Source organism: Lissotriton vulgaris, chromosome 2_2 (genome assembly GCF_964263255.1).
Source record: "Lissotriton vulgaris chromosome 2_2, aLisVul1.2, whole genome shotgun sequence".
In the NCBI taxonomy this organism is placed as follows: domain Eukaryota; kingdom Metazoa; phylum Chordata; class Amphibia; order Caudata; family Salamandridae; genus Lissotriton; species Lissotriton vulgaris.
The window spans coordinates 216,513,007-216,585,095 of NC_141688.1; the positions used below are offsets into that span (position 1 = coordinate 216,513,007).

The 72,089-nt window shown below is 45.2% G+C and overlaps 1 protein-coding gene and 1 pseudogene across 1 annotated transcript; one reads left to right on the forward strand and one right to left on the reverse strand.

The window, feature by feature from the left end:
* The first annotated feature begins 29,930 nt into the window (after window positions 1-29,930).
* FADD (Fas associated via death domain) lies at window positions 29,931-40,450 on the forward strand. The gene is made up of 2 exons (XM_086959571.1): window positions 29,931-30,590; window positions 40,070-40,450. The coding sequence occupies exons 1-2, from the start codon at window positions 30,293-30,295 to the stop codon at window positions 40,339-40,341; spliced, it is 570 nt and encodes a 189-aa protein (XP_086815697.1). The 5' UTR covers window positions 29,931-30,292; the 3' UTR covers window positions 40,342-40,450.
* Window positions 40,451-48,737: 8,287 nt separating this feature from the next.
* Window positions 48,738-48,833, reverse strand: LOC147729261 (U6 spliceosomal RNA; annotated as a pseudogene).
* Between the last annotated feature and the right edge of the window lie 23,256 nt (window positions 48,834-72,089).

Genomic DNA, 72,089 nt, shown 5'->3' on the forward strand with positions numbered 1-72,089 from the left:
TTGCTAGGATCGCCCGACCGGCAGCCCCCACAAAGCAGCAGAGTCTCTAGCGCTGCTGCAGACACTTAAAAACAAACATAAAACACAGGTATGATGTCTCGGGGGTCCGCGGGCCACCAGGAAAGGCTTGCCGGGCCGCCACAGGCCCGCGGACCGTACTATGAGTACCCCTGTCCTAAGTGTTTTGGTGGTGAGGTATGCCTGGTGTACGAAGTAATATTGGACTAATTTAAACCTGACATTCGAGTTCACAGCTTTGACCCCTTTGTGTACTTTAATCCGGTCTTTTCCACCTACCCTGGACCAAAAGGGGTGCACTGATCAGATCCTCTTGCAGCGCTCTGTACTGATCTGTGTGTGATGTAGCGCCTCCCCAGCACCATATATAACATAACCTGTAACACCCTGGTTTCCGCAAGTTCATCTGGGGTAGAAGTCCATATCTCTCTTGCTACTTGGTTACTCTTCCCATATTGAAGAAATTGACCTGTCCCCAGTTCGAACATTGATTCCGCTTCCTCCCTAGTAATGAATTGTTTGTTGTGGAATTCCCCCATTGCCAAACACCCACCCTCCTTCCATCGTCGGATCGTCATTGGACCTCTATTTTGGCAAAGGTTGTACCACCTAGAGGGGCATAGCTGGAGCGTTAGGGGTTGTCTCACCACTTTTTTTAACGACTCACTCCCATACCTGTGCCACATGCCGAATTATGTATGGGACAGTCGGTGAGGTGCCCACCCACAACATTAATAATGTTGCCAATGAGTGTCCTCCATTTGTGCCTGCCAGTAATCTTGTCTCCCAGTTGTCGTTCTCATCTAGCCAATGAATTGCATGCTGGAGCTGTGATGCCATGTAATATAATTCTAAGTGTGGGACTTCCAATCCTCCTCTCTGCCATGTTCTCTGCATTATCCAGAGACTTACTATCTTCCTTTTGGAATCCCATAATAATTCTATTAACAATGTGTTCAGGGACTTAAAAAAGTGCACCAGCACCTCATACAGGGAGTGCTGTAAGGCATACAGGCATCAAAGAAGTATTATCATTTGATTAACTGCAATTCTGCCCATAAGGGACAGCGGTAGCTGTTGCCAAATATGAATTGACCCTTTTATACCCTTGATCACCTGCCGTATATTAATAGCCAAAGTTTGGGCGGGGTCATTGACCAGTCTGATCCGCAGATACTTCGAATCAGAGGTTATCCACAGAAGTCCCACCTCCGGGAGGTCCTCCCTCACCCGTGTTGCCAAACATCCCAGCAGTTAAACCACAGGGGGAGTAGGCCTCTCCTTTTTCAAGACTTTCACAAGCAACACTCGCAACCTGTCCCCATCCATGAGAAGTCACTGTCTATATGCCACCCAATTTTATTTACCTAGCAGATTCCATCAGGACACTACGGGTCTCACTCTACTCCACTATATGTTGGGGGTGTGCATGGAGAAGGGGCTCTAGTCTCCTTAATTCCCGACCCTGCAGTTGCACAACCCGCTCCAGCTGCTGCCTCACTCCATAGGAAGTCTTAATACACAGGCCCCTCACTACTACTTTCATCCCCTCCCACTCTGTAGCCCTCTTAGCCACGGTCCCCCAGTTTTCCCTAAAGTAATTAGTAAGTTTCTCCTCTATTATCTTGGTAAATGGTGGGTCCACCAAGGCTACCACCTGCAGCCTCCATAACAATATTGCCGGTCGTGGCCATCTTAATCCAACGTAAGGAGCCCTGTGGAATGATCTGAAATATATCTGGGCAAGTATGAGATGTCTCGTACCTCCCTGAGTAACTCATTAGTTAAGAAGCATTGATCTATACGACTATGTCTGTTGGAAGTGTGCGTATAACAGGAGAAGGCCCTCCCCAGGGGTCCCTATCCCTCCATACATCTCGCAGGCCCAATCCCTGAAGCCTATCGCTCAGTGTGCCTGTGAGTCTTAGTTTGGTATTCTGTCTGGGGGGTTCTCGGTCAAGCCCCCATCAAGCACAGAGTTAACGTCCCCCATCAGATTCATTCTGTCATCCAAGTAGGTGGTCGCTGCAGCCACTACTACTGGGAAGAATGCTGGACAGTCCAGGTTTGGGGCATATACATTAATAATACAGACTTCTTGCCCATCCAGCCTTGCATGCAAGACCACTATACGACCCTCCGGATCCACAACATGATGTAGGTGCTTAAATGGCACCCCAGGAGCCACCCAAATTCGAGCCATCCGAGTAGCACGTCGAATAGAGTTGCCCCCTCCATCTTCATTTTATACATGCTATTGTATCCCCCGTACATGAGTTTCCTGCAAACATGCAATAGCAATTTTATACCTTTTAAAATAAGAAAACACCAGTCTCCGCTTATTTAACATCGCAAATCCTCGCAAGTTTCAAGTAATGACCTTATTCAAGGAGGGAGCCATATTTGCCAAAACAGTGACCTTTTGGCTCTTGTCCCTTGTGCCCATCTGTCAAGTACCTGATCTTGACAAAACCAAAGGTGAGCCCTTGCACCCCCAGCTCTAACACCTATGGGACTCCATGAGGTATTATCATTACCCATGACTGCCCTTATGATTAATCAATTTATGTACCTCTGTAAGATACCCAGTTTATGAGTAACCCCCTCCCTTTCCTTTTTCCGCTGTTTTCTCACTAACCTACTGTGTATTCTCATTTAGCACTTATATTCACAGTTTGGGATATCACTTTTTCATCCTACTATGCACTTTTAGGTATCTGGATAGTTTGACTTTTCCCTTTCTCCGTATCTTCTGCTGAAGGATATCTAGCACATTCTACACAGTGCTCAGCTTAATTAATATGTGGCTTGCAATTATTGTTTTCATCCTCCCTTTTGTTTATATTCATCTCCCCCTTTGTGGTATTTAATCATACAGTAGGACCGCCTTTTTTAACTCCATTTGATGATTTACCCTACATGCATCCTCCCTTTTCTAGGTTTCAATTTTTTATGTTCATGGTTTCCTGATGAAGGCACACAGCCAAAACGCGCGTATGACACAGATTTTCAAGAGCCATGCCAGAAATTATTGTCCTCTGTACTAATGATATGACTATGTTGCCCTTATGTGTTTGATGTAACTTGAATATTTATAGACAGTTCTTCATATATACATGACAGACACTGTATATATCATAGTTACTTTCAGATTGTTTCAACAAATAGTAATGGAATTGTTTGAATCCATTTAAAATATAAGGGGATCCAAATGTTTTATTTCTCTCTTTTGTATTTAGCTTCACTAATTTATAAAAATAATACAAATAAAAATAATTTTGATACTATTCTACTGAGGTTGCTTGTACATGTTGTTCACAATTGATATTTAGGTCCACTAGTATTCTCATCGTTCCTAAATGGTGATATCTACACACTTTGAGGCTGACTGCATTAGCAGTTTTTAAAACAGAGAAGATACTGCTTACTTGAATGCTGAGTTCACCACCAAGACGGGTACTACACCGGGGTCACTACGAAGTGCTGAGAGTCCAGATCTTGAAGGTGGACAAAACTCTGACTGGGACTGCTACAGAGAGCTGACAGGAATCCGAAGACTGGATTCCTTCTGAAGAATGTGAGAAATGTGCTTCTCTCACTGCTCACAGAAAATCCTGATTCTGCCACTAGGAGTGGAGATAGAATCTCCCAAAATGATTTGGCAGAAAGGAGTAACCACTATCTCACTCGAGAGTCATGAGGAGGAGCGGTAACATGCGTGCGTTCTATATTCTGAAATCAGTTGAAGTGCAAAGCGGGAGGTGCGCGCACAGCCCTTGGCAATAATGGAATCATGGGAGTCTAAGGATGCCACTGACTTGTACAGTAAATGTGGTGGCCATCTTATAATGTGCAAAGATCCCTAACTAAAGGTATCTCCAGAGGTTGACCAGACAAGGTTTAACCAGGACCTTAATCATTCTCTTATTTTCTTTATTAGGTTTAGTCTGGCCAAGCAAGGTAGCACAAATGTGGTTCCTGACACCATCTCCGCCTCCTCCTGAAGTGTGACGCTGACATACCAGAACCATTGATAAACTGAGATCCCCACCCCTTCCACTGTAATCCTTCCAGATTCATACCCCAACATTTTACCCCCCACTTCTTTGGCAGTGGTGTGATCCCAAGTCTTCCTTGACAAGGTGTGAGGAGCTACCACCCCACCCCATACCCACCCACCCAATGTCTTCCAAAAGATCAAAGCAGTTTCAACAATGCCAGCTGGCATCGTGCAATAAATTGTTATTTTACAGTGGTTAACCAGTGGTCAGGTCATTGTCAAGGTCCGAGAAATATTTCTCTAGCTCCTCGTACGTGTCTCAACCTCTAAGAGGGGCGTGTTCACCCCGTCGGCATTAAACATATGGTATAATAAAACTTTCTATTGAATCCGAACCCCGTCCAAATCAAACCCATATGACTTATCTGTGCCTATAAAGAGTCCTTTATCTTCCACCAGTGATCCTTCAGGATACATTCAGTTGGAGGTCCGTAGGAGGCACTGCCTGATCCTGGGTAGATGTATCAGATTCTGAAGAGTGATCTGCCATCCCAGAGTTCCATTGGAGTCCACCCGGATTCGGCCCGACGCACCCGCCGTGGCCTGCTGTGTCTTGGCGACCATGCTGATCTATGAGTTCTGACGCTCAGTGGGATTTACTTGATTTGATGCCCAAAATGATCTGCTCTTCCGAGTGTCCTGCCTCCCAAGACCGTACAATCAGTCTGTTGCCTCAGCTGCCAATAGAAAAAACTACGCTCACCCACAGTGTTCAATTATCAGCTTATCAGGGAACAAAAGGCTGTATTTGAATCCATTGTTCCGCAATCGTCTTTTGACCAATAGGAATGTTCGTCTTTGGTCCAGCACCTGCTGTGTGTAGTCTGGGAAGAAGGAAATCCGGTGTCCCTCCTATGTAGGTGCCTCTCCCTGTCTGGTGGCCTGTGATATGACGTCCCTATCCTGGAAGTTGAAGAGTTGTGCAATTATGGCTCGTGGGGGAGCACCAGGTCGTGGGGGGACCAGCGCACTGTGCGCTCTCTCAATGTTAAAAAACTACAACAGTGTTTTTGAGGGCAGGGTATTAACTATCCAATCCTCCAGGAACAGCTCAGTCGACGGCCCCTCTGCTCACTACAGAAACCACACAAATCTCAGGTTGTTTCGCTGGGATCGGCCCTCCTGATCCTCGGCCCTTTCATCCAGTGACAACACCCGCTGTGAGAAGTACAGGACCGTTTCTCTCAGTTTCTTAACTTCCCTCTGAAGGGCCTCGATATTCTGTTCATAAAAGTGACCCTGCCAGTCACTTTCCGGAGATCACATCTCAAGAGGTTGATGTCAATGGCTACTGCGTCAATTTTGTTCACTATGTCATTCCTGGTAGACTGTGTGGCCGCCATATTGTCTGCCAGTGATGTGTCTGGAGCCTCCGATTTCCCGACCTCCTCCCTCTGCATCCCCACGTCTTCAATGTGTTTTATTTGCTACAGTGGGCAAGGCTGGCGTAATTGGAGATTTTGTTAGCTTGCGCGTGATTACCTTGCAACTTCACCATGATACAGTTTCGGCATGTCACCGATTCTCCCTCTATACGATGGAGACACACTCTTCTCTGCCTCCAACCGCAGCCCCTCTCTTATTGTAGTGGTACACACAGGTCCGCCGATCCCACCGGTAGTTCCTACGCCACACCCGCATAGCTCAGCACTTTCTTCTGGAGTATGCGGTGCACACAGTACGATCAGCCACACAGGGCGTCTCCCGGGTGCAAGCACTCCGGATTTCACGTCAGCAAGTTCACGTCCGAGTTTCTGCGCAGGGGGTTGCTCTAACAGGGCTCACTCTGACTGACCCATTCATCACCATACAGCGTGTATGACTATTACGTATATATTTTCCCCATGCTACCTCAACGAATATAGCTCCATACAGGACTCCAGATGGTCTCTGGGCTTGAAGCAGCGCCTCCCAGCCACCTCCTCTCTACTGTACGGTCCCGTAGGTGTCACTCATGCTTCATTGGGCCAGGCTCATTGTCATGCTTCCCCTCTGTGTCCACTCTTTTTTAATTTTTTTTGTATTTCTAAAGGGCACTATCACCTAACAGGCATCTTGTCGCTCGTAACTCAGTCTGATCATCTCCGCAGGGACTTACTATAACTCGGCCCTAATTCTTAGGAATTAACCATGTTTTTAGGGTCCTTCTGAACGGCAGGAGTTCACTGATTTGTCTCAGCTCAAGAGGTAAGGTGTTCAGAGCCTTGCAGCAGCGATCCCAAATGATCTACCTCCTGCTCTGACTTTTTTAAAACAGGGGACTTTTATTAGTTTTGCCCCGGATGAACGCAAAGTTCGGCCAGGGACATACTATTCAAATTTGCGTTGGAGGGAAATAGGACCCCTTCCGTGCAAAGCTTTAAAGACTAGGCAGAGTGATTTAAACTTAATTCTTTGTATCACAGGGAGCCAGTACAACTCCGCCAGGGCCCCAGAGGCGGAGGACCGTCTCAACCAGCCTAATACCAACTTAGCTGCAGTTGATTGCATCCTCTGCATCCTATCCAATACAAATTTTGGAGACTCAAGGAGCAAAGCATTGCAGTAATCAACTCGACTGAGTATGGTGCTCCGTGCTATCAAGGAGCGCGCCTGATGGGGTAGTAGAGGTAAGAGCTTCCTAAGAGAACGAATAATGGCCAAGCAGCAGCCCACCACTTTCGTGACATGCGCCTCTAAGTTGAGGTTACAATCAAATGTCACACCCAGGTTGCGAACTGTCTTCACAGGCTGGCCAAGGTGGGGAGATTCTGGGGGCCAAAAATTGCTGGGCAGCCCAGAAGGAGTCCTGCCCATAGCATAATGAAACACCTCTGTTTTAGCTACATTAAATTGTAATGAATTTTCCCTCAACCACTGCGACATGTCTCGCAGGCAGCTGTGATACCCCTCTAAAGTAGTTGACTGCTCTCCCTCGAGGGAGAGAATTAATTGTGTGTCATCTGCGTAATTAACGATCTTGATGTTATAACGCTTGATGACCCCCATCAGGGGTCTCAAATAAACATTAAAAAGAATAGGGCTAATGGCCGAGCCCTGTGGCACGCCATGTGAAAGATCGTATAGGCGGATTGGTAGGGGGAGAGGGACACTACCTGCTACCTCCCTGATAAGAAAGAATGAAACCACCTTAGGGCAACACCTGACCCACCTCTCTCAGCCGGCTCAGAAGGATTTTGTGGTTGACCGTATCGAAGGCGGCAGACAGGTCGAGCAGAATAAGAACTACTGCCTGACCCTTGTCTGCCCGCCCCCAAAGCTCATCCATCACGGTCACCAAGGCCGTCTCGGTGCCGTGAGCCGGTCGGAACCCAAACTGCTCCTCCTCCAGAAGCTTAGCTTGTTCTAAGTATGCGGACAGCGTGCCACTCACCACCCGTTCTACTATTTTAGCAGGAAAAGGGAGGAGGGATATAGGTCTAAAATGTTTGAGACACTCCGGGTCAAGGGAGGGTTTCTTAAGCAGTGGTGTCACCAGAGCCTTCTTCCATTGAAACGGCACCACCCCACCAGTGAGAGACTGATTGCAAATCAGGCGGAGCGAGGGAAACAACTCTGCCCCAAACTCCTTCCATATTTTACATGGCAACGGGTCCCAGGGAGAACCTGTGCAATACTGTCCGCTATCTTACAGAAATCTTCCGACTGCAAGGGAGGTAATTCAGAGAGAGAGCCAGATACAGCCCCCTCCGTGCTAACGCTTGCTACCATCGCACCAGTGTCCTCAATGGCAGAAGACAGAGCGTTCGCCCCCTCAGAGGGGTAAGATACCCTCCCCAGCTCCTCAACAATGTTGGCAACTTTGTCATGAAAAAAGCCGGCAAGGTTGTCACAGAGCTCCTGAGATGGGAGAAACTCATTTTTACAGCAATCTGGGTTGGTCAGGCTGTTAAGGATGTAAAAAATACTGCGAGAGCTATTTGGAGCCTTAAGTATCAGGGAGGCAAAATAGTTGGCTTTCGACCTATTAATGACCTTCCTATATTCTGTAATTTTTGTTCTCCATAACCTTTTGTCCTCGTCTAGATAGCCACGCCTCCAACTCCTCTCAGCCCGTTCACACTCGAGTTTCAAGTTTTTCAGTTCCTCACTAAACCAAGGGGCAGAAGGTCTCCCCCTGCTCCGAAGGGGCTTAAGAGGCGCAAGAGAGTCAAGAGTCAAGGTGATTTTCCTGCAAAGGGCGGCGTAGTTCTCCTCTACTTGGGCCTCCGGGGAAAAACAGTCTTCTGATGAGAACACCCCATCATGACCTCTCTTCCGCATCAGAGCCTTCCAGTCCCTGCCTACAAATTTGTTCATCCGATTGCCTTCCCGCTTGTCCAAATTGGCCATGTTCGGATAGAATTTGACCAAAAAATGGTCAGTCCAGTCCATGGGAAGAACTTCCCCAATATACACCTGATCATCTTCTGCAAAAATAAGATCCAGCATATGTCCCCCCAAATGAGTAGCTTTGGATACTTGTTGACAAAGTCCCAGCCCCTCACAAGATTGAGTGATGTTGGCCAGGCCTATGTAAAGGGACCCATTCAGCCAGAGATTAAAGTCGCCCAAAATCAGCAGTCCCCGATGTGTGGCAGCCATATTGGTAAAAATTTCCAAAAGGAGTTGCTGATGTGATGTACAAAAGGACCCTGGAGGACGATAACAAATGATCCCTGTCAAGGACTGGCAAAGCACTCTTAATTGTAAACCCAAGGACTTCATCCCCTGCAATATCAATGGTAGTCAGGTTCAGGGACTCTCTGTACATCAACCCAACCCCTCCCCCACTCCCCCCAGTCTTGGCTTGTGTCGAATTTTATAGCCAGGGCCCCCACAGGGCCCCCACAGGTCTCAGGGAACAGTGCACAGCAGGCTCTAAGGAATGCCGTACAGCAGGTCTCATCATCTAGCACCGATCGGGCCTGCAGATGCCCTTGCGGGGCCTCTGAATCTTCAGGCTATATTGGTGCTAAGCCCCTGTGCTTGCGGTTCTCCCAGGAAACCCGACACACTCCGAGTCATCACGCAGGCCTCCCCGCCTTTGTCCCGTATACTGCACACAGTACCTTTGCTCTCCAGCTCCGTTGGAGGGCCGAGCGAGTCCTCTGCACCCAGCCACTCCCGCCTGCTATCACACACAGACACACACACACAGACACACACACACATATACGTAACAAATTTGAGTACTATTGTTTCTGTAAGAAAAGACAGTTATAGAAGTGATAGATTTAGCACGTAGCATAGAGCATTCAATACTTTCATCGAAAGTACTGGCATCATGCAAAGGGAGTAAATCCATAGGCAGTATCAAGGTCAATGGTAAGGTGCGTGCTGTGTATTTCAAGGTAGAGTTACCAGTGGTCAAAAGAGGAAGACGGACATGGTGTTGTTTGCTATAGATGTGGTTCAAAGGCCCATTTGGGAAAAAGTTCGCCTTGCAGTACCCAGGGTAAATGATGTAGTATATGAAAAAATTACCATTATTATAGAATTGATTTGGAGCAAGATGAATGTTGTGCAAAATTGAATTGAATTTCACATAAAACAGTTTATAAATACTGGGATAGAAATAGTAAGTTGTGTACTGCAGATATTAGTCAAATTATTGTGGTAATTACGAAATTGATATGTTTGGATTTTTATTGAATCTCTTGAATGTTTAGGTAGGCAGATTATCGCTAAGATTTATATAGCTTTTAAGGGTAAAAACATTGCAAAGTTGCAGAATTTAGCAAAAATTTGGATTCTGTTGAAAACTGGTGTGAAAAATCTCATTGTGCTTGGAGATGTATTAATTGCCAGCAAGGAGTGTGACCTGATGAAGGGTAATTTGAGTGATTTTACAGATTACGGTTCTGAAATTGTTGAATAAAGTCTCAGGAGTTTTTAGTGAACACGCGGGTAAGGTTATGGAGTTTGAGTTTTATATTAAATTTAAAATTCCTCCCATTCCCGCAGTATATAGGGTCGCTCCTATAACCTTAAGCATCAGAGAAGATGTGAAGAAATTATCAGGCAGATTATGTGCTTAGAAAATAGTCCAACCAGTGAATACAGTGGAATGGGTTTTGCATGTGATAATTACACAGACACAAACAGGCGAAATTCATTTATGTGCTAACTTACGCACTTTAAATAGTAACATCCCAGTGGATTGCCATCCGTTATTTAAAATTCAGTGGTGGAATGCCAATATTGGTGGTGTCAAGTAATTCTCCATTATGGATTTACATTCTGCATATGCTAGAAATTGGGTCTCTAGTTGGTAGAGCTAAACACTGTGTCCAAATAGGGACAACCACTCCTTATTTGGATAAGCGATACACACGCACAGAGTTATTGGCGGGCCTTACACCCAAAAAAAAAGCAGGAATAAAAAGCAAACGTATCTTATCTGTGAGCAGCAACAAAGAAGGAAGATGGCTGCCTCACATAGGATTAAATAGACCTTAGAATGTTAGGTGTCCTATTCTAAATTATTTTCATTGTTTTGTAGTTGCTGCTGTGAGTTGGCAATGAAAGAGACATGCATAATATTGGCCACCGTGCACAGGCCCGGATGGCCATAGCGGGCACCGGGCAATCCCCGGTGGGCCGCACGGGTGGGGACCGGTTTTGGGCCCCTGGGGGCCGTTTTTGTTACAGGACTGCAAAATCGGCCCTGTAACAAAATCGGCCGAACCGGCCCTAGCAAAGAGCTCGGTGGCACCTCCCACCCCCCCCCCCCACACCCCCAGTGGGAAGGGGGGGCGGCCGAGCACTTTGCCAGGGCCGGTTGTGGTTCCCAGTCCGGCCCTGACCGCGCCGAGCCATAAAATCCCTTTATGAAAACCAAACAATTGTAAACTTACACAAAAGTGTACGTTTTCCTTTGTAAATCAAGCCCACAGTCTTTAACTGCAGAGTTGGTGTGGTGTGACTCACGGGATAATTTAATTTGCAAAACACATATGAGGAGGTCCAAGGCTCTCTGGCAGGTGGTAGTGATACTTGTGAGTTTACAGGGAGCATGCAGTCTACCACTGGCTCTGATATTTCCTTAAACATGAATGTTAAGTGTGCATACTTCTGTTTCTTATGGAGATACAGAATGGGAAATCCAAGAAGGTCAATCAAAGAGAACTGTCAAACTGTCTTCGTAGTATAATGATTTAAATTGTATTAGATCTGATTTAAAATTGTTGGGGAAAATGATGTGGCAAGTGGATATTATTATGTCACTTGGCATGTTCCTGGCTATGCTATGTACAAATTAGAATGTAGAAACTTGAGTGTGGAGACTGTGATTTCAGAAGTTAGCTCAGAACCAGTGCTCCTCTTGCACCGCTTTTCCTTGTTGGTTCCCTACTGTTGGAATAAACCCTTCTAACATCTTTCTGAACTGTGGTGGATTCTTCCGTCATTAACTGTACACAGTGTGACATTATAGTTATTGCTAATGAGTGCCTATCTGTTTCTGAGTACTTGTTTTCTGCTTTCTGGGTTTTAGGGTGTGCACCTTGTGTGCCCTGCTCCGACTAATTGGTGCTAAACAAACCTGTTAAATATCTGTCATTGAGGCCCAGACAGCCTCACAAAATCTGCAACAAGATGAGCTCACTGATTTATCAATAGGGTCAATTATAGACGGGTTGGGCAGCATTAGGTTTCCTTTACTGGTACATGGCCTATTTTCTGTAGGTGTTAACCATTCCTACTTAATAGCATGGGGTTCTAGAGCTGTGCTCTGAAGGACACCTTCTTTCCTGCAGAGCCAACCTCCCTATCTTCTTCTAAACAAGCAATGTCTCCTTACAGCAGAGGTCTTCAAGCTGTTTGATGCCGAGACCCCCTTGTAAAACCTTTTTAGGCGTAAGGACCCCCTTCCGACAAAAGTTTCTAGAAACTGGTACTCCTCATCAACAACAACTATCGACAACCATAAATGTGCCTGTTATACCTCATCATATCCATCCATCCATTATACATCCACCCACACTTTCACACATCCATCCATCCTACATCCATCCACCCTTTTATCCTTCCATCCATACATCCATCCTTCATCCATCCACCCTTTCATCCTTCTATCCATACATCCATCCTTTACCCATCCACCCTTCCATCCATCCACCCATCATTCATCCACCCACCTTTTCACACATCCATCCATCATTCATCCAGGCAACCTTTTATCCATCCATACATCCATCCTTCAACCATCCACTCTTTCATCCTTCCATCCATCCATCCATTCTTCATCCATCCACCCTTTCATCCATCCATCCACCCATCATCCACCTACCCTTTCATCCATCCATCCACCCATCATTCATCAACCCACCGTTTCACACATCAATCCATGCATCATTCATCCATGCAACCTTTTAGCCATCCATAAATCCATCCTTCATCCATCCACCCTTTCATCCTTCCATCCATACATCTATCCTTTACCCATCCACCCTTCCATCCATCCCTCCATCATCAATCCACCCACCTTTTCCCACATCCATCCATAATTCATCCATGCAACCGTTTATCCATCCATACATCCATCCTTCATCCATCCACCCTTTCATCCTTCCATCCATACATCCATCCTTCATCCATCCATCCTTTCATCCATACATCCATCCTTCATCCACCTACCCTTTCATCCATCCATCCACCCATCATTCATCCCCCACCTTTTCACACATCCATCCATGCATCATTCATCCATGCAAACTTTTATCCATCCATACATACATCCTTCATCCATCCACCCTTTTATCCATCCTTCATCCATCCACCCTTTCATCCATCCATCCACTTATCATTCATCCACCCACCTTTTCATCTATCCATCCATCCATCCATCTATCGATCCTTCATCCATCCACCCTTTCATCCTTCCATCCATCCATACATCCATACATCTGTCCACCCTTTCATCCATCCACCCTTTCATCCATCCATCCGCCCATCATTCTTCCACCCACCTTTTCTGTGCCTCTCTCATGGGGCGAGGGGGGGGGGGGTTCAGTATCTCTCTGCGTCTTCTTCCTTCTTCTTCCTCTCTCATGGGAGGGCATCTCTGTGCCTCCCTAATGGGGGCGAGGGGGAGGGCAGACAGGGTGTAACAACATATCACCGTGAAGAACAGCTCCAGGTATGAGGGCTCATGGGAATTGAACCAATGATTCATGGGACGTGGGGGGGGGGACCTTTCACATGCAATTACTGGCAGGATCCACAGCTCCAGGCGCGCAACGTCCATTGAACTCATAGGGCTACAGCCTCCTCCCCCAGCCACCCCACCCCACTCCCTCCTTGTGTATGTGAGCCCGGCTGAAACAACTTGGACGCACACAAAGCCACACCCGAGTACTTCACAGGTCTTTAAAAGACCTTTTACTTATTAATGAGACTTTGATGTTTTTCACCCCTCTGTGTGAATTAGGCCTCCGCCGTGAGCACCCTCAATCAGCCCGACGGCAAACCAAGGAACTGCTCTGACAGAATCTGCGACCCCTTTCTCAGGACTCCACGACCCCCCTGGGGGTCGCGCCCCACAGATTGAAGACCTCTGCCTTACAGGAACTCAGGGCTTTAAGTGGGCCAGGTCTCACCAGTGCTGAGCGCCGGCAGTTTGTTAAAGGGGGCCACGAAACGGGTCTCTAACAGGCTCTATTTTGTGTCCTGGCACAGGCGATCCTTTTTTTTACGGGCTGCAGTAACAACAGGCTCATCGATGTGCGTTTGCTAATACAGCTAACTACTCACTAGTGGAGTAGTTACGGCATGACGTCATGCCAGGTTAGCCTTGTTGGGGAAGTGAAATCCTTTAAAGAGAGTCATTTTCTCTCTGGATTTTCCTTCTCTTTTTGAACCTCATGCACAGCACCAATGTTGTGGTGTTACCAGGGCTTTAAGAGGAAGCTGTTTCAGTATTATATACAAGCCGTAGTTCCTGCTTGTTTATCTCAACTAATAACTATGGACAAAGCCAATAGTCCTGACTTATAATAGGTATAATGTTACTTTTTGTGTTGTATATCTGGATGCATTGACAGAAACAGCAAAATACCAATCGAGCAGCACACTATGCTAAGCACAGATTTTTAGCTTGTGTATTTTTAAGCCACGCCCTAAGTTCCTTTGAGAGACCCCCTATTTTTTCATCCCCCTTAAAGCCCTGCAGGAACTGCTTCACACCTGATGTACACATCATGTACCGCTGTCAGTCACCACATGCTGTCCAAAGATGCTGGGACCCGGAATAGGGCATACATGTGACACTGTGGTGGCCAGCAATAGGGCATTCCTTCCATGAATCGAATTGGAGAAAACTGAACCTTCCATGATGACAAGAGAGGCACAGGCACAAGTAGCTTTTGTGCTTGACGCACCAGCCAGACCTGAGAGGAGCAGGAAACCTGTAGTTCCACCTAGCACCACTGTTGGGGCTACTATGCTAAAAGACAACTATATTGTTGTGACCTGCCCATTCAGCATACCTGAGCTGATATGGACATCTTACAAAAAATCCAAAAGCTGATGTAGTCAATATTTTGTTAACCTACTCAGCATACACAAAGTCTTGGCCCTCAAAAGGTGTTTTGTTTGAATATTGAAAAAATAAATCATGACGTTAAAATATTGTTGCAGGAATATCTTGATGTCAAAAATCTCTGAATATGAATATCAAGGTCAGTTCATTGTGTTTTGTGTTGTTTTTAATGTTGTTGTAAATATATATAGTTTACTAAAATATTGTTGTATGGATTGTTATTATTAAACAGTATTTCTGTTAAATAGTTGTGTTGGCTTTGAAATTAATTTTACGTATTTTATTTTATAATTGTTTAATACTATGCATACTCATTCAACAAAAACTGTATTGTAATGATTATTGGATTTTATTTTAGAATAGATTAATTGTCAATCTGTTAAATAAAAATATTTGCTTTAATATATTTTCTGTTCGAGGATATTGGACACATGGGGGAAAATGGGTGGGGAGATTTTTAAAGTATGTTTGCATACATAATTATTTTATGTGAATTTGTTTAAAAAAAATATTTCAAGCTTTTGAAAATGTTGATCATTAATATCTACATGTTAAGGAAAACATGTTTTTGTTTTATAATGTTTTAATTTGAATTCATTGAATTATTTTAACTTGTAAATTTATTTTATGTTTTTGCTTTCATAATTATTTTACATTAACTTATTATTAATTTAATTTTATGCTTAGGTTTGATTTTTGTGTGGATGTGTTGTTTATGCCAAGTAAAATGGCTGAGTTAAAACAATATTAATGTATTTTTTTTATTTTATTCAGTTGAATCTTTTTAAGTATCATTTAATTTTTTATTTCAAACTAAATGTATATATATTTTAATAAAAAATGTTGTGTTATGTATGTTTTTAATTTGGGGTTTTAAATAATGTTTAAAAACATTTTAATAAACTGAATCTTGAATAAATGAATGAATGAAAATGAATTTGTAAAGCGTAACTACTGCTTTGCTAGAAGCATCCAGTTAGGTATTTATATAGTATTAGGGTGGGGAGTTTCTCGCTATATTTCTTATTAGATTTTTTATTTGATTTAATGTTTTTATTTTTCATTTTTGAATTTGTAATTTTAATTTAAAGCTACATTTAAGAAGCTAAGTTTAATAATGTATATTTTTATTATCATTTGTAAAATTATGAGCTTGTTTTGTTTTAAATCATTAAATAAAATTGAATTGAATAATTTATTTATTTGGAAATGTAATTATAATATTTGAAATGTTTGTGTTCATGTGTATTAACTGTGTGTTTATATTGTTGCAATTTTGAATTAAAATGTTATTTTTTTAATATTTTCATTTTTATTAAAAGTGATATATTTGTTAATACAAAATTCTAAAGGAAATGTGTACATTTTTATTTTCTACGTTTTATTTTTCAAGTTTTATGATATTTACAAATACTATACCTTATAAATATTTGTCATAATTGTTTTTAAGTATTATTGTTAATTTTAATTAAATAGATTTTTTTATTGATGGTTGTTAATTGATTTGGTTTGTGGAGATAAGTAACTAGTGATTGCATAGTAGTTAGTGGAAGAGTGCGCCTCTCATAAGCCGTCTCTAGAAATGGGACCAGTATATCAGCGTATGCAGGATAAAACTCAGCTAGTAGTCCAGCCAGGCCCGGAGTCTTTTTCTGTGAAAAATCCTTGATGGCTTCTTTATTGTCAGTTTTAGTTATAGGGGCTTCTAAGTCTTTTTGACTCCCAGTGATGTTAGCCTGCTGGGGTCATGAGACCATCATGGCTGGGACTGCTTTTAAATAAAGGGCATTTTTTTTTAATGCAGCCCGTTTTCTTTAAATGAAAATGGGATACATTTAAAAAAGAAAAATGAAACTTTTCGGTTTAATTTTTGTAAGGGCAATCAGTAGTCCCTGGGACAATGGAGGACAACAAAAATAAATAAATACAAGTAAGAACTTAGCTGCTGCATCTCCACTCTTCCGATCTTCAGGCTCCCCTGCAGGCAGCACAGTCTCCCATACTCCCCTGTGGCCAATGTTGACCCTGCTCTCATGTCAGGTGAGCAGCGTCAGGATTATCCTGAGCACCCTCCATTTATGCTACCACGGAGACTGGAAGCCTTTGCCTGTCGTCTCCAACTCGGCACAGGTAAGAGACAGCTTTACTGCGTTTGACGGTTTGGCCGGCCTGAAACAGCAGATCAATTTGTCATATTCACTGATAACAGCGCCCACCACTCCCCTTGTCACTGCCCGCCACCCACCCCGCTATGGCTCCACCCCCAAGCCTCGGCTTCGAGAGCAAAAATAAAATGATAATAAACATGTTTTATTACCATTTTATTTTTTACCTTTTTGAGGCTGCTGATGGGGGAGGGTAACGCTAATTACTAATAGAAAATGTAATGTAACTATTGTAGGTCTCTTCTTTTTTTTTTAGTTCAAAGAAAAATTTATTAAGATAACTGAATAATGGCAACATAATATACAGAGAGAAAACAACAGGAATAGCATGAATATTAACTGAGAGCATTATAAAAAGTGTGATGAAATAAAATGAGGGGAGGGATAAAAAAGAAAGGGAGGATAGGGAAGAGAAAAAAAGAAAGGGAGATAACAATGAGGCTAAAACTTTAAAAAGTACAATCATTAAAACTACATAACATTAGAGGCAATGCACAAATATGCAGATAAATAATCATTAATGAATAAGAAGGAACAAAAGGTTATTCAAGGGGGTTTCGAAACTTCTTGTTGAACTGGGGATAGGTGAAAGGAGCGCTTGGCACATGCATCTAGGTAGAGGGTAACGGGGAGCCATAATGCAAGCCTTTTCGGAGCCAAGGAAGTGGGATAAACAAATGCAGTATCTAGTCTGTGGTTATAACATACATTAAACCACCAAGCTTTAAAAGTAATGCCCTTGGAGTCTTTCCAATTAACAGTAATTTGCTGGAACGCAACAGCCAATAATAAATCAACAATATGAACATTTGCATCAGCGTCAATCCAAGAAGAGGAAAGTGAACCAAGGAAAATGTCAGTGATAGAAAAGGGGATGGAGGTATGGAAGATAGAATTGATTTGATTCCAGACTTTAGTCCAGAAAGCATGCGTAGAAGGACATGTGAAAAGCATGTGAAAGAGTGTGGCATTGGGGTTAGAGCAAGACCAGCAAAGGTCTGAGGTCAGGGGAAAACGTTTGTGGAGGAGAGATGGCGTGTAAAGAAGGCGGTTGTAGAGGAAAAAAAAGGTTTGCGTGAGGGAGGCTGCCCTGGAAGATTTGCGGAGTTTGGTCCATATTTTGTCCCACAGGGATGTGGGCCACGAGACACCGAGATCAGATTCCCATTGTTCCTCAACTTTGGATTTAGGCCTAGGTGACGGAGGATCGTAAAAGGAATGGTATATGGAGGAAGCTGATGGGTTAGAGCGTAGTTGAGTGTGCAGAGAAGAGACGGGAGTGATAGAGGGCGTAGTCGAATTAGAGGTAGAGAGAGAGTCATAGGCAGACATAACTGCATTTTTGAGTGGGGTGTATTTATGAACAAAGGAGGCAGGGAGAGAGAAGAGTTGACGAAGAGTTGGAAAAGGGGTGAAGGCAGATCCAGTGAAAAGTTGGGAGACCCAAATTAAACCACGCTGCCGCCAAGTTTTCCAGTAAAAGGGTTTCAATTTAATAAGAATGCTATTATTATACCAAATCGTGGTGGCGAGAAGTTCTGTAGTTGAAGACGGAGGAGCCGGAGTAAGGGCTAAAAGTAGTTTCGCGGTATGTTTATGAATTGGACTGGACAGGAATTGGGGCTTGCGCGAGAAGGATAAGTATTCAGCAAAGGTAAAAGGAGAAAGAGAAAGGCGTTCAAGTTCAGCCCATAGAGGAAGGGGGTCCGCAGGGTCTGTAAGCCAAACGGCTGCCTGTTTCAGAAGGAAAGCTTTATGGTAAGCAGGAAAATTTGAAAAGTTAACCCCACCCTCCGATTTGGGGAGGCGGAGACGCGATAAGGACATACGCGGTTTTTTACCAGACCATAAAAATACAGAGAGTATGGAATTTATTTTAGTGAAAAACTTGGCAGGAATGGAAATCGGTAAGTTAGAAATGGTGTAAAGGACAATTGGGGACAACATCATCTTAATAGTGTCGAGACGACCCCACCAAGAAAGGTATAGGGGGTGCCACCTAGAAGTAAGGTCAGACAATTTTTGAGAGCATTTAGTAAGGCATAATGAAATAGTATCTGGGACAGAAGGAGTGATGTACAAACCGAGATATTTGATATGAGCTGGACTCCAAGTGAAAGTGGATGCAGCAAAATCGGGTTTAAAGGTGAATTTGGTGAGAGGCAAGATTTCGCACTTATCACTATTGAGCTTATAACCAGAGAGATGGGAGTAAGTGTGGACTTCAGCGAGGAAAGCGGGGATAGAGACAGACGGATCCGAAAGGAAAAGTAAAATGTCATCCGCATAGGCAGCTAGTTTAACTTGCGATTGAGCAAGAGGGAAGCCATGAATGTTCGGATTTTGACGTATTCTGGATAAGAAAGGTTCCAGGGCGAGATTAAAAAGAAATGGGGAGAGAGGACAGCCTTGTCGGACGCCTCTATTGAGATGGAAAAATGAAGAAATGAGACCATTAGCGCACACCGCTGCTCTAGGGTTCGCATAAAGGAGGGATATAAGGGAAGTGAAGATAGGGCCAAATCCAAACCATTTTAACACGGAAAAAAGAAATGACCATTCTACCCTATCAAATGCCTTCTCGGCGTCCAGGGCAATAGCAGCTAAGGAACCATTGAAGCGTGGGGATTTAGATAAGACATTAAAAAGGAGCCTGGTATTGTCGGAAATAAAACGACCTTTAACAAAACCCGATTGTTCAGGACCAAGGAGATCTGGGAGAAAAGGATCAAGTCTAATGGCTAAAGATTTAGCATATATTTTATAGTCAATGTTGACAAGGGAAATCGGTCTATAGTTCTTGCAATGTTGATGATCCTTGCCCTCCTTCGGTATGATGCAGATGTAAGCATCTGAAAAGGTGCCTGAGGAGGCATCGCTGGTCTTGAAGGAATCAAGAAGGTGGAATAATTTGGGTAGAAGAAGGTTTGCAAAGTGTTGGTAAAATTCGACGGTGAAGCCATCTGGACCGGGAGCCTTATCCTTTTTAAGTGAATGAAGTGCAGTACGGAGTTCGGGAATGGTAAGGGGAATCTCAAGGGAGGTCAAATCAACAGGAAAGGTGGAAGGAGGGTGTATGCTGGATAAGAAAGTGGAAATAGAGTGAGCAGAGGGTTGAGTGCCAGAAGAAAAAAGTGCATAGTAGAAGTGAGAAAATACCTCCAGGATGTCAGCATCTTTATGTTGCAGTACTGAATTGGTATCAAAAACAGACTCCACATTCAACTTATTTTGTTTGACTTTCAAATAATTGGCGAGAATTTTCCCCGCCTTATTTTTCCCACCATAAAATTTCGAACTGGATTTCAGGAGGTACAGGGAAGCATCATCAGTGGATTGTTTATTATAATTCATTTTTGCAGTGATGAGAGCTGTTAGAGTCTCCTGAGTATGAGAGGTATAGTAGGAGTGCTCTAGGAGTTTAATCTGAGACAGAAGATCATTAGTGCGTTGACGAGCAATTTTACGTTTTGCCGCAACATGTCTGAGGATAAAATCTCTAGCAGCTGCTTTGAAAGCATCCCAGATAGTGTGAGCAGGCAAGGATGGGGTCTCATTAATAGCAAAAAATTCATTGGTGAATTCAATAAAGGAGGTGGTAAATTTGGGATCAGTGAGGAGGGTATTGTTGAAGCGCCATCTTTTAGGACCGCTGGATTTGGGTAAAAGATCAATGTTGACCAGGACAGGAGCGTGATCAGAAAAAACAATGGGACCAATCTCCGCTTGGGTAAGGGATTGGGAGATATGGTGGGAGAGAAATATATAATCAATACGGGATTGGGAGTGATGAACCGGGGAGTAGAATGTAAATTCTTTGTCGGTTGGGTGACAAAGTCGCCATGCATCAATTAATTTGTGCTGGGAAATGGCGTGGGCAAAAAGTTTATGGGATTTATTAGGAACAAATGAAGATTTGGAGCGCCTATCCAAAAAGGGGTCCAATGGTAGGTTACAGTCACCTGCTAAAATGAAATTGTCATCTATGCAATCAGTGATACGGGAAGCAAACGCTTTCCAAAAAATTGGATCTCCCCCTGTAGGGGCATATACATTAAGCAAAGAGAAAGGGACACCTTTAGAGGAAAGTTTGACAAATAACCACCTGCCCTCAGGGTCAGAATCAGAATGTAGCACTGAATGAGTAAAAGATTTGCGAATTAACAAAACAACACCATTTCTTTTGCCATCACCAGGGGCAGAAAAAACCGTACCCACCCAACCTCTTTGGAGTTTAGCAGCCTCATTATCAGTTAAATGGGTTTCCTGTAAAAAGGCAATGTCAACATTGAATTTAGCTAAATGAGAAAGTATCTTTTGCCTCTTAATGGGCGAATGTAAACCTTTAACGTTCCAAGAGACAATACGAACTGACATTAAGAAGGTATGAAAGGGGATAGTGCAGAGCAAAAGTGAAGGTAAGCCTCAAAAAATCCGAAAAGGAAAAAATGAAAAAAGGAATGAAAGTAGGAAAATGTAGAGAAGAAAACAGGCAGAGAAGTGCTAAAAGGAGAGAGCATGAGATAGAAAAATGCGATAAGAAGAGAAGAGAATCGTATTGGGAAAGTAATAGGAAATTGTTGAAGAGAGAAAATAGTAAGGAAAGGAGGAGATAGAATAGAAGTTAAAGAAGACATGTAGAAGTGACCGACGAAGGAGCAAGAAAGTGATAGAAATGATGTCTGAAGGAAAATGAGAAGATAGGATACAAAAAGAAGAGAAAAGCAAAGCGAGAGCGGTCGAGAGAAAATAGAGCTCTGAAGAACTAGGAAGAACAAGGAAATGATGAAGACAAAAACTAGCGGAGATGCAGGGATCATGTCAACAATGGAGAAAGAAAACATGGGGCAATACTTACAAGAAATGATGAGGGGTGGGTTTTCAAAGGACAGGAGACAAAAGGGAATTAATGGAGACGTGAGGATGGGGGAAAGGCCAACCAACGGAGGACAAGCTGACGGGGTCACGGGACGTCCCACCGGAGGAACATGACGGAACACAATGAGACGATCTGTGAGAAAAAGAAAAACAGGGAGATTAGAACAAGCAAACGATTAAATAACAGGAAAAAGCGTGGGATTGAACAGTTGGAGAATAAAGATAAACCAGAACGAGCTGGGACCAATAAGGACCCACAGTAACTGAGGAACCTGTGGAAAAAAGAACATAACATTATAAGAGCAACAGAATATCATAAATTCCAGGAAAGTCAGGATATACTAGCAACAGAGTCACGGTGGAAATGAAGAAGAAGGCCCAGAGAATTCCATATCAGCCGGACCGCAGGAATTGAGGAAACTGCGAAGTCGGAGAGGATCTTCAAAAGTCATAGTCTTGTTGTTATAAGTGACTTTGAATAAACAAGGGTGAAAAAGTCCATATTTGGCTCCAATGGATCGCAGTTCCGCTCTCATGTCAAGAAATGCTTTGCGGCGAGAGGCAGTAGCTTTGGCATAATCCTGGGCAATAAACAAGGTGGAATCCGACCATTTCAAATGAGGTATTGCTTTAGCTGCGAAAAGAACCTTCAGCAGATCTGTATACTCAAGAAAGTACATTATGACGCCTCTTGGCTTTGTCTCAGGAGAAATAGTGGAAGGAGCTCTACCCAGCCTGTGTGCGCGCTGTATGTTAAGAGAGGTGCCTTCAGGAAGATGCAGGAGCTTGGGCAAGAAGGACTTGAAGAAGGCGATGGCGTCAGTCCCCTCGCAGCCTTCCTTCAGGCCGTAAAGACGCAGATTATTGCGCCTATTCCTGTTTTCAAGGTCTTCCACCTGCCTCTGGAGGGTTGTGAGTCTCACATCCATATGCATCGACTTGGTAGCGGCTTCCTGGAGAGTTGACACAGTTTTTTCCACAGCAGAGACTCTGGTGTCCATTAACGACCAGTTATCAGTCAGAATTTGAAGCTTTGAATTGGTCTCCTCCATAAAGGGGCGTAATGCTCGTATTTCCTCAAGGAGAAGCTCCATGGAAACAGCAGATGGTGACTTTGGGGGAGACGGAGGATTGTGTTTCAACCTCTTAGTAGTAGTGGTTCTCGTTCCTGGCAGAAGGGGGGCGTCTATATTGAGAGAAGATTCGCAACTGGAGGAGCCCGCAGAGGCTTCTAATTGAGCCAATGCAGTAAATAACTTTGAATTTTTAACAAAGTTGCGTTTAGGGGTTTTGCCAGGACCCTCCGCCATGGTAACGACAGTGAAGAGGGATCCTCAGGAGCGAATAGAGCAGATATACACCACAGGAGTGAGGAAAGATCAACAAAGTCAATTATAGGAGGAGGTGGAGTGAAATCCAGGATATGCCAAAAGAAAAAATGAAAAAGAAATATGCGCAGTCTGAGCAAAACCAAGTGAATATCAGAGATGGCCGATCAATAAAGTTAGTAGATAGCGCAAAATGGCCGCCAAAGCTGAGGAAAGAGCTGAAAGTCGAATAAAAACGGAAAAAACAGTTCCAGAAGAAAAATAAAGTCACCTTTCAATGTATTAGCGAAGCGCGTCATTTCCTGCAATTTTGGGCTGTTTAGTTGAAGTACGCCCGCTGCAACAGGCGAAATGCGCAGTGAGCGCGCTCTTCAGTGAGGCGCCGGTAGAGGCATCAAGATGGCGGTCGCGGCGATGTCAGAGCCGCGGCCGAAGCAGAATTGGAGCTGCCGGGCGAGGACGAGGAGCCGGAGAGCAGCGAGGTACTGTTTAGATGCCTGGAGTGTTCCGCTATCGTTTGCGGTGCAGCATGTCGTTAGGGGAAGGCTAGAACCGCCAAGAGTCCCCGGTGAGATCGGAGCCTCACCCCGATGCGTCCATCCGTCTTGGGCGCTTAGCCACGCCCCTGTAGGTCTCTTCTGAAACTGTGAGTCCACACTACACATTTCGCATTTACATTGTTTACGGTAGTGCAAGAATTGTTTTATTTTTCATTATGATCCTGTTAGAAAAGGGAAGTATATTACAGACGAGTATAAGCACTTCAGAAGAGTTGCAGTTGTTTTAAGTTAATACATTATAAACTGAAAAAAGGGATATTTTGTGAAATGTATCTATTTACATTCTACACCCACCTAAAACTACTAAAACAGGCCATAAATCCCTAAAATAAACATATTCTAAAATCAAAAAAAGTCTTCTTCAGAAGAGAATTGGACAATGCAAAAAACAGACAGAGGAAACCCTTCAAACTATTAAAAGATCACTCTAATAAAATTTCCAAATTATATCTAAAATCAACAGATCAGAAATTAGTTGTGAAGGATTCTCACCCTTCTATACAGCCAAAGCCAATTCTCTGGAGATTTAGCGCTAGAACGCCACATAGACCCCCTCAATTCAAATGAGCACTACAACTAAACTTCAGTCTCAACCAGTACAGGCAATGCCCAAAAATAACGCTCTTTGGTCAGAATTCAAGTATTAAGACCACAAAGATATTGCGAACACCTTTTTGACCATAAAACCAAAAAACCATTTCAATGACCGATTTCCCCCAAAATGCTGCTCTACAATCAACCACTTGCTCATCCTCTCGTGGACCAAGATTATTAATGCTTCGCTATCGCAAGATTCATTACCAGACTGCCTAAAATCGGGGCAAGTTATTCCAATCTTAAAAAACAAACCCCTCAGACCCTAACAACTTTCGACCACTAACAAACATTCCCATGCTACCCAAAGACCTGGAAAAAAGTGTTCAACAACAACTGTACCAACACATTTCTGAATTCAGACTTCTGAACGACTGCCAATCAGGGTTCTGACCAAATCACAGTACCGAAAAAGCAATTCTACACATAGTGGATGACGGTCTTCTTGTCCTATACTGCAATGAAACTTGTCTCCTAGTACTGCTCGACCTCTCGTATGCATTTGACGTGAAAAACCATGTCAAAATTCTAGACCGGCTGGAGGAAGGGATGGAATTATTGGGCAAAATCCTAGAATGGTTTAGATCCTTCCTAAAGAACAGATTGCAAAGATTCAAGGTGAACCAAATACTATCAGCATCAACCCCTAATCTCATTGGAGTTCCACAGGGGTCAACACTATCCCCATCGCTATTCAATCTTTATGTAGAACCTCTAACTGAAATTTGACAGCAGGCACTGAGGACTGAGTACGGATGCACAACTTTATCAAGACTACCCAAGATTTCAACCGCTCCACTAAAAGCCTGTCTTAATGCGGCCACAAGACCCATAACAGGCTACAGAAGTCAAGTCAGGAGATTTATATAGCGCGCTACATACCCATAGGGTCTCAAGGCGCTTGAGGAAGGGTGGGGAATTACTTGTCGAATATCCAAGTTTTAAGTTGCTTTCTGAATGCTAGGTGGTTCTGAGTAAGGCGAAGGTGAGTGGGAAGTGAGTTCCAGGTTTTAGCAGCCAGGTAGGAGAAGGATCTACCTCCCATGGTGGTTTTGTTGATGCGAGGTATAGTGGCAAGGGCTTGGTTGGAGGATCGTAGCTGACGGGAGGGGGTGTAGAAGGACAGTCGTGTGTTGAGGCATTCGGGTCCAAGTTCGTAAAGTGCTTTGTGTGCGTGGGTTAGGAGGCGGAAAGTAATCCTCTTATTTACGGGGAGCCAGTGGAGGTTTTTCAGGTGACCAGAGATGTGTTCTTTACGCGGGATGTCTAGTATGAGCCTGGCTGAAGCGTTCTGGATGCGTTGGAGTTTTTTCTGGAGTTTTGCGGTGGTACCGGCGTATAGGGTGTTTCCGTAGTCCAGGCGGCTCGTGACCAGTGCGTGGGTGACCGATTTTCTAGTTTCGGTGGGGATCCAGCGAAATATTTTTTTAAGCATGCGAAGAATGTTGAAGCAAGATGAAGAAATGGCGTTGACTTGTCTGGTCATCGAGAGTGAGGAGTCCAGGATTACGCCCAGGTTCCGTGCGTAGTCCATCGGGATGGGTGCTTTCCCAAGGGCCTCTGGCCACCAAGAGTCATCCCAGGCGGAGGGGGAGGTGCCTAAGATGAGGACTTCTGTTTTGTCTGAGTTCAGTTTCAGACGGCTGTGCTTCATCCACTCGGCTACTTCTTTCATTCCTTCGTGTAAGTTGGTTTTGGCGGTGTTAGGGTCTTTGGTGAGTGAGAGGATCAGTTGAGTGTCGTCAGCGTAGGAGATGATGTTGAGAGTGTGTTGGCGAGCGATGGACGCAAGGGGGCTCATGTATACGTTGAAGAGGGTGGGGCTGAGTGACGATCCTTGTGGTACGCCGCAGATGACTTCAGAGGCCTCTGACTTGAATTGTGGGAGGCGGACTCTCTGGGTTCTTCCGGTGAGGAACGAGGTGATCCATTCCAGTGCTTTTCCTTGGATTCCGACGTTTCTGAGGCGCTGTAGAAGGGTGCGATGACAGACTGTGTCGAAGGCAGCGGAGAGGTCGAGGAGGATGAGGGCGACTGTGTCTCCATTGTCTAGTAGAGTTCGTATGTCGTCTGTTGCTGCGATAAGTGCGGTCTCAGTGCTGTGTTTGGCTCGGAAGCCGGACTGTGAGGAGTCGAGGGATTTGTTGGTTTCGAGGAAGGTGGCGAGCTGGTTGTTGACAGCTTTCTCGATGACTTTGGCCGGGAATGGAAGGAGCGAGATGGGGCGGTAGTTTTTGAGTTCGGTGGGGTCAGCTGTGGGTTTTTTCAGAAGGGCGCTGAGTTCTGCGTGTTTCCAGCTTTCCGGGAAGGTGGCGGAGTTGAGGGAGCAATGGATGACATCTCGGAGGTGTGGTGCTATGATGGAGTCTGCTTTGTTGAAGATGTGGTGAGGGCATGGGTCAGTTGGGGATCCTGAGTGGATGGAGTTCATCAGGCGGATGGTGTCCTCAGTGGAGATTAGGTTCCAGTCGTTAAGGATGTTCTGAGGGGGTGAAGGTCCTGCAGAAGGTTGGGTGGGTTGGTCTCCGAGCCGGTTGTCAAAGCTGTTGTGGATGTCTGCGATTTTGTTGCGGAAGAAGGAAGCTAGGGAGTTGCAGAGGGCTTGGGAGGGGGTGATGTCGTTGGAGTTGGCTGATGGGTTGGTAAATTCTTTGACGATGTTGAATAATTCCTTGCTGTTGTGGGCGTTGTTATCTAGTCGGTCTTTGAATGCGGCTTTCTTGGCAGACCGGATTAGTTGGTGGTGTATGCGGGTGGCGTTTTTGAAGGCGTCCCTGGTGCTGGTGTTTGGGTCTTTTTTCCAGGCCTTCTCGAGGGAGCGACAGAGTTTCTTCGATTTCTTAAGATTATCGTTGAACCAGGGGGCGTTTTTGCTGCCTAGTTTGATTTGACGTTTTTTCAACGGTGCTAGGATGTCGGCGCTGATGGATAGCCATTGGGTGAGGTTAATGGCTGCTTGGTCAGGGTTTGAGGAGTGGGCGGGGGGGTTTAGAAGAAGCGATGAGGAGATCTGGTCGATGGTGATTTTGTTCCAGTTTCTTCGCAGGGTGGGTTGAGGATGGTTGTGGATTGTGGTCTTATTGTAGATAAAGTGAACGCAGCTGTGGTCCGTCCAATGAAGAGCTGTGGTGTGACTGAATGAGACATGTTTGCTGGAGGTGAAGATGGGGTCGAGTGTGTGACCTGCAATGTGGGTGGGGGTAGTGACAAGTTGTTTGAGTCCGAGGTTGGCGAAATTGTCCAGAAGGGTGGTGGTGCTGCTGTCATTGCTCTTTTCCAGGTGAAAATTGAGGTCTCCCAATAGAATGTAGTCTTCGGAGGGGAGGGCATGTGGGGTGATAAAGTCAGTGATGTCGTCACTGAATTGTGCACGGGGTCCTGGTGGCCGGTAGAGGAGGGTGCCTCTGAGAGTGGTCTTGGGGTCGGTGTGGATCTGGAAGTGGAGGTGTTCGGCGCTGGCAAGGTTGACGTCTGAGCTGGTTGATATGCGGATGGAGTTCTTATGGACGATAGCGATGCCTCCTCCTGTTTGCTTGATGCAGTCCTTACGGATGATCTTGTATCCTTCAGGGATGGCAATGGTGATATCTGGGGCTGAAGAGGCATTCATCCATGTTTCTGTTAGGAAGGCGACGTCCGGTGAGAAGGTGTCTAGTAGATTCCAGAGGTCGATGGCGTGTCTGTGGACCGAGCGGGTGTTGAGCAGGATGCATTTAAGGTGGTTGGTATCTGGTCTCTGTTTGGTGTTGGTGGATGAGGAGTTGGTTTTGGTGCCGTCGAACTTGCAGGAGTTGCAAGAGAAGGGTCCATGGGTGTGTCCAGGAGCGGCTAGGACGCAGTTGGGGGAGCGGCCGAGGTTAAGGGCTAGGAGGGTGGTGGCATCGTACGTGATGCGAGTGGACTGGGCATTACGGGAACCAGGGGGTCTGGCGCTGGGCGCGGTCCAGGCGCGGACGGGCGTAGACGGGCTTACCTTTGGCGCACCTTCGGCGCAACTGGGGCGCGATGGCTGCGCGTAAACACTGCGCGCAAATGCTACTGGCATATGTGGATAGTGGGAGGGGAGGGGCGAGGCAGGCTCAGCTGGGAGGCGGGAGCGTGTTGGAGGGACGGGCTTGGACGTCACACTAAGCAAATGGCTGCAACAATAACAACTTTAAGCAGGGAAAGGTTGGGGCGAGCAGTGGAGCGCTATTACTGAAAAATTGAATGACAAATAATAATGCTGAGTGGTGGACGCTATGATGGGCAGCACAAAGCCGCTGCTATGAGCAGAGCACGTGAAAGGTATAAAGCGCGCTACGATTTTAACACAGTGAAAATAAATTACAAAGCAGCGCTGAGGTCAGATCACAATTAAATCACAATGCGGCGCAGTGATATAGTATCAGGAAAGCAAGCACAGAGCACAGAGCAAAGCAGCGTAGGGATAGCGCTACGATACCCAGGAGGACAGAGGGGAGCAACTGGATCTGCACGAGTCAGGACGGTCACAGCTCTCGGAGGGGGTGGGGTCGATCTGTTCTATCTGTGGGAGTATGACCACATCACCCCACATCTGAAAGCGCTTAACTGGCTTCCTAACGAAGCAAGAATCCAGTAAAAGATGGCATGTTTCACACACAAAGTGATACACTACAAAATGCCACGATACCTTCTAGATCACAGACTATGTTAACACAGATATATCTCTAGTAATTGTTAGGACATTTATGTATGTTGCTTGCGGGCAACTAGAGCCAAATTTTTTGGGGGGGCTGAAAAATATTTCGGGGGGGGGGGGGCGTATTCTTCCAACCATAGACAGAGTGACTGAAAGAAGCGGTGAAAATACAACAAAAGCCTAATTTACAAGTAAATGGTCTTTTAGAGACCTGTGAAGTACTCGGTGCGGCTGCAATTAGATGGTCGCCAGACCGCAAAGCTATGTCAGCCTAGGCTGACACACACACAACGGGTGGAGGGATGGGGGGCTGAAGCCCGTGAGCCCAATGGGTGTTGCCCGCCTGGTAAGTTGTAGTAAGCACAAATGGCCCAATCTAATAATTTACACTTGTTACTGTTGCTTAAAGGTTTGTGCCAAACCTCCCATTGAAAGTCCTTGGTTATGGAATTGGGAAACGCTCTGATACCCTAATATTCATGTTCACGCTATATAAAACACAGAATAAATAAAAACATGGACATGCCTGGTCTGCTTGACTCGCAGTAGTGTCACTCAAAGTGTCACACCTAAGGAATTGAAATGTCACACAAAGCTTACTTAATACTTGGAAATGTCACACATAAGCACCGTGAAAACTTGACAGCTATGACGCTCTCACCGCCCATCTTACTTCAAGTGAAGAATGAGCACCCTGCTGCCGTAATCTTAGAAAGATTACTTTTATAGAAGGCTTTTTTTTTACTGCAGTGGATTACTCGACTTCAACTTTAGCGCCGACGTGCCGCAAGCGGCTAATAAGCGCTTTATAAAAATTAGTAACATAGCATAACCAGTGGATTAATAGACGGCAAATATCTAAACAGTCTATTAGATGAAAGCGATCAACATTTTAAGTATTTTGCCTATTATTGCTTTTCTCAATGGAGAAATGGGCGGACGTATGACAAATTGCTCCAGGAATGCAATTTGAAAGGGCGGGTGAAAATATATTCTGAGAATGTTGGGAGCAGCGCTGTCTCCCTATTTTTGAGGACAACTCGCCGCTCGACACGCCGAACGTGATCTCGCGCTGCCACCTGCTGTCTGTACAAGAGAACAGTCACTTGGGAAGGGTGAAAAATAGCTACGATGACGTCATCAGAACTTCCTGGTATAGCGCCTTCCGTACTCAGATTCTTGAAACAGTCACCTTGTGACCTTATGCGCTTCTCTTGTGGCCCCCTCGAGAGGTTACCCTGCGTCAAAATCATCCTGCCTTTCTGTGAGTTTTCAAGAAGCCGTTCTACTCTTGCGAGTAAACTTTCGATATCAAGCAGCGTAGCGAAAGCGAAACTAAGACAGAACTTCACGAGGTTTGCATAACAAACCGTGTTTGTGTAGCTTGGGCCGTTGTCGAGAAACACAGCCAAGAAAAGGGTATTTTGCCTGGATTCTGGCCTTTGCTAAGTCGTACAGGTTATACAAGTTTTTGTAGGGTTCAGTTTGAACTTTCTTTTAAATCATGGATTCGCTCTTATCTTTACTGCACAAATTCTCCATCAATTTATCCCAGAAAGAACTCGAAGAACTTAAATTCCTATGCCGGGAAAAAATCGGCAAAAGGAAGTTGGAAAGCGTGAAGAGCGGAGTGGATCTCTTCACGGTCCTGCTCGAGATGAAGGAGGTCTCGCTCGATCACCTGGACGGGCTGCGGCGACTGCTGAGTGACATCAAAAGGGAGGACCTGGTGGAACAGCTGGACGCGTTTACAGAGAATGGATTCGACGATGCTGGCGACCAGCCGGATCCACGGGAGAGAGGTATTTTTATTTATTTATGCATTTTTATATAGCGCGGACTTTACCCGAAGGCGTCAGAGCGCTTCACATTAGGAACAGAAATGAAACATAATGAGAAACATTACAGAAGAGCAGATTACTAAAACATACGTTACTTACATAAGGTAATAGTGACAATTGTGAGCAAACAGAAAACATGAGGTAGTAAAAATTGTGAGCAACCAAAAATACATGAGGTAGTAAAGGTAATAATGACAATTGTGAGCAAACCAAATACTTGAGGTAGTAAAAATTGTGAGCAACCAAAAATACATGAGGTAGTAAAGGTAATAATGACAATTGTGAGCAAACCAAATACTTGAGGTAGTAAAAATTGTGAGCAAACAAAAATACATGAGGTAGTAAAGGTAATAGTGACAATTGTGAGCAAACAAAATACTTGAGGTAGTAAAAATTGTGAACAACCAAAAATACATGAGGTAGTCAAAAGTGCACACGAGGAAAAGTGACAAGTGTGCAGTTATAAGAGAAAACAGAGTATAATTTGAGGTATAATACTGCAATAAGTGCTAGGCACAAGAACAGGCGTTATGTAGGCAAGGTGGCACTTGTGCAAGTATCAAAGGTAAAAACATGTGAGAGGTAGCAACCGTGTGTTACAAGGGCAAAGTGTTGTGTGCATGTTACAAAAGGGCACCGAACACAAGTACATGGAGAATACTGCAAAAAGGCAGACACTCCCACCACAGGAAAACACTGGGAAGGCACTCCCATGGTCATGGAAAGTAGGCTGCTTTTTAAAAAAATATATTTTATATATATATATATTTATCGTTTATTGTTTTTTTATTTTTTAATGCAAAAATAACAATTGGTGGACAGAATGCAGAACAATGTCATATATTTTTAAGTGGCACGTTCTTTGTCTCAGAATGTGTTAAAATGCTTTATGTGCTAAGCATTAACATACAAAACAATCATAAATAAAAAACATTCTTGTGCAACATGATATATAGACAGCAAGAAGGTGGCCCATCTATAGTGATGTTAGAGTTAGATTTTTAAATTAAATGCAACTTATCACCCATGAGGGTGTCCGGGCGCTGGCCATGAACATGGGGGGATTAAGGGGCATATCAGCAAAGCCAGGCGATAATTATCGCTGAGCGCACTTAGCTCTAGGATAATTATCGCCTCCTAACTTAACCTCCTATCGTGGAGATAGCGTGATATCAGCAACGCATATCTCCAATGCGATAGGAATCCGAGTGTCAGTTGGAAAACAGTGTGATTATTGCTGGAAATCCAGCGATAATTGCACTGCAACCAGCGATACCTTGCTGATAGGGCAGGGTGTTCTTAGCCATGTATTCCACCTCCCATTGGATTACATGGCTAAGTCTGAAAATTATCAGACGTAAAAAAGCAGCGTTAACCGTGGATAGTACTTCTATTTTTGTCTCTAACAGGGTTAGCGTGAAGCTTCATAAAAGGAGAACTGTCGCTTAGCGACATTTCTACTATTATTTTGCTCTGGAACGCCCAAAGGGAATCGTATTGGAAATGGGTGCTAACATTCGATTTTGCATGTTAGCACCCTGTTGTTGATAGGGCAATATTTTAACTCCGCTTCTTTGGCTTTTAAAGCCAAAAAAGCGGAGATGCCCCTAAGTGATTTGCCCAGAATCACAAGATGTTGAGCCAACGCCGAGACTCAAACCCGATCCCCATCCCTAGCACCAGAGTCGGCAGATCTGGCCAGTGCGGCAGATATGGCCAGTTTCCCACATCCTAGTTTGCTTACTTGTGGTGGGGTAGTTTGCAGAAGGGGAAAATTGTTGTCCACACCATTACTCTGAGTTTCTCATCCTAACCCTGTGACGTGGTTTAGAGGAGACCCTGCCTCTCTGCAGAAACGCTAAAGAGATGCACAAAAGTATATTCCTTTCCCAATCCTCTGCTGCCCTGTATAATGGCCCTTAGGCTATCTCACCTTCTGGTGCCCCTGCCAAAACCTGAACATTAAAGCAACTGTGAGTAGAGAAGAAAGGAGTACTGTCAGGGACAAGGATAATGTGATTACTGCATGCGCGGCGGGTAACATTGTAAGTTGTGGGGTGAGAGTAGTGCCCCACCAACAGAGACAGGTACTGTGAGAAACCAGCAATAAGCTAGTTATACTGAAAAAAAAGAAATACAACATATCGAAAATAGCTAACTCTCTTAGGGAATGCAAGATTACCTGCAGTACATAATCATTTCTGAAGGAGGCCCAATGGTGATTATAGATTTTATGAGTAGACAGCCTTCTGGACTCACGAACCACAACTGCAGGTAATCCCATATTCTATAATCCTATCATTCAATCTCCACAGTGACAAGCACATTCTCAAGCGAGACAACTGTAATGGGTAGGAGCCCGAATAGGGAACAAGCACATCAGAAGCAATGCTTTATTTGTAAAGTAATAAGTGTCAGTGCTCAAAGTGATGCTCGGACACCCGCGACTTCCTGGTCTAGAATGGTCCGGGGATAATTCTCTGGTACCTCAAGAAACAGGAAATTAGATTTAGCATTACCGGGAAGAGAGGAAAGGCAAAGAGATCACCCCTTCACAGCAGACTAATTAGGGCATTCAAATCTAGTAGCAACATTTCTTGGCTGGGCATGGGTGATTCACACTCGCACTTTGTTAGGTAATGTGATATAATGAAATATGGCTATCATGTCCACATTGTTTTATCAAATTTTATGAAATAAGCAAGTGTTTTATCTGTATAGTGTTTTCGACTGTCAATTGTTTAATAATTATTTTATTGTGATTTTTTTTAGATGTAGTATTTATTGTATGGTGATTAGGGAGGTAATGCTTTTATGACAAAATGTCGAATAAAGCTTTGAAATTGAATTGAATTGATTTAGCATTACCGGGAAGAGAGGAAAGGCAAAGAGATCACCCTTTCACAGCAGACTAATTAGGGCATTCAAATCCAGGAACAAAACTTTCAAAACCTTGAACAGTAGACAGGGACAACATTATTGACCTCAGGATTGCAAAATCATCTTTATTTCATAAGAAACACAGGTAAACTTGCCCTGAACTATGTTGACTTAAGCTCCTTCATGTTAAGGAAATTTCCCAGCTTCTCCATCTTCCTTATGTACTGAGCTGAAAGAGACTCTATTATTGCCCCGCAACCTTATTCAGTGGAGCCAGAATTACTGGCTGCAGAGCTGCAAGGGGAAATCCCTTTTCTAAGGTAACTGGGAATGTACAGAGCGAGATTCCTGTACAGTTACCTGTGTTGCAGGAACCCTGAACTCACAAAGGCAAGTGGCTGGTTTCCACTAATTTAGAATGTGTCTCAATGCTCCATTCTGGTGCGGATGGGCCCACGGAATGACAAAGATTATAGAGATCTAGGAGGGAATCACATAGCAAGAAAAAGAAGTAAGGTACAGAATATTTAGGACAGAATGATTAAATGGCTTCTGTAGAAGTTAAAGTAATTTGTCATCAGCGCTTGGCTTCAAATCCATCTCTGAACAGGAGCTGAATGGAGAGCCATCACGGACGTCAAATATGTATACACTTTACCGCCATGGTTTGAGAGCACAGATACCATTCCAATTACTGTCTGGAACAGAGCCTTGATAAATTGGAGATGTTTGCTAGGTACTTCCCTATATTGTTTCATGTCGACCAGAAAACCTTTGGAGTCCAGTAGCTTGAGAGCATACACCACATTCACTGAATACTGGTCTCTTGAATATCCTTGGAAAAGCCAGTCATATAACTTTAGTTGGATGACTAGTATATTGTGAAGGAGAGTAACCATCAGAGCCAGAAGATTGAAAGACACTTTTGGGTAAATTTCAGAATGAAAGGAAGGGCCTCAAACTAAAAGGGAAGAGACAAAAAGTAAACTCCCTTTCATCGGTCATCTTTGGGAACAGGAGAGATGGGCCTCTTGCCCAAGAGAGCCTGACTTCTTGACTTGCGGACCTCCTGCTTCTCTGGTGTGTGGGCTGGGATGTGACGTAGGGACCAGAATCTGGAGGCAGCGTGAAGTACTTGATTTGGTAGCCATCTTGAACAGTAGATAAGTCTTGAGCGTTTTAATTGTCCAAAATGTAGTAGTCGGGTATATTTATGTTTAGTTGAAGAATCTGAAGAACCTTTAGATGAGGATTCTCACTTCTTTACTCTAAAACAACTTGCCCTCCCTCTGAAGTGAACCTGAGCAGAGCTATAGCTACAATGGAAATACACCTTGGATCTAAACGAAGATTTAGATGATTTTAGAAACCCAGAAACCAAAGTAAAAGGTAAGGGATGCTTTCTATTTTTTAAGGAGTTGCAGAGAATATCAACTATTTAGGGCCCAGAAAGCAGACAAAGAAAGGAAGACAAAAAACAATACATTTCTTAATAACTTCCACCTTCCAATCCCACGTCCACACATGACACCCAGCAGCAATGACCACTCCAGAAGAAACTTCTGTTATAGCTAGTGTCTCAAAAGAAGATGCACCAAAAATCGTTTCTGTAATGATTGCCTAGCAAATACATTTGCAGTCTTTATCTAACAGTAAAGAAGTAGAAAGAGTCTGACAAAAAGAATATGTGTAAGGTTTCATGCGCTGGTTAAATCTTGAATAGGCTTTTTGTGGGGGCCCATCCACCATCCTGTCCTCTATGTCAACCAGAGCTGCATCCTTTGTGACTACCATTAATCTGCCTGCCAAGTTCAGAAGCATTTCAACCACAGACACAGAAAGAGGACGGTCTGAATCTATGGGATACATTTCTGTTAAGGAATGAGGATGGTGGCTGTCTCCATTGTGTGCCGCTCCTCTAAAACGGAATCTTTAAAATCAGGAATGATAGGCAAGGATATAGGAGAAGGCTAATGAAATTGGGTAAAGAGAATAGAACTACTTGAAGAGTCTTTTCCATTTGGTAGGCACTCCCAAATTCTCCCTTAAAGTCTCTTTATCACCCTAAATCCCTCTAGGGTCTGGCAAACTGATTATTACGAATCCTCCCACTCATCATCAGATGACTAGGATCCAGGAAATTCCAATAGATTCTAGAAGAATACTTGCCCTCCATGATCAACACAGCAGAACACACTTTGTAGCAAAGCGCACCAATAAAAACCAGCCAGAATCAGAATTGACCTGAAAGAGTGACATTATTGAAAGTACTTGTGCTCCCTCTTCACTTGCCTGGTTGGCTTGAAACCTGGAAAAGCAGGATCATCATGATCAAGCAGAGGAAGAAATGTGCAAGCAGAGGTAGCCTCATTACAGATTGTAATCTGCCTCTACCACAACTCGGATGGTAACCGGAGGTATAGTGCCAATGGTGCTGTACTGAATTCCCCCAAACTACTGACTGTCAATTCATCCCAGCTGTCCAGAGAAGAAGATCACATTATGGTATAAAATAAGACTACTTGGCAGACAAAACAAGCATTGGCAATTCAATATGTCTCGCATTTGCAGGAGTTTAAGCAATTTGCATTGTATATGACAATGCCTTTTTACTTATCTGTTTTGCTAATTAACACATAAATAAAAGCCATTGTCATTTACAATGCCAATAACACAAACTCTTGTAAATGTGAGACCTATTCATAGAAGAGGCCGCCATTATCCCGTGCTGCTTGGAAAGTGAAAGCACGCATGACGTGCCGAATGTTGCAGGAAAACATGTCGTGTCTGCATTAGGAGAACCCCATTAAAGAAAATAGTGCCTACAGACTAAAGACAACAGAAGTAAAAGGGCCAGTTCTCATGAAATGTTACAAAGTAAAACCAGGTGGTACTAAGGAGGGACTACCTACTATTAATGTATCAGAAGTCAGCATTTACAAAAAGCCATGTGCAATGACACAAGCCAAAGACAAATATTGACGGAGAGGGGACGATGCTTCTATTCCATACTCCAATACAGCATGCAGCAAAGGAGAGCATGCGCTGCCCGGGCTTGACCTAAAACACATGTGGTTGGATGGGATATTTGTCCTTATATATGGTAGTATGGGAGAAGGAAAGTGTTTTTTTTCTGTTGGTATCCTTTTAAGGATGACTTCAAGGAGGTGTGGCCTCCATTAATTTAAGACCTGGTATGAGGAATATAAATGAGGGGGTAAAGATAAAGTTTCATGTCTTTTTGGGGTGGTTCGATGAGCATATGGTTTTTATGTGGTGAAGAAGTGAGAGATGGCGATATATGTCCTCTACCTTGCCTGCTCCTTCTTTAAACTTGCAGTACATGTTACTGACAGCGGCGTAATGTTGGAGCACCCATTGGAAGTTGTTGTGTGCTACCAAGGGCCTACAGTGTGGCAGCATTGCAGACCCACACACCACTCTAAAGATCCCTCACAACCAAACAGCAGTCTACTGATTTAATAGCTTATTGCCAGTGTGGGAATGTGTGTGGTGTACTCCCAACAATATCAGGCGACTTCATAAATGCAATAAGATACATCAATCATCTTGACCCCTCCCCAAAACTCTACCCACCATCAAACCCTAGTCCTTCAGTCATGCCTTCCATAACATATTAGTCACTAGCCTCATACTCCTCACTTAATTGCTGCAGCCCCTTGGCTAAAACATAAGTCTCCTAACTCCTTCTTAGCGTTCTCCTTAAAACAAGCTACATCATTTGCAAAATGTAACCACGCCTACAACATTCGTTTAACTCTCACAATTCTATATACATTTTTGTCTAACGCCTGTGACCAAACTCATGGATTATCTTGTACATTTGCACATCGAAAACAGTCTAATACTCCTCCTTCGTCTATGGCATAGATTAACCCCTTCGAAGCTAATGACGAGCTGGGCTCGTCATGGCGCTTACCTGCCGTGCGCGGATGACAAGGCCAGCTCGTCATGATGTATGGTGTTTTATATTTTTTAGCGCAGGACGGGAAAACGCCTAGCAGCCATGTGGTTAAGACCACAAACAAGCATTGAATACCTTTTCATAAAACCTATAATGTTAAATCTTTTTACTCCCATTATCTCCTATCATGCTCTTGAAAAACGTCTTAAATGCTGGACAAGTTTAACTGTTAAGTAAATGGACAACGTCTCAGTTCTGGAAAGAGCATTACTGGATTCACCCTCTGTCTGTAGGATAGCTGGATTCCTCTAATTTGCGTATACCTTAGACTATAGACTCTGGGGCCATGGATCTACACTTAGAAGGGAACCAAACTCACATTAGGTACAAAGCCAAGACACAAAGCATTTGCTCTGGACCACACGTCTCTCTCAGTCAGGTTAGCTGATAAGCCAGGGAGGTGCTATACCACCATCAAAGCATCAGAGTGAAATGAAGAACACCAAAATTGGTGCAGAAAGGTAGTGTGCTCACCAGTCAAAATCAACACTTTGCTTACATCAACATGTAGCAATAGATTTTGGGGCATCCCTCTCCTTCTCTGGCAGGGAGATGCTGTCCCTCTATCTCTAGACTCCTTAGGCCTGTTGGGGGCTGGTAAGGTGGATAGCAGCTACGCCTCAGGTTAACTGAGTTTCCCCAGTGCACTCCGAGCTTCTTTTTAGTGAGTAAATGGGGAACACTCTGATCCACATTCTATAATTACCAAAAGCAACAAGGCTGACACAGGTCTTTGTACAAGATCTGGGCATTACAGAACGTGCACTGTCCCTACTGTTATTCTGCCTCAATGATGGCTCTCAGAGGGTATTGTTAAATCCTTTCTATTCAGATGTTTTTCCCTGTCTTGTGGAGTGGCACAGAGCTCCTCTCTGAACCATACAATATTTAATCTGCATGTATCCCCACTTGCTGCCATTATTCGCGTCTGGGATGTAAGTGACCTCCTGCACTGACCACACCCAGATTATTGTGTCGATTGACAGGAAAACTGCTGCTACAGCAGATAATTTGTCTCAATATATGTGTACGGTAGCTTATTGAATGACAAGACATGTCCTTAAACTCAACTCGGTAGTAAAGCGAGGAGTTGCTCTTTGGGATGCAAACCTCGATTTGCACTAGTAAGTGGTGGCTGAAAAGGCACTCCTCCCTCCCCCGATTCCAGTTCCGTTGATCCTGGGCATTTAACTCTTTCTGAATGAACAGGCCAGTCGCACTGTTGTGACCTGCTCTTGGATTATGAGGAAGCTGAAGAAAATCTTTCCTTTTTTCCCCTTTGGCGGTGCGAAAGCAGGTCACTCTTGCGTGGGTCATGTTTGATTGGACTATTGCAATTCCCTTTACTTGGATTCTAATACCAGTGTCCAGGCAAAACTTCAGGTATGTTCAGAATGTGCTGGCAAGAGCTATTCTTGACATTCCTAAGCACCAGTCAGCTGCTCCTGGGTTGTGTGATTTGCATTGGCTTTCCATCAGAAAGCTCATTATGTTCAAAGCCATTTGTATTGTACATAAGGCTCTCTATCTTCCAATACCAGCTGGGATTAAAGATATCTTTCATCTGTACATCCCAGGCAGAAATCTTCGCTCATCCCGGCGCATTATGGTCACTGTGCCCAGGGATTGGAAGAAGAGATGGGAGGTTAAAACCTACTCTATGGCTGCGGGTAGACTCTGGAACTCGCTTCCTCAATCTCTGACGAAAATCATGGCACATCTGCCTTTTAGAAAGGCACTCAAGACTTGGCTTTATACTATCTTGACAGCCCTTTAGACTGAGAAGGATGGTTTGTCTGACACTTATCATTATCGGATAACCATGACTACAGCGCCTTGATGCCAATGGGTAAATGCTAGGCTTTATAAATTTACATCAAATCAAACTATACAAAAGACCTTGCAATGTACTACCCTATATTCTTCATCATTCGCTCGATTATGTACTCCTCACTTTTCACTCATGACATACCAAAAGGATTTTAAGTAGTAAATGTAAGTTAAATACCAATACAACCAAATGTATACTAGTAACTCATCTTATCATAACCTTGGAAGAAAGCCAGGATGAACGCGCCATGAGGCAAAGTTAATGATTGAAAGTACAGGATACATTTTTTATTATCTGTGATGTGAAGGTATAAGAATATTAAGAACACTGCTTAGAATAGGCATTTGCAGCAGGGTTTGGGTGTCTTTTGGGGTATGATTAGGAGTTATGTGATATAAAATGGGTAATTACTTCAACCCATTTTTCATGCAATATTTCTACATTTTAAAACATGCTTTGACAGGCTGTTTGAAAGTATATTGTCCAAAACTTGAGCTCTCACAATTTGTCCTGGAGCTCCAGCAGCTACTAGTGCAAACATTGTTGTCCATTGTGCCATTTAGACTAAGCTTGTTGTAGGCTTAGTTTAAATGGCCTCATTAATCTTTCATTCTAAACTTATTTTTTTAAATAAAAGGAGAACCCTGTTAAAAAAAACCCAAAGAGATTAAATGAAGGGATATTCCTTCGCATTTTGATTTTAGGAAACACCACTAATGTACATATATATCTTTTCCCTTTCAGAACAATTGGCTGCTGCTTTTCATGTTATATGTGATAATGTTGGAAGAGACTGGAGAAATCTGATTCGCCGACTAAAAGTCCCAGAGACCAGACTTGATGGGATCATCGCTGATTATCCCCTGCAAATGCGTGAACAATTGATGCAGTCTCTCAAAGAGTGGCAGAAAAGGAAAGGTGCTAATGCCAACGTGGCAGAACTGCTGGCTGCGCTTCGGGAGACTAGGATGAAGCTAGTAGCAGATATTGTAGAAGAGGAGTTGTGTAAACTTTAGATCACATGCTGAAACATTTGGAGATTTGATCTTAAACTCCATACCTGACTGTGCCAACATACCAGATTTATACAGTAAATAAATGATTTTCTATGACAAAAGAATTTAACGAGGCGTCATGATAGATGAGCTTTGAAAAACTGTCTTGACGTTAGAAGTAAAACATACACCTACAGTCTCAAACGTGCGGCATTCATCTAAATCTAATGTGGCCCATCTAATAAATTATGTCACAATGTGTCTCGGATATTATCAGATGATTTTTTGGAGTACCTGTTGACGACTGTTAGTGATGTTTCTCATCCTCATATAATACAAAATCTCTTATTTCTCCTTCCTCTCCGAATGTCTTAGCCCTAGACACTATTTTCTGTCTCAGGTTCTTTGTTTTTATTTCCCTTCATGGTCTTTTTTCCTTTTTTCTCTTAACTCTTTTCCACCACCGTTTCTTTCTCCCTCTTCTCTCGTCAGAAAACTCTTGTTTACCTTTGTCCTAGCCTCACCCCTCTCCTTCACCCTTATCTTATGACCATTTCTGTTCTTTACCCTTGTTTCTTCTAACTTTCCCTATCTCTATTGCCCCTGTATGCTCATTTTTGCCTCTTTTCTTATTGCCATTCTCCCGTGTTCTTCGATCCCTCCCCTCACCTGTTTACCATCCTTACATATTCTTTCTCTATGTTTTGTTTAACATTTCACCTCTTTCTATCCTTGGTTTTCTCCACAACAATCTCTCTTTAGCCTCTATCCTATTTTTCAGAACTGCAAATACTACTCTCTCCTCAAGTTCTTTCTAGCTCTCCTTCTTCTCCTTTTATCTTCTCACCTTAGGTCCCTCTACTGGTATCCAGTCGTCACTTTCTTTCACTAGCAGAGGCTGACGACAAATACACTCTCTCAGGCCTGTTAATAAAGCACCAAGATGGTAAAAGGTGAGTTACATGTGAGCTTGGGCCTTACTCAAGACTAAATATGTGAATGATTCTCTCTCTGCACAACAGAACTTTCAGCGACAGGACAGACAGGGCATGTGGTGGACGCGGAGGGGAAGAGATGTGTGTAATGTGACTCTGTCTCGGCATAGCTTTGCACACTTCACTGAAGGCCAGTGCCAGACTGGCCATAGCAGGCACAGGGGAATACCCCGGTGCACCTCACGGGTGGGGGCTGTTTTTGTTACACAGCCGTTTTTAGAGGCATAGCTGTAAAATCGGCCGAAAACCGGCCCTGGCAAAGAACTCGGTGACACTTCCAACTCCCACGAGTGGGGATGGGGGACTGGCCCGAGCACTTTGCGTGGTTCCCAGTCCGGCCCTGCAGAAGGCCCTGGGTGACTTGTTTCAGGACGCACTACAATAATCAGATTCTGTCCGACAGGCCTCAGGTGCCCCAAAGGCTTTAGGGCTTCTCTGAAGAGCACATTACCTGGCAAAGCCAGAAAGATGTTGTGGGCTCCCCTGGTGGTCCACTAATATGGGGCCGTGTGGCATCGCCCACTGTGCACATGGCTAGACCCGGCCTGTAGATGCGCATTTAACTAGTACCCTACTTAGATGTAGATTTTGATACCTAGAAGCTAGACCTTGATAATGTAGCAATATTGTTCATGGTTAATGAAATGTGCCTTCCTTGCTGTACTACAACACATTTGAATAAATATGTTTCGCTGCTTGACAGACTATATTAAGCATGTCAACCTAAAGAACTAATACCCGAAGATCTTCAGTGACTAAAAGCCTAAGTAAACTGTAATGAGAATGCTTCCTCTTTAAAGATACAAACTATGCCAATCTTCACCTGAAAAGATACAATTCCTTTCCAAGGTATTAATGTCTAATTATGGTTGGTGTGATGGAGTTTGAAAGGTACAAAGACTGGATTATAGATACTAAGCTACATGGAATACAAGAAAGTAAGAGGCTAAATGCTGATAAGGGCACCATTTTTAGATTTCACTTGTGCAATTTATTGTATTCGATATAATCTTAAAAGGGGCTCAAAGACCTCCTCCTAAGCTTTTCATTGGTTCCTATGCCTGCCATGTACTTTTCCTTCATTTCTATTAGCTGTAGCACAGTTTCCTGCAATTACAAATGCTTGTTTCTGTTTTGTTCCTCGATTGCTACGCTTATCTGTTTCCCCACCGAAGTACTGTTTCCTTCCACTGTTGGGGCACTTTTTAAACTGCACTGCACTTGAGCTGTGCTGGTTTAAAAAAAACATTGTCCTCCTGGCTGCACGCATTTCGAGCATCTCCAGGGTGTGCCTCATTCTTCTGTGTCTGTTACTTTAATTTATTCCACGAGGCTTGGGATGCATCGGTCTCGTAGCCTCGCTTACAGCCCTGAACCCCGCCCCGAAAAGCAGTAGGGAGCTCCCCTATTTGTGACTTTACGTCAGCAAATCTTGTTGGTATGATGTTCAAATACTTCATCATCTACACCTGGTGCTGCCTGATTTATGGAACTCCTCTTGACAGAGGACTACCTAAAGAATGTGTTGCTACAACATTTTGAAGATGCTTAAGGTAAAGGGGTAAAGCTCAGTTGGCGTCGCCTAACTGCTTTCTCGCGGTGCGGGAAAGCAGAAGTGCCTGTTTGGGGGTGGGCAGTCCTTCTCGAGAGGAGGGGGGAAGACCAAACAGTCAGTATGCACAACAGTGGGCAAGCCACTCCACCCTGCCCACGAGCAGGACTGCCCACTCTCCCCTTTTCTCTATGTAGGCAGCTGCATGCCGCGTAGGGCTACAGCCGGAATTCGAAAACGCAGGACCGGATGGCGGGAAGCTGTGGTGGCGCAGGACGTAAGTTTAAATTTTTTTATAATTAAGCCCTCCCACGCTTGTGACGGAACCATTCCGTCACGCCCCTCGGGTGGGCTGCTTTCATGGTGACGGAACAGTTCCGTCACGTCCCGCTCGCCGCGCCTGTGCGGCGCTGATTTTGCGCCTGCGCGGTGCGTTCTATTGAGCGGGCGGAGCCGTGACGGAACCGTTCCATCACAAGCACAGCTCACCCGAGCGGCGTGACGGAGCGGTTCCGTCACCAGCGCGGGAGCGTTGCGCCGCCTCCCCCACCGCTTAGCACTGCGGCAGAATAGCTACCGCAGTGAAAGGGTTAAACCCCTCCTGCCTCCCCCCCATGGCGATCCCATTTCCACCCCCTCCCTACCGTCGGCGACTGCAGGGACCCTTAGCTTTCCAAAGCCCTGTCCTCACAACTTAACGTCTCTCCCATTCCCTCTCTAGCTTCCTCTCTTTCTCTCTCTGAGCCTTAGTTTCTCCAGCTCGGCATCAATGTCTCCATGTCATCTTGTGACACGGATTGGCACCCAGCGCAGAGGCAGGGTGATCTGCGCCAGTGCCAAGTGTACCCAAGGGCGGCCTCTTCAGCAAGAAGCCCCCACTTAGGTGCAGACCTCGGACAGCGCAGAGCAAACCTCATTCTTGTAGCGCTTCGACAGCGACGCTACCTCGTAACCGGTAAAGTGCGCACTGCCACCCGTGGCCTTGGGTAACAGATGCACATTACAAGCCAGGACCATGAGTCCTGTCTGTCGGAGGCTGCTTTCAGGCATTGTGCACAATATTATTGCAACAGGCTTCTGATAGCACTATCATAGCAGAGATGTGACTCACGAACTATGCCAATGTGCACGAAAATATAAAATCGCGGGCCTTTGATAGGAGTCTATGTGCAGTGTACAAAATCACTAAACTTGTGCAGGAGAGGTCACTCCTCCACCTCCTCACCCCCCCCCCCCCCACGAGGCCTTCTCGATAATGCTGAAGACAGGGTTGAGGAGGAGGGCGAAGACTCCTTCAACATGCACTGGAGAGAAAGTAAAGAAAAAAACCTGGACTGCAACATCTAGCATGGGCATTAGAAGCATGGCATGTCTGTGAAATATCTGAACTTGTGTTTATGTGTGCTTGGTGTGCTGTTGTTCCTCTTTGACAATACGTCTATGCTGCTCCATCAGCAGTTGTTAGTTTTGTACTTTATTTCTAGCACTTGGACAAATATTTCTCCAATCGCTGCTGTCCATGCGGCATCCAAGTGCACGTGCACTTCGAGCAACCAGAAACGTGGCCAGTGCAACTAAGGCGATGTTCACGTGGATAAACGGAATCCAGCCAGTTGGTCGGTGCGTCAATATATGTAGAATAAACTCATTAAAAGTGTCCCCATATACAGCCAATGGGGTTCGAGGTTTTTAGAGTATGCATGACGGTCAGTTTGAGTCAACGCGTGCTTTGAAAGGAGAGTTATCAGCATTATGAAGTCATAAGATTGTGTGGATTTGTGAGTAGAGTTATGGAGAAAGTAAATAGAACATTGTGATGTCAGGGGGAGAGAAAACCAGACAGGTCATTGCGATGTCAGAGGGTCATGGGACAGAACATGGGACAGAACATTGGGTTAGAGCAAATGGCAAGGGGCATTGTGATGTCAGAGGGTGCAGAGGCATGTGGTGTGACGAGAACATTGTGCTGTCCAAGCGCAATGGGTCATGGAACAGAACATTGTAATGTCAGAGGGTCATGGGTCAAAGAACAGAACATTGTAGTGTCTAAGTTATAGTAAACGAGAAAGAGCATTGTGATATCAGAGGGTTATGGGTCAAAGAACAGAACATTGTAGTGTCTAAGTTATAGTAAACGAGACAGAGCATTGTAAACGAGACAGAGCATTGTGATATCAGAGGGTTATGGGTCAAAGAACAGAACATTGTAGTGTCTAAGTTATAGTAAACGAGACAGAGCATTGTAATGTCAGAGGGTTATGGGTCATAGAACAGAACATTGTAGTGTCTAAGTTATAGTAAACGAGACAGAGCATTGTAATGTCAGAGGGTTATGGGTCAAAGAACAGAACATTGTAGTGTCTAAGTTATAGTAAACGAGACAGAGCATTGTAATGCCAGAGGGTTATGGGTCATAGAACAGAACATTGTAGTGTCTAAGTTATAGTAAACGAGACAGAGCATTGTAATGTCAGAGGGTTATGGGTCATAGAACAGAACATTGTAGTGTCTAAGTTATAGTAAACGAGACAGAGCATTGTGATGTCAGAGGGTTATGGGTCAAAGAACAGAACATTGTAGTGTCTAAGTTATAGTAAACGAGACAGAGCATTGTAATGTCAGAGGGTTATGGGTCATAGAACAGAACATTGTAGTGTCTAAGTTATAGTAAACGAGACAGAGCATTGTGATATTAGAGGGTTATGGGTCAAAGAACAGAACATTGTAGTGTCTAAGTTATAGTAAACGAGACAGAGCATTGTGATATCAGAGGGTTATCGTCATGTGAACAGAACATTGGGATGCCAGGGTTATAGCAAATGATAAAGGGCATTGTGTTGTTACAGGGTGGTGATTCGTGTCGTGAAGAGGACATTGTGATGTCCAAGGATGATGGGTCATGGAACGAACATTGTGGTGTCAGGGTAATAGGAAACAAGACAGATAATGTGATGTCAGAGGGTGATGGGTCATGAGAACATAACATTGTGTCTTTGGGGTTATGGGAAACAAGACAATGCTTGGTGATGTCAGAGGGTTATGGCACTCTGGTTTAGATGGTGTGCTGTGGCTCACGTTATCAATCTTGTTTAGGAATGAGCATCATTTTTATTCTGCAATTTAGATTTTGCTATACCTTTAATTTTCACAGTGCAGTGTGTGCCTGTGGTGTTTGTGTATTTGCATGTGTGTGTGTGTGTCTGTGAGAGAGAGAGTGTAAAATTCTATTTTTTCAGTGATATGTATGTTCCATCACGGTAAGCGTTCTGGTGACAAAGTACACTGACATAGCTTTTTGTATTTGTTATATTGCATGTTTATTTCAGGTGCTATTAGCTTTAATAACGTACGTGTCTTCTGCAGAATAATGTTTACTGAAAACAGTAAGTGAAACACTGGACATTGCGGTTTGGGTGCAATTAGTCACTATACCAACATGTTCAGTTATGCCCCGGTTACTTACCGGTAATCTTCATTACTCCGAGTATAGTCTTCCTCGCCACATGAGTTACAAAGTGAGCTTTAGCTCCACAACAGAACCCTCCAAAGCAAAAAGAAACCACCTCCCACCCCCTCCCAACATGGCCGACCAGTCCCACCTGACCTCTATAAGAGGCGGACCGGCCCAACCAACAGCCTGATCTACCAAGCAAACAATGAAGCCGATAGCCAGACAGGGAGGGGGGGAGGGAACTCATGTGGCGATGAAGACTATACTCGGAGTAATGAAGATTACCGGTAAGTAACCGGGGCATTACCTCCTCGTAAGTCTTCCTCGCCCCCTGAGTTACAAAGTGAGCCAATACCCAAGCCAACAAGGCTTCATTGACCACCATAACAACAACACCACACGGTGATGTAGAGAAACCAACCCAAGGTTGGAGTATAATAAATGCAAAGAAAACAGGGATCACAGGAAACCTGAAATCAAGACCTAAAGGAAAAGTAGGCCAACCAAGAGTCGCAGCTCCTGCACTCAGAACGGCCCCAGCGAAGTCCCCCCGGGACTGATAGTGACCCATGCACAAGGTGGGGGACGACCATGTCGACGCCTGACACATCTCCACAGAGGAGACACCCACGAATGGGGCCCAGGGCACAGAGCCACACCCCGTGGACCGACCCCGGACCCCCGCCGGAACCACCGAACCCAGCGAAGCGCAGGAAAAGATGACAGCCTGAGTAAGCCAAGCGAACCAAGGCGGAAAGAGAGGGCCAGAGGCCCGAACGAACCGGACCCAAACGACCCAACAGGCCATCCCACCGGGAAAGGGAAGACGTGCGGTCAAGAGAAACCAAAAACGCACACCGGACAACCAGCACGGACAAGAGAGGAACCTTGTCGGCAGGGAAAGGCGGTAAAGACACCACCCGAGCCCGGGACACCCGGGAAGGAACCCCGGGAAGGAAACCGGGAACAAGCCGGAGGAACAGCCAGTCCGACAAGACCCGCAATATGGGAGGGGAGCGGAGGCACGACCCCCGCACGCCCATCCGCCCAGCAGACCCCACTGCCACCAGGAATAAAACCACCTCAAAGGTGAGGAACCGCAAAGCCACCGAGGCCCGGGGCACAAAAGGGCGGACCCTGAAGAGCTCGTAGACCGAGAGAGAGAACCCACGGGGGAGACAGGCAGAGCGTCCGAGGGCGACGGAGAAAACAAACTCCGGAGCCAAGCGAGCCACCAGGGAAACCAGCCCGTCGAACACCGGACTGTGGAAGGCCCGCAAGGCAGCCCATCGGGCCCACCGGGAAGAAGCGGCCACGCCCAAGGAAAAATCCCTCCGCCAGGAATCCAAGACCCGCAAGGGGTCCACGGAGGAGCGGTCAGCACCAAGCCGACCGCACCAAAGCCAGAGGGGAGCCCCTCGCCCGGCACAGTAAGAGAAAGTGGAAGACCAGTGGTAGCCCAGCAGCAAAACCACCGCCCCAGAAGATCAACCCTGAGCAAGCAGCGACCACCGCTCAAGAATCAGGCCTGCAGAGGGAGGCAGGCCAGCAGAAAGGGCCGGCACATCCCCGCCTCCGGGTGCGGGGGACCCAACCCCTGGAACGAGAAGAACCCTGTACGGCCAGTAGGCTCGAACCGCCCGCTCGCAAAAGGAGCGGGTACCCGGGGCGGCGGCCCCGCCAGGAACCTCAAACTGGAACGCTCCCCGAAGTTGCGAGACAATGCTCAGGGGTCAAGCCACTCAGCACTGTATCGTTCCAACAAAAGTCCATGCGCCGCCGAAGCGCCCAGGAGTACTTCGGCCCTGCCCAAGCGAATCCCGTAGCTCAGAGGGCACGGGGGAAACGCGAACCTCAGACCGAAAGGTCAAGCGACAGACAGGGCAACCACAAGGACCCGGGAGGAGAGAGCAGAATCCGGGCCGGAGGGCCGAGGCCCCCGCTGTGAACAGGGCCCCCGGAGGCAGACCGAGTCGAGGCCCCAGGCGCCGAAACACCACCGGGGTCAGGGCGAGACCAGGCAACGAAGGCTAGATCCGACCCAGTCGAACCGCCCTCACCCAGTCGGACCCCGGGGGAAAGATAGCCCGAAGGGACAAGACCGGTGACACCTACACCAGCAGGACGACCGACCCGACCAAGACCAGGGGACACCGAATGCACCGGTGCAACAGATGGCAGGCCAGGAGGATCGTTAGTGGGATCCAAAAACCCACGCCTCCCGAGGAGACTGCGGCCTAAACACAGCGCCCAAGACCACTCGTCCGAAGCACGAGGAGCCGCGCGATATTAAAGAAAATCACTGTTTGAAAATTTCCCACCTTGGGATACTTCTACAGCACTGGCAGGATTCGAACCCTGGCCTGTGAGGGCTGTCCCCACCAAAGGTACAAGCCTTACCTTTGAGCTATAGCACCTTGGTTATATGGAACGCCTCACGTATTTGCGTGTCATCCGTGCGCAGGGGCCATGCTAAGCATTCCAACTTCAGTAAATGTGCTGCTGAAGCGAGCACCATACGACCCCCGAAGGCGTACCAGCCCGAGACGGGATCCGAAGGGACCCCGACGGAGGAGAGACACCGCCTGACGTGCAGTCCACGAAAAAGAAGAGGCCGAGAGGAATCACCCCTCCCGACAGGGAGCGAAAAGACCCACACCCGGCGAAGAACAACCACCAGGTGGGTCAGGAGCACAGCACCCACCCCCGGGCCGGAAGGCAAGGCCAACGGAAGTACCCGCAACTGAGAGAGGGAACCCCCACTCGCCGGCCTGCTCCACTGGCCGACCCCAGGTGTCCGGAAAACCCAACAGGCGAGACCAAGGACGGAGCCGGCCCCCCTCAACCCGTCGAGAAGGCAAACGCCCCGGGGACAGCCGCGTCCGAAGACGGGACGCAATGGAGGCCACAGCTCCCCCCCACCCCCTCGGGAACCCCCAGGAGAGAGAGGGCCGAAAGCCAGAACCTAGGGGCGACAAAAGGAAGGGAGCGGCAGTCCCAGTACCAGACCGGGGAGAGCCGAAACTCGGGCCCGGATCCACAGGCGGACGGGGAGTCCGCAGGAAGGCCGCGTCCGGGGGAGCGGGCCCCAATGAAAAGCCGTCACCGTCGACAAGGACGCAGCCAGACCAGACGGCCGTGTCTTCTCTGTATCCTTCCCCAGCTTTGCGGCCATCTGAGTGGCAAAGGTGACAAAGTCCACCTCCCCAACGCCCAGCACAATGGACGCAGGCAGAGGCCGGGAGACCGGAGACATGCGCAGAGAACGCACCCCGAGAAACCCCGGGAATACCCCCGCCGCCGGCAGAGGGAAATCCACGCCCTAACGCGGGACGAATCACGCACTTGCGTGACCTCCCTGCGCAGGGGCCATGCCGAACTGCACAGAAGCGCAATATGCCACAAACATAGCACACAACACACCCGCAAGGGCCTAAGGCGCTCGCATAAAAGCTGTTGTGGACCCCCACCTGACTAACTCCCTGGGGCGCCCAACCCCGGACACCCCTGAAGCACGGAGGGGGCCGATGCGGAGAAAAAGCAAGCAAATGCCCAGAGCCGCAGAACATGACTCCAGGTTGGGTAGGCACCGAGGCATAGAAATACCAGGAACGGGAACGCAACCGACCCCCAAGACCCGCCGAGGCGGGGAACCGCTTATTGGGCCCGGGCCCGCCCGGGACCGCTGCACCAACCATCGGGCCACACTCCCACTGGACGAGAGGTAGACGAGGCGAGGAGGGGTCAAGGGCCCCCGCCGCGCAAGGCCCGAAGGGCTAGCGTCGCCAAACAGGGAGACTCCATCACCCCCCCCCCAAGGAGACCAGAAGGCACAGCCACCCGGCCTCTCAAACTCACTCGAGTCCGGAGCAACCGGACGGCCCAGGGCGAGCCAAGGCGTCAGAATGGAAAAACAGACATAAGGGATCTGACCCCACGTCGTACCGCGCACCCATAGGTCGCGCCAGTGTACCACAGAGAAGCTGGACATGACACATAGGTCAAGTTACACAAGGAAATTAAGTAATTAGCTCAGAATTTACAGGATGTGCAGTCGACCCCGAGGTTCGAACCTAGGTTTCCAGCACCAAAGTCTGTACTCTAGCTGTCAGACCATAATCTCTTGTCCCAGTAAATGGCCAACAACCACCACAAACAACACGAACACTACACATTGTGTTGCCTGCGACAGCCAGACAATACCGGGCCGGACACAAAAACATTAGTGAAACTGCAAGTACATCGTGTGAAAATGGTTTTATGAAAACCAATCAACTGCTCCAGGTGAGGCTCGAACTCACAACCTCGCGCCAGTGACGCAGTCAAGGATATCAAAAAAATGCCCTCCCCGAGGAATGATCCTTCGAGGAGGAGACAGACGCGCCCTGCACGCAGCGTCCAAATCTGCCGGGGAATGCCGCGCCAGACCGATGAAAGACATCCTCGGGCCAAACCCCGCCCCCGAGGGGCGGTGGGCGTTCGGAGCCAACACCAGCTCCGCAAACCGCCGCGGCCCGTAGGGCCAAATGATACGAGGGGAGGCGGCGGCGCACAGCGCCGCGGAGAGAGCATCCGGACCCGGACAGCGGAGCCCCCGAGGACCCGCCGACAGGCAAGGTAGGCCTGTAGTGAGAAGGAAGTAACCTTCGAAAACCGGGACGGGTAGATTCCCAACACCTCGCACTGAACCTCTGTGAGGGAGCGTTAGCGACTCACTGCCTCGAGGCCGGGTAACACACGCTGTGTGTTCACTGATTTCACCCGCCACGCCGAAGCGCTGCTGCTCCAGGCACGGCCCCCAGCACGTCGCGCTCTACCACTGTGAAAGCCCAGAGCCGGCAAATGCAGCCAGCGCACACGCTGGAAAGAAGGTAGAGCGCAACCCCGGCGGAAAGCCAGGCACGAGGCCAGAACTATAGTTGCACGAAACACAGTCGGGAGAGGCGGAAACTGACATGACTAGCCAGCCCTCCTTAGTAGACCCTCAAATGCAACAGCATATCCCCTCAAATCATCCACATACCGCAGTAAGAATACATTTCGTGATTTATAAACTGCATGCAGACAGGGGAGCAGCTCGAGCCCAGGGGAACAAGATACACATGGGCTTCTGCTGCGTTGGACCCAAACGCCCACATAGTGGCCAGGGCCCATCCGTAACGACCTGGGAAAACAAGGGAATGACTAAACACCCCACATCCCCGGCCGCCCCCCCCCCCCCTGTAGACCCATGGCACGCTATAGCAGCACCTAACCGGCCCCACAGGACCGGGGGAAGGAAGAGGGGGGGGGAATTTTTAGGCATAAGGCACCAGAGACCGCTAGAGCAGGTCCTCCACCCTAAACCCCAAGGGCCAGCTCACGCCGGCCCATCTTACCTGAACAGCGCCTCTGGAGAGTATCGCGCAGAACAAAAAAAACAGGCTGTTGGTTGGGCCGGTCCGCCTCTTATAGAGGTCAGGTGGGACTGGTCGGCCATGTTGGGAGGGGGTGGGAGGTGGTTTCTTTTTGCTTTGGAGGGTTCTGTTGTGGAGCTAAAGCTCACTTTGTAACTCATGTGGCGAGGAAGACTTACGAGGAGGTAATGTTAGTCACAAGGTGGAATTTTTCTGAATACTTTGAGACCCCCATCTGTAGAAGATGGAGCATTTCTGGCAGGGCTTTGTCACTGAGCACTTGAAATGTTGTTCTTATGGGGGCAGTAAAACCACGGACGACAGGACGCCTGGTCTGACGGCGTCATTGTGCAGGTCAGGAGCAGCACTTTTTACAGCCACTCATTGGTATTATCATTGGCGAGGTGAAAGTGGCTATTCTGGCTCGCTAAAGTGCAGTGTGACAATCATTTTACTCCCTCACCAGTTTCAAATATCACCAGCCGCCACTGGAAAAGGTGACTGTATAAGCAAGTCCCCTCATCCGCATTCTCGTGGAAGATTGTTTCCCGGCCTTCATATGCAGTGTCTCTCTTGTGCATAATGAAATAGAACAAAGTGCATGTGTTCGGGAAGCATTTCCGATAGAGTGACCAGATGCCCGATTAGTATGAATTACTGAGGAAAACCGAGGGGTGTGAGGGCTTTCTTGGAATGGCACACTCGGCTTAAAATTCATTAAGGTTTTCTACACTTCATGGTGGCTTAATGTGTAGCTGGATCTGGGTGATGAAAACTTCTTCGTGTATGGCTCTGTACATGTGAACTATAAATATTATCTTTATTGCTAAAGGTGTGCAGTGTCTTTGTGCACTCAAGAACGTGAGCAGTTCCTTCATGCCACATGTGTGTGCGGAAAGGCACACATTCCTGGTTCTGTCACAGCTAAACAGGCCTTTCCATCTGCTCTTCTGATGGTTTTTGTGCAGTGGGTGCGGATGTACGAATAGAAAGGGTGGCGAGCACCAGTTTCATGTGGTCCTCGGGCAGAACATTTTATGGTGGTTAAAGAGGTGTAAATTTGACGAGACAGAAACATATCTATAAGTGCTCCAGAGTGCTATCTCACTAGGAAAATATTTCAACAATAAAACTACTTAGCGATGGAGAATGATAAATGTGCTTACCAATGAGCATGGTGTGTAAATGATTATGGGCCAGATGTAGGTAGGCTTTTACCGGTCGTAACGGCCGAAATCGGCCGTTACCGGCCGTTACCGGCCGTTAAAAGCCTTTTCCTATATAGGAGGCTATTTTACCGATTTGGTAAATAACGAATCGGTATTTACCGATTCGGTATTTACCGAATCGGTAAATGAGATGTAGGAAGCACTGTAAACAGTGCTTCTGGGCTTTAAGAATTCGTTATTTACCACCAACTATTAGTAGGTGGTAAATAAGGAATTCCTATGTAAATGCATAAATGTGCATTTACACCTGTGCCATGTGACAGACATACATGCCCTTAGGGCATGTTTCTATGCCACATGTGCACACCAGCACTAATCAGGGGTGCAACAGTGTGTCAAAGTGACACCGTGCCACCCTTGACCTTTTCCCAATTTTACCGAATCGGTAATTACCGATTCGGTAAATGACATTCATTCCTATGGCCCTCCAGGCCCATAGGAATCAATGGCAAATATCGAATCGGTAAATACCGATTTGGTAAATACCGAATCTTAACGATTCGGTATTTTATACCGATTAATTACCTGCATAGGATTTACCGATTCTAAAATACCGAATCAGTAAAATTCGGTATTTTAGAATCGGTAAAACCTATTTACCTACATCTAGCCCTAGATCCCTGGTGGAAATCTCCCACAGAAAATTCTGGAGAGGAGTGTACCAGCGACCTAAAGCATTGCAGTATTTCTCACTGTGTTTCTGAGACATGGCTATCCCTGAATTTAATAGCCCAAAGTTCTCCTTAATTTCTCCATGTGTTGCCACTGGCATCTATAGTCACATTGTTCTTCTTATTCTGCCTGGCGTATGTAATACAAATGAGCGGTAATGCTGGTGAATACAGACAAGAGATTCTTTTGCTTAATTCTGTGAGTGGTTTTATTGAAATGATCTCATGTATTTCAGTCCTTTGATAGGAATTGGCTTCACACAGCTGTGTGTGGGCAGGCATATTGTTTCCAAATACATAATATAAACTTAGAGTGGGCTTTGTGTCAGCCTCTGCTCATGTCTGGATGGCGTTTGTTGTCTATCGCAGGTATATGCTTTGATTTGCTCACCTCCATCTCACTAACCAGATCCTCCATTGCTTCCCTATGTATTTTTTGTGTGTTTGGGGGTTGGTAGAGCCATTCTGCTGATGTTCTGTTTTTTGGAGGGTGGGGAGGGGGCATACGTTTACTGCACTTTTTATTTTTATTCTCTATATTGTGTGGAGGGTACTATTGTCATCTATTAAAAAATCGCTCGTGATTTTAGCCTCTTAATCTTACTTCCTGGTTACTCTTGACTGGACTTTCTGGAGGCGCCATCTATCGAGGCAGCGCTGTCATATTTGCATGTGCTCAGCCCAGAAAATTACTGCCGTAGCAACATCAGCACCACGTACACTGTCTGGCTGCATTTACAGCATAGTTGCCATTGCTATATCATCACTCATACCTGCAGAAAAACAAAAAATGTGTACAGAGCGGGCCGCTGACAGCGATAAACACTCTCTCTTTTCCTAAACAAGGCTGAGCAGAGGCATTTACTATTCGTTTGCCAAGAAGACTTGCTAGTTACACGCCTTAATTAAAAAGACTCTTACCACAGTACTTGGAGATAATTTATTGCTGATATTAATACCCATCTCCAGACGTCCTATATTTAATCAATGTTGCCAAGGAGCCACCTCTGTGTTGCAAAAGTCTAATTTATCTAATGCATCTAAATTAGGCAATAATTATGTTATGCGCCTATGTGTCATTATTTCTTACGACAGAGGTGTATATTGGTGTTTTCTTCACTAAAAAGTTTGTTTTAGTGAGGTCAAAGAAGTATATTAGTATGTACACAAGCAAAATGGTTTCTCCACCCACATTTTTTTTAGCACCTTTACAGAGTTTCTGTAACATATATTGCACAACTGCTCACCAACTAAAACCTTACAACTACAAACAATATTATTATTCACAAAGGTGAATCCGACTGCATTTACAATGCTTGTTCCTACTTCTCATCAAAGTTTCTATTCAGAGGTAGTAGTGGTGTTACTTTTTTATAATGTGCTGTGCTAAATAGCTGCCACTTTGCTGCTTATAAATATTTCTCCAGTTTTAAAACTACTAGATACTGCCTCTACCTGCCTGGGATCTTATTATGATGTATTTAATGCTTCATTCTGACTTAAGGTACACTGGTAATCTCTATCTATCTTACATCTATCTGTCTTCCCATGTCTGATATCATTCATACCTAACCATAAAGCAGATCCATTTTTCCCTGAGTGGAACAGTGAAAAATATCTACATTGGTTTGTGAATCCGCACATACCGCCTTTATCTCTTGTTAACCAAACTTTGTTCTAGTTCAGTGTCACACTATATTACATCAGTTTCATCCATTTTCTCTAAGGTCAACATGAAAGTAGATGATCTAGAACCTCCATCTAAATATTATTCTCAATCAGAGAATGAATCGGCTTACTTCCGTGCCATTTTATACTCTGATACTCTCAATTTCTGATTAGTCTTTTACTCACCCAATTAAATGATCTTGTTGTACCATTTATATCATTGTTAGGTCAATTTGCTTTCTGTCAATGGTTTAAATCTTTGTGTAAAAGTGTACAATGTGCTTCCGTATAAAATATTGTACCTACAATAATTGGTCTCTATGTGCTACCTTTAATTGGTTTAATTTTTTCTAGTTATTGTTTCCTTATTGTTTTTAGTAGTCTTTATTAGTTCTGTATTTTTCTTTTTTTTCTTTAGCCAAATCTCAAAGTTTTATATTTGAACAATATTGTTTCATAGACTATTTTAACATGTTTAATCAAAATTGATTTTTTGAAAGTTACTGTCATTTATTCATCCCATTCCTGTAGTAATTTAAGACTTGAAACTTGTTGGGTGGGTATGCAGCAAGGGTTACCATGTGTAGATCTAAATAATAAAACTGCACTCTACACGATTGCAGACCCGCATGCACACACACACACACATGCGCACATACACACCCTCCTGTTACGCACACACAGACACACACCCTCCCCACACGCACACTCAAACTCTAAGAAAAAATGCAGAAAAAGCCATAGGGGGCAGGTAAGGGATACACTAAAACCCCCTAGGCCTGCTGGTGGGTTCCCAGCGGGACCCTGCCTTGTGCCAGAAACATTTTGTTTGTAATTTCACTGCGAACTCAGGCTGGAACCGTGGCAACATTTCTTTTAAAGTGCCTCTTTTAAAAAAAAATGCCCCTCCCTGGTGGCCCTGGTAGAGGGGGTATGTGGCCCCTCTCTCCAAGACTCTGAGAGGCTCTGGGGACCCCATTCCAGAGGCCGCCGTAAAATAAAGCAGGGGAGTGTGCGCCACCATCCAACAGGAGCCTATTTAGGTCCCGGTGGTGGAGCCCCATCCACCGGGGCGGAACCCCATCCACTGGGGCGGAAGTTAACAAAATGAAGAAAGGGTAAGGTAAGTGAAATATTAATTATGCAAAAGTTATTCACAACTATAGCATATGTAAAAACAATATAAAATATGTGTCTGCCTCTGTAAATTACATAAAGCCATTAAAACCAGAGAAGATGTATACATACAGTATTTCTGAATGATTTAGCTAGATTCGCACTCTTACAGCTTGGATTGCAAATTTTGAAAAGCGGAAAATTCTGGATTGTGTCAGTTGGATTAAAACATGCAATAGCAGCCTGTCTGCTTGAACGTACGCCTGATTGGCTCCATAGCGCTATCAATGTACCTCCTATCCCTCATGCGGCACAGGCAGATACAGAGTAAGTGGATGAAATTCTCCTCTCTTGCATGGCACAGTCTGCATATGCATGCTTCTTTGTACCGGAGCCAGGGCATAGAATGAGCATGTCCGGGAGAAGTTCATAGCGATACCTAATAAAGGAGTCCTGTAGCCGCATGGAGCGTCCCACTACGGCTGAGATTTAGGGGTTTAGTATTAGTTTATAACAGTCCAGGTGTGAGATCTGGTGGCTCGAGACTCCTTATCGTTGACCACTTGGTAACTATATCATTTATTAGTATTTTGAAGGCCCCCTGCGATACTGTTGAATCCCATAGTTTTCGAACCCCCAAGTGGTGTTTAGGTATATTATGAGTTTTTTAATTTCATGTCAGAGGGCTTTGTTCAGAGGTCTATCCAGAGTGGGTTTTATTCTCTTCCAAGTTTTTGCATATGCCCCTTTTCCTGGTGGATTGTTGGTTTACAAGGCAAAACTCAAGTCTAATCTGAGCCGGAGATTCCCTGGGGTGGTGGGGAGTCAAAAGAGGAGCCTATAGGTTTGCGTAGAGATTGAATTCAAGGTCAAGGCATCTTTGCCTCAATAGCCTTTTCTTCCATAGGGGACTAGTTTTGCAGCTACTACCTTTAGAAGCCGTGTAAAACGTCGGCCATCCTGGGATCTCTGTAGTGTTCAAAATGCCAGGGTAAGCGCACTACCCATCCTTTGTAGATCCTTGCTGTATTGGTTGAAGCTACTTTTATCATCGAACAGGACGCCAAGGTTGCTATAAGTTTTCGCCGATTCCAACCAGTGATATCGTAGATGCCATTGTTTTTTTGTGAACTTTGCTACTCACTATCATGACTTTGTTTTTCTTTTCAATGCCATTATTCTTATAGTCAATGCCATTATTCTGTGAGTAGTTGGCTAATTTTTGAATAAGCTGTTGTAGGCTGACTTTTGTTTGGCTTAGGAGAATCACTTATAAAATACTTTAGACGTGGAGCTCTCCTAGCGATGGAGCGTCAGCATTTACCTTGTCAAGGGCTATGGTCTGTTCCACCAGGAATAGGCTGCATAAGTATGGCGCCAAAGCGCAACCTTGCTTTAGGCCCAGGGAGGCATATATTTTCCTGGACAAAAAGGTGCCTTCCGCAACTATTACTCTTGTCCAGGCGCTTGTATATAGCATCTAGCTTGCTTTTTAGAGGCACCTAGGAATGCCCTATTGGGACAGTTTCTGTCAGAGGCGATTACTCTGCTCACAGTTAACTGCAGCCTTAAAGTCCATAGAGCAGTGGTGGCATGGCTGTATAGTTAGTTTCAATTGATCTATTATGATTGAGAGTGCCAAAATATTAATTGAAATGCCCCACCTTGTGCGAACCCAGTTTAATTTGGAGGAATTATGTTTTTCCCTTCTGCCCAGAAAATTTGCTCTGTTAGTATGAGGCCTGTGAAGTGTTTTGCATTGATAACCAGTAGGGTGATGAGGTGAGTTTTCAGGCTGTGCTCGTTCCGCACCTTTAAAAACTGGGTTGATGATAGCCTTTCCATGAATCATGAATGCTTTCAAGCTGCAGTCGACTGTTGAAGTCCAAAGTTATTATTTTTGCCAAGAATATAGGATTAGTTTAATACAGTGCCTCGGGGACCAGGTTCGGCCAGGGACTCCTTCACATCTACATTTCAGGATTGACTTGCGGAAATGTTCATCAGAAACTAAAGCCATGATCATCCAAAGATGTAGTCACTGTTGGAGTTGGGATTTTTGGTACATTCTGAAGAGATGGAATTCCATCCAAAGATTGATTAAAATAATCATACGTGAACTCGCCCCATCGATTTTCTATGTGGCTTTAATTATTTACTGTACTAATTATTTACAACATTTAGAGGCATGTCAAGGTACTGAGCTTTAGCCCAGAAATACTGTTTTGCTGTTATTTCTTCCTCCCATAGCATTTTCCTATAGTGTTTTTTGAGGCATCTCATCATGGCTTGAATCGATTGGTTACTGGGTATCTACCATGCCATTATACGAATCCAATTAAGATCACTCTCTGCCGTTTGACACAAGGCAGATATTCAATTTCTTTTTTGGTCTCGGCTACATAGCGCATGCGCTGATTTAAATAGACAGGTTCTATACATATTGTGGGCTTCAGCCCATCTTAGGCTTCCCATTTGCTGGCTCCATCGTCGCTCTCATATTCATAACACCAATCTGTCCAGAGCTAGTATGCGTCATACCTCTTCGTTTGTTAAGCCCTGCCAGAGTTCAGGTACCAATTACTACTATTCATCCACTGTTCCTATCAAGGAAACTGTTCTTTGGACTACTTTATTAATTGATTTTTAGCTCTTCACACAAGTGCTTTCTCCTAGCGCCATTTCTCTGGGTATTCAAAAAGTGTGGTAAAATGCCAGATGCTGTTAACCAAGAGCTGCTTACTTTTCTTTCTCTGACATCGAAGCGAAAAAAGACTTTTAGGTCCTGGACATTGTTTTATATTATTTGTCAGATCCCGCCGTCTTTCACCAGTCGCTCCGTTCATTTTAGTCCCTCTTTCGTTTCTTAAACCACTGAAACTTCTATTAACCCACTGGCTGCTTCAAACGATCTGCTCCAGTGCTGAACGTTCGAAAAACGGGTGGGGTCGCGTCGGCTAACGGACGTGCGCAGCACTACCAAGGTAGTGCTTGCAATGACCGTTGGCCGACTGCAGCAGCCAACGGTTTAAATGGCACTTAGGGTAGTACTCCTGCAGAGGTTGATGCGTTCCTTTATTATCAGTCAAAGTAAACAAAGTATAAAAATGCATGTCTTACATTTTACACATTTCCTTAGTGAAGTGTTTAATTTGGCAAATTAATTAAAAGAATTGTTGGACTATCCTGTACCACAGCTGTTTCGAAATGGCTTAAATGCTCTATGGAAATCAGAGCACACGCGTCATCCTTCTTTTATTTCAATGCAAGGAGCGACAATGATAATGTGGTGGCCCAGGCATCTCTTTCCTCTTTAGTGACTTCAGCTAGATCAGACTGTGAGGCTTGTAGTCCAAGATGGCGACGCCCAGCTAGTCCTGCACGCTGTTCCCTAAGAGAAGAGTTTGTAGCATAAGCTGTAGTATAGTAAGCAAGAAACCACACCTTATTTTTAGGTCTCTGCTCTAAAACACATTTATATTCGCAACACCTGTAGCCCTCGGATTGCCTAGACTTATTGGCTGTTTTGGCCTTAGTAGCTTTGGGTGTAGTTATGCGGTTCTAAAGCGGGTACTTATTTAAGATATTTTTTATAAAACACTCTTATTTGGAAATTGGGGTTATATATTTGTTGTTAAAACAAAGTTGAATAGGATCTGATTAATCCTTCTTAATGACTCTGATGAATTCTATGAGCCACCTAATCTTATTATTTACTGTTTCAATATCCTCCGGCAGGATACTTGCCTGCTGATGAAAGGGATGTCACGTTTTCCCTGCAATAAGGACAAGGACTCAGTGGATTCGTTACAGAGCCTTTATTACGTTGACCCTTCCCTATCAGTCCCTACTCTATTCTGCCCCTTATCCTGTTTCCCCGCTCCTCCCTTTCCTGTCCCTCCCACGTCTCGACCCTCTAACAACTAGACTGCTGCTTACCCCATTACATCTCCCCACTTCTTAAACAAATGAAAACTTAGATTATGAAATGGCTATAGTTCCTCAATCAGCCGTACAGGTCTGTGGATGGTACGTCGAGGTCTGAGATGCGCCTCTACAGTCTTGTTTTCAGGCTCAAGCTGATTCTCGGGTCTTGGCAGAGAACTGCTGGAGCTGGAGATTGCCGTCTCCATGGCTGGGATTTCTGATGGCTTGTCAAGGGCATCTTTGACTGCCGAAGTGCACTTTTGAAAATGTGACACATTTTGTGTCATCCTTTTGTTTTCAGATTCTGCAGTTATCATAGTTCCTTTTTGTTGAGTGACTATCAGGGGTTCAGCCCGATAGCGACAGTCCGTTTTCCTCTGTTGCTCTTGTTTGACTAGCACGCAGTCTCCTTCCTGAATAAACGGGTCTTTGGCTCTCCGCCGGGCATCAGCATATAACTTCATCCTTTTCTTGTTCTTGCAATCAGTGTCAGCAATGTCATCATGTGCCCCGTCAGGTGTGTGAGACTGTAGAGCGTCCTCCAAAGTGGGTATTCTGGTCCGTATGGGTCACCCCAGCATGAGGGCAGCAGGGCATTTGCCGGTGGTCGCATTGGGAGTTGTGCGATATGCCCGTAAGACTTCATTCAAGGCAACTTGCGGATCTCTCTTGTCGAGGGCCGCCTGTTGAAGTGTCTTTTTCAGAGTGGCCATGAATCGTTAAACCATTCCGTTAGCTTGCAGCCACAGAGGGGTGATCTAATGATGCTTAAAATTAAGATGTTTAGCAAATTTTCCGAACTTTTGACCGTTGAACGGTGGTCCATTGTCTGTTTTAACTTTTTTTGGTATGCCCCAGGCAGCAAATACTTCATCCAGGACAGCGATGGTAATGGCAGCTTTGGTGAACGAGACAAACTGTGCGATAGGAAACCTTGAATATTCATCCATGATGACTAGAACGTGTTTTCCTGATTGAAGAGGCCCGAAGAAATCCAGAGCGATATCTTGCCAGACGCCAGTGGGTAGTGTAGACATTTGAAGGGGAGCTGGGGGTTCTCCCTGGCTCACTAGTTGACATTGAGGGGAGTCCTTGAGAGTCAGTTTGACCATTTGATCCAATAGCGAGTACCACACTCTCTCTCGGAGCGCTCTTTTAGTAGCCACCACTCCACGCTGTCCTTCATGTGCTAAATTGATTACACCTTGGCGGAGTTGTATGGGGATGACTATTCTTTGGTCTCGGAGCACAAGTCCATTCGCTGTGACAGATAGCTCGTCTTTTACATGCTTGAATACACTCAGTTCTTGCCTTTTACCCGGATCTCTGTTTTCATCATCATTGGAGTGTCTCCAGGTATTTGTTTGCAGCAGAAGTTTCACTTGTTGCAGGACGACATCTTGAGGGGTGGCTGCGCAGATGGCTTCCAGCGGGACAGCCGGTGGCTTGGCTTGGTCGACCACAAAGTGGATATATTCCTCTGCTAGTGACGGTCCTGATGCACATGAGATTTTGGGATGTCTCGACATATAATCGGCCGGATTGGCAGACTTCCCGGGTGTGTGTATGATGGTGTATGTGTACTCCTGAAGACACAGGCCCCATCGTTCTATCCAGGGAGGCATCTTGGCTCGTGGGTTGTCGTAGATGGTGACTAGTGCCTGGTGATCCATGACCAATGTGAAGCGCTAGCCATACACGAAGATGTGGAAATGTTCACACGCCCATACAATGGCAAGGCTCTCCTTCTCAGGCTGAGAGTACGCCCTTTCTGTGTCGGTCAGACTCCTGCTGGCATACGCGACTACGTGCCTCTGATCGGTGTCATGATCAAACTGCGCAAGAATGGCCCCTAGGCCAACAGGGCTGGCGTCAACCGTGATTTCTGTTTTCCTCTTGGGATTAAGTAGGCTAAGTTGTCTGCAGATTCAACAGCTCTTTTGGCTGCCCTTGCTTGGTGAGATTACGCAACGGGTAGCTGATTGTGGCATAGTCTCTTATGTATCGAGCACAATAGCTCGCCATTCCTAGAAAAGACCTTGCATCACCTACATCCTGCGGGCTTTTCGTGTCATTCAGCGCTGCTACTTTCTCAGGGTCTGGTTTCATCCCTGCTCCTGAAAATGTGTGTCCAAAGAATTTCCATATGGACTTGTGAAATTCGCATTTCTCTTTGTTCAAAGTGAGATTGGCATCTAGGAGGGCGTGGCAGAGTCTATCTAGTGTAGTGTCATGATCTTGCACTGTTGCACCATACACCAAGATATCGTCGCTGTAATTCAGTGCATTTGGAATGTGGTGAATTGTCTTTCTTATGGTTCCTTGAAATATCTCCGTGGCAGAGGAGACTCCGAAACTTAGCTGCTTATATCTGAACAGTCAAAGATGCGTAGCAAATGAAGTGTTGTATCGTGACTTTTCATGTAGCTCTAGCTTGTCGTATCCTTTATTAAGGTCCAGCTTGGAAAAGACTTGGGCTCCATTGAGGGCCGTGATCATATCACTCAGATGTGGACCAGGATGACGATCTCGCTCAATGGCGGTATTTGGTACCCTCGTGTCTACTCAAAGGCGCACTTTGTCTGGGGTGCCCTTTTTTGGCACGATCACTACTGGTGAAACCCAAGAGGTGGGTCCATCTGTTCTCTCAATTATGTCCGCCTGTAACAATTCTTGCAATTCATCCTCCACAGCCTTCTGGAGGTGAAACGGGAACCGCCTATGATGCTGAGCGACGGGAGTCACCTGCTCATTAATGTGTAAGCGTACTTGACACCGCACCATCTTCCGGAGTCCAGTGTACAACTAGGGAAACTTCTGGATGATGTCTGGGTCATCATTTACTCGATAGAGAATCTCTACTAGCCGGAGCCGTTCAGCGGTGGGGAGGCTGAGGAGACAGTCCGCTTCTGGTCCTTTGATCACGTGGATGTGAGCGGGTACAGGTTGATCCTTGTGGGTGAGAGTGGTTGCGAACTGTCCTAAGCATGGAAGTGGCTTTTTAGACATCCATGTATACACCCTTACGTGTGCTGGGCTTATTAGAGGAGTCGGCTTCATTCTCCGGTATTCGGTCACAGATGTAATTTGGAGAGGCGCCGCTGTCAAGCACGAATTCTGTCGCGTGATTTCCTACGCAGATATCCAATCTCGATACTACTTCAGTTGATCTGGGTCTGCCACCATTCAGAGGTACTCATCGCTGTCTTGTGACACAGGTGACGGTGACCTTAGGTCTTGTGACGGTGATCTTCTCAACCACTGCTCGATCGCGAGGATCCGGTAGACGATTCTCTGCAGTCTCGAACTGCTTTGGCATGAGGTCGCGCGGTTGTTGGGCGAGACGATCTGGCCTGATCTTTTTGTTTGTCTTTCCGATATTCTCTACAAACATTCTCAAAATGATTGTCTCTCCCACATTTCCGGCATTGTTGTCCAAGTGCTGGACATCCATCAGTGTGAGGGAAATCGTAGCCGCACCGGTAGCATTTAATTTATTCTTAAAGAAACATTGCATCAATTTATAAATACATATAATGGTTATCAAACCACGCCATAGTTTAATAAGACAAAATTAAATAAATCAAGTCCCACACACCAGATTTATACATCACAATCATACCAACATGCATTCCCAAAATTAATCATAACAACTCACACAATTCACGGCACAAATGATATTAAAAATGTGCATAACAGCCACAAGACGATTAGATGACAGAGTGGAGAAAATCATCAGGGGGTAGGGATAGATACAATCCAGCTGCCCCCACATGAGCCACACCAACACGTGTTTCGGTGTGTTGCCCCAGGCTACACCTTTATAGGTTTTCTGAGGGGGGTCTAGAAGGACCCTGAAGGGCAAAAAACCTAATTTTGTTGTTGAAATTTCCGCGGGGTAAGCGCTGAGTGTGTTCCCATGTACGCTTCCAGGTACGCGTACCCTGAGCGTACCACAGGGAAAAATAGTGAAAGAAAATAGTGTAAAATAAGAATTTGGAGTGCTTAGAGGTAGGGTAGCTCTAAAAAGAGCTGTTGTGTTATGTGAGTGATTTAAGTACCTACAGGTAGGTACCGATGCACGTTCCCCGCGATTTAAAAAAACATTTTGGGGCCTGGGGGGTCCTTGTGGGACACCCTGAGCAGCTAGGGGTCAGGGTGCTTCTACCCTGCTCCCTTTGCGTGTTTTGCACCTTTGTTCACTGCTTTCTTGTGCCTTGGTACTACTGAGGCACAAGATGGCTGCCAACACTTCCTGGTTTGGAGTGTTGACAGACAGTGGCAGCTAATCAGCAAGCCTTCCCGAGAAAGCTGCATGCTCATTGGCTGTCAACACTTCTAACCAGGAAGTGTTGGCATCCATCTTCTGCTCGATAGACAAAGGCAAAAGAAAACAAAAAACAAACGTGAAGAACACAAAAAGGGGGCAGGGTAGATACACCCTGACACCCTAGGCCTGCCCAGGTGGTCCCACAAGGACAAAAAAGAACCACATTTTTTTTTTAAACATGGTTTGTTTTTAAAAAAATTACCCCCCGGGGGGACCAAATCACGGGGGCATAGTGATAAAGAAGTGTGGGGGGTCCACAATCCCCCCACACTTCCCCGGGGACTGCCGCCCCCGGGGCAAAGTAACGCAGACCCTTGGTGCATACTGGAGGCTCCTGGTGGGCTAGTTGGCCCCCAGGGACCCCCAGTGTGCAAGGGGAATTAGTTCCTACTTTGCAAACACGCCAGGGGTTGCGCTGCAGAGAGGTGTAAAAAAGGGTGTGGCCTCATTACACCTCTCTGCAATGCAGCCCCCTGGCTTATACTGGAGGCTCCTGGTGGGCTAGTTGCCCCCCAGGGACCCCCAGTATGCAATGGGAATTAGTTCCTCCTCTGCAAACGCACCAGGGGTTGCGCTGCAGAGTGTTGTTAAAAGGGGGGGTGCCCTCTGAAGACCTGCCTGCAAAAATGTAGTAATTCAGTATAAAAAAAAACCAATTAATACATTGAAAAATTGTCATTTAAAAAACCGTCGAAATTCAATGAAAAAACCATAGGTTTCAGGCCTTATATAGTTAGGAATTAGCATTTAAAAAACCTTGCAAATTCAATTAAAAAACCATAGGTTTCAGGCCTTATATAGTTAGGAATTAGCATTTAAAAAACCTTGCAAATTCACTGAAAAAACTATAGGGTTCAGGCCTTATATAGTTAGGAATTAGCATTTAAAAAACCTTGCAAATTCACTGAAAAAACCATAGGTTTCAGGCCTTATATAGTTAGGAATTAGCTTTTAAAAAACCTTTGAAATTCACTCAAAAAACTATAAGTTTTAGGGGTGTTATAGTTAGCTGGATATTTCACTCATACAAAACCATTGAAATTGCTCCTATATAGTTAGTTGTACTAACTATATTTCGCGCACCCGCAATCCACTGCTGATGATGTCACATATTACATCATTCATGACATGGTCAGTGACATCACTGATAACATCTCAAATTACATCAATGATGACATCCTTTATTTAACCCTGTGCTCCTGAAGTAAGGATAATGCTGCATGTTAACAATTGCCATCATCAATTGCAGGTACTCGCATGCACCTTGATGTGAATTGCTTATTGATATCAACGCATCGAACCTACAGGTTAGAACTCGACATCAGCCATGTCACCATGGCCACTTTCTTCGTAAATCCGTATATGCGGCACTTGTTTACTTTTCATTTATTTCTTCCCATATACTTTTTTTTAACACAGGAGAAGAACTGTTGATGGAGTTTTTATAGATTTTTTGGGCGCCTCTAAAGTCTCACTCCCGTCCACACCGTTCACAGTCGAAACGCAGTTACGATATACACTTGTCCTGCACTTTTTCAGCACGTCTTCTTACATTTTTTTAAACAGCATGTACTGCACATGGCGCTTTATATATACACCCTCACAGCAGAGATTTCAGTAGCGTTCTAAGAAGTTGCTCTGACCTATGCTTGTACACGATTGTGTTGTCAAAACACTGTCATCACACATGTACATGTAATTAGACTTGAGTTTAGTGATTACAGCGCTTGGTTTTTACAAATTGTTTCACTTCTATGCTTTCAGAATTAAGTCCTGTGAAGAAGGGCTTCCGCCCGAAAGGCATTGGGCTGAAAATATACAACATTAATGGATATGTTATGAAGATAATAACATGAAGATTTATATAAGAAAAATAAAGAAAATACGTACAAGACCTATAAGAGAGTCAGTGAAATGTATTGAAATTCCATGAAATCATCCTAAAGGTGTGCCTACTTGGAGACGGTATTCCTACGGAAATATACGCACATTGTACTATAACACCCTCACGCCCACGAGGGTTTACCAACACGGCACCCATCACTTCAAGTAATTTGAATACGCACTTACCTGCCGCTGTGCGCTAGCCCACCCTCCAATTGGATCAGTGTGTTACTCCTTCTGAGCGCCCGTGGACCCGGCACCCATACTACAGTCATACAATTTGAGGGAATTACACACACCATGGACTAATGTCCAGACACAAAGCCTCAACAGATGTATGACAGAGCAAGCATGCGTAGAGCACTTTTGGCATCCTCTAGTCGCACTGCAAATGTCTTGACCACAGAGTAGGTACCATGAGGGTTTACCAACACGGCACCCATCACCTCAAGGTACTTCAATACGCATTTACCTACTGGTGTGCGCTATCCCACACTCCAATTGGATCAGTCTACACATCCCTGGGTGGCATACCTGCAACACACTGCCTGGGGCCCAGGTAAGTCAAATCTCTAGCAGAGTGCACTAACCCCCATGTGAGAGTACTTTTGCATGAGCACACCTACATTGTCTAAGTCCATTCTAAGACATTGTAAGTGCAGTAAAGACATAAAGAGTATCTGGTCTGGGAGTTGATCATTATGAACTCCTCAGCATCATAGTGGCTTTACTGAAATCAGGGAAGTCTGGTAACAAACTACTCAGCACATTAAAACCACACTAATGTAAGTGTGGGATTTAATATAAAATGCACTCAGAGGGCATCTTAGAGATGTCCCCTGAAAAGCTACCAGTCCTGGTATGGTTTTTTGAATGGCTGCCTGCCATTTGCCACAACCAGAAAGGTTTTTGGACCCCTTAGTAGAGAGTCTCCACTATTAACATTTGTTGAAGCATGGTGATGCAGCAACCAAACTAGAAGATCAGGTGTACTGTTAATCCACTACTCTGGTGTTGTAGTTCAGGGGTAAGGTCTACGTGGATGCTCAGTCACATGTCAATGTTGTACAGTATGGAATATGTTATAATCATGTACTTCTGGGAAGGACCCTGGTACCTACTCTGTGATCAAGACATTTGCAGTGCGACTTGAGGATGCCAAAACTTCTCTCAATGATGACTAACATATGCGTGCTTGCTCTGTCATACATCTGTTGAGGCTTTGCGTCTGGACGTCGGATTGAGGTATAAGATGGCGAGAGTGGGCATACCAAGCATCACTAGCAAAAAAATATGTGAACACTGTTATTCTGTGGTGTACTTTAGAACAAAGTGAACATTCTTTACATAGCATGGGCAAGACAAAGTAGAGAACAGACAAGAGGAGCAAGTGTGGGTTGGTGATAGGAGACAGGTAGTAAAAAGTGGCTGGAAAGTTGAGGAGAGAAGGTAGGATGATGTGGGGGTCAAGAGCAGGTGGGAGGATGGGAAAAGGAGATGAATTGGGAGAGGATGTGGAGTAACAGCCAGCGCGACTGACTTTGGAACTGGTGAACCACGTTCGAGTCTCTGTGGTGTCCTGTGATTATGGGCAAACTACTTTATCTCCTTGTGCCCACAAAATATTAATGTGTCCTTTTGTAATGTAACTGGTGCTCTTGTAAAGTTCTCCAATACTTTTGATTCAAGTGCGCATACTTAAATTAGACAAAGACACCTGAAATCGGTGGTTCCCGGGCTGCAAATCAGACTTAAGACACATTACAGAGCTGCTTGTATGAACAAGCAGTATTTCAAATGAAGTAGCAGCAGTGCCTAATTTGAGCTTGTGGTTTCCAGTACTCAACACAGGCACTCATGACTGCCACATGGTGAGCTGTTTGTCTGATTTACAGTGAGCACAACAACCTTTGTTTACAAGTTCAATATATGGAAAAATGACTATCACCTACCACCAATGCTAATCTTATAGCTTTGGGGGCCTGAAATAGTCTGAATTGTCACTCTTGTAGGCGTCTGATGGTTAGTAGCTGGTTTGGTACTGTCTTGAGGAGGGTTGTAATTTGAAAGTGTTTTGCAACAGCAATTGCGGTCACAAAACATTTGTACATTGATTTGCGGACGCAATTAGGAAGGGTACGACCCTTTCCTAACTGCGACTCGTAATTCCGAAATAGCGAGTCTCAAATAAATTGTGACTCGCTATTTAGGAGTTGTACATGGCTCTGTGGGTATTTGCATGCGGAAACGGGTCGCAAACCTGTTTGCAGATGCCAAAACTGGTAATACTTCTGGCCTTACTCTTTGTGCGTAGTTCAGCATAATCTCACAGAATTTTGGGGTAACCTTGGATGATTATGCTACACGAAATTACGTGAGTTACGACAGACCCTATTTACACATATGGTAGTTGCCACCCATAACTGTGTGCTGTAGTAATAAGACCCCTTCGTGGAACACTATGCCTGGCTGCACATCAGTGGCATGGAGGTGTGTTCTGTATCTCTGATACTGGTGGTGGATGGGGAAACCATACATATAACAAAATCAGAGGCATATTTATAAGCCCCTATCACCACCACAACCTCACTTTTGCTTGTAGCAGCACAAATGAAAGTGACAGAATGGCATATTTGGATTGTTTCTGTGCAGCAAAGGACACCTACCTACACATGAACAATCCTCCCCTGCACGCAGACAGGCTCTGGTGCAAGGGTGCCTGTATTGGACCTAAGTTGTTAAACTTAGCGCCATCGCAGGGGAAAATGCAAGGCTGCACCACTTTCTTGTAAATATGCTGCTACCCTCTGTTTCAGTAGTGGTGGAGCGTGTAGTTAAGGCAAGGAGGCTAACGACATGCTCCGCCACTTCCTTGTACATATCCCCCTCAGTCTTTTGCTGTTCTTGAGTGGTGTTACTGTGGTGAAAAGTTATGGCTCACGGGTGCTGTACAGGTTCGGACGGGGCCCAGACACCCCCTCCTCCGGAAGCACCCCTACTAGTGACAGTGACTGAGCTCACTTCTGTTCTGGAGGATATTAAAATATCCTTTTAGATTGCTATGTGTAAGCCCTCCCCCACGAGATTAACCCCGGAGGGGACATTAGCGACAGCTTTGTCAGACGGAATATCTTCCATAATAAGAACCCTTTCTTTGATTTCAGGATGAAAAATATATGATTGCAGTTTTCCCCGTACTCTGAATACATTTTCATTTTACACACAGTTTTCTGGCGCTCTCTTTGGGTGTGCTTTATTCCAAACACCCAAAAATCTGTTTTTGTATAATATCTCTCACGAAATTTAATAAAGTATGGTTATCCCTGCAGTTCTTCACAATTACCTGTAGAGGGGAGTCAAACCATGTTATAAGTGGGTAGTGGACGTCATTGTTAGTTATTACGGGTATACCAAAAAGTCACTCGTGGAGTATCCTGTCGAGAATGTTATATATTTTTATTTTAAGTAGCACAGAACAAACCTAAACGGTTTTCTACTTTTACCGTTTGTGATCTGCTGCGAGTGAGCGCTTGGCAGTTAGTGGCATTAATTCTTAACATACCAGAATACTCAACTCTCAGTCGTCAGAGGCTGCTGACCTCGTATTTGAACACAAATACAATTTAACACAAAAATGAACAGTACGATTATAATAGCTTAAGCCCTAAATACATTCTGTAGTTGTAGCTGTATGATATGGCTCTAAAACAGCACCTAAATACTTTTAAAACATGTATTGCCTCCATATATGTCCTGGTCCCTTAAGTGATTACAAAATAGCCAAAGGGTTTATTTTCCTTTTTATTCACTAAACTGTATTTCAATGCATACTTTTGTATTCCATGCATTTGGAGTGTGTGCAATGTTCTTTTGTTTTACCTGTGCAATTTTGACAACTATAGGATTTTCGTACTTGCAAAGCTTCTTGGTTTGCTCTTGCTTTGGCAGCGCAAGGAGTTAATGCTAACAGAACGTCAGTTTCTCCGACGTACAGGTGGCGTTAAGTCATTCACCTTATTTACAAGGCAACTTCACTTGGCTTAACGCTGCCTTGCAAATAATGCCTATTCACGCAGCACTCAGCATGAAAGCGGCGTGCGTTATGTTTTGCAGAGGACATTCCGCCGCAACACTCATTGCTTTTTGACCCTGCCCCATATTTATTGGGCAGTGCCAAAAATATTGCCAGGTAATATGGTCTTAACATGGCGAAACGAGGAGAAATGTTTGATTTCACCTCATATTTTGCTATTTCTATGTGTGTGGAGTTCTGGAGCACATATAAAAACAGGAAATTTCCTGTAAAGATTGTTTATGTGAAGGTAGGTGACACCTTCCTGCACATCAACAATCCCCTATGCAGCGCAGGTACCCTTACAACATGGCGAACGGGTGTCTGCGCTGGAGCTAGGTAGCTTTCTTAGAGCCAGCGCTAGGTGAAACACCGGGGGAACGGCATTCTTGTAACAGGGGGAAGGCTCCCCTTCTTTTTTACGAGAGCAGTTGAAATCAGTATTTCTGGTTCCACGATTGTGTAGATATGATACGCTCAAAAATTGATGCAGACCATCTATCCTATTTAGGGCCTGATTTTACAGTGGCGGCTCCTCCCTTATGGCAGAGGAGTGTAGCCCCACTGCTAAGAGCCAGCAGGGGCAAATGTGAAAAATAAAATGATAATAAAACAATGTAATTATAATTGTATTTTTCACTGAGCGTGAGCCAGCCAAGTGCTGGGGAATATTAGGCACCCTGATGGACGGCCCATAAGTGCGCATGTCGGTTTGGTCAGCTGTCTTAGTACGGTCAGAGAGAGATGCATAATTAGCATTTCTCCAACCTAAGCTGTGTTGCACAGCCAGGTGGAGAACAGACTCAGGCTCCCAGGCCCTGTCTGAGCACCAACCCAGGGCATTCAAACCATCCCCTACACTACTCTCATGCTGGATAATAGTATTCCCAGCCTAAGAGCAGCATCTGGATTGGCAGCTGGGAGCCTGCGCAGTGTGCATCAGCCCATGGCTGCCGCCAGGAATCGCAACAGCAGCGAAGGAGCAAGGTGGTGCCGGTAGCAACAGGTAAGTCCTCTTTTATTTATTTTTTAATATTTCATTAGTGCTTTTTTTTGTATTTCCTCCTACACTGGCCCACCACTTGGCATTGAGAACAGCCACCACTGCTGAATCAGATGTTGGTAGTAATTGGGTTGTGTAAAACAATATTGCAAATCTCATCTGGCATCATCCTTTGCTTTCCTGACCTAAAAAGACGATGGAAGGTGGTGCTCTTTTTTATTGTGGAGTCCTCACCAGTTCCAACTAGGCATTAATGACTTTAGTTGCCCTTGTTATCAATAGATTGCCAAAGGAGCTTTTATCAAATGTGTTAGTCTTCAAAGTAGGTGTCTTCTGTTGTATGTTTAGTTGTATGTTTAATCTGTGTACATCTAGCTGTGGGTTTTAGGAGTGTGTGCCTGACTGAGCCCGTATTAGAAATACATTTCTGATTAGGTGGGTTGCATGTGTTTGTGTCAGGATGTGTGCTTGTTTG

Excerpts from the sequence above, each read along its gene's own strand:
- FADD (XM_086959571.1), top strand. The coding sequence starts at position 30,293 with ATGGATTCGCTCTTATCTTTACTGCACAAATTCTCCATCAATTTATCC. Across the intron at positions 30,591-40,069 it reads GCCGGATCCACGGGAGAGAG|AACAATTGGCTGCTGCTTTT; the intron begins GTATTTTTATTT and ends TTTCCCTTTCAG.